The sequence below is a fragment of the Amborella trichopoda genome, chromosome 13 (assembly GCF_054954075.1).
Source record: "Amborella trichopoda isolate Santa Cruz 75 chromosome 13, AtrichopodaSantaCruz75HAP2 v2.0, whole genome shotgun sequence".
Classification (NCBI taxonomy): domain Eukaryota; kingdom Viridiplantae; phylum Streptophyta; class Magnoliopsida; order Amborellales; family Amborellaceae; genus Amborella; species Amborella trichopoda.
Window position 1 is genome coordinate 10,368,326 of NC_142348.1, and position 72,089 is coordinate 10,440,414.

Below are 72,089 nucleotides of genomic sequence, written 5' to 3' on the forward strand. Positions count from 1 at the left end.
TGACAAGAGATGTTTGAATTATTTCAGTTTCACTTTCATTTGCTTTGGTTGCAATCACATGCTGGCCTATGCACGATTGGGATTAGGTTGATCTAGCTGGGTCCTTTATTTCTCTCAATATAGTTGGTATCATGCAAAACAAAATGAAGCATGAAATATTTGTTTCCTTCCTGATCATTGGAAAACCAAAATGATAGTGTGTAACTGGTTCATGTGTATAAAGCATGTCCAATGAACTAGAAACTATATAAAACGTTTGGCTAGATTTGTCGAGAACAGTTCCATACACTACACAGCAACATTTTGTTGCACAAAACCAACAAAGACACATATTCTATACCATTTCCTTCTCTCTTACCTATGTGCCCTGTACCATTCTATCCTTACAACTCCTGAGTCCTGTTGAATTCATTACAATAATTATAAAAAGGGCAGAATTACAACAATGTTCATGTATCTTGTGATACCCACTTTGTGCCATTGACTCAAGAAAAGTTAAACTGCCCAATGGATGTGCAAGGTGCATACTTCTAGGCTTTGAAATTCATCAATAGGTAGTTGAATTCCTATGATCATGGATTTAATCGACTTGGAACTGTCTTCTCATATTGATTCCCTTGGTTTCTATGACTCACTTGCATGTCTCATTTCTATCTTCATACGCTTTGGTAAAATTTTTGAAACCTAGTAGGGCCTATGTTTCGATTGCCCAATGGATATTATGCATCCGTTTTGCAAGTTTCCTTTGCTAAAGATACGAGATTTGAGATGTTATTTCACTTCTCTTTTTGCCTTTCGCCAAACAATAGAGAGAACTTCTTTGTTCCCTAAAATATGGTTTGCTCATAATAGGGTTGGTCCTGGCCAAGCACTTTCCGGGCAGTGTAGGGCCTAATATACTTAAATAATAATAATAATAATAATAATAATAATAATGATAATGATAATGATAATGATAATGATAATGATAATAATAATAATAATAATAATAATAAGAAAAATACAAGGTTATGCTAAGCCACAGCTAGTCAAGCCTTATATACTAAATAAAGAAATAAATAAATAAATAAAATACTAGGTTAGGCCACACCTGCCGTGAGCTCGTGGCCCAGCCCTAGCTTTCCAAACGTGCTACCCAGACCGTGGCCCAAGCCCTTAAAAACCCTACCTATAAGGGCTGGAGCCTAGGCTTACTTGAACATGTCCTAATTTAAAACAAATTGAAAATATTTCCTTCTCGAGGGCCAATAAAAAAGTTGTGTACTTCTATTCATGAGAAATTAGTCTACTGTTTGGTGCTCTAAACACAAAAGGAGGGTTAAGATAGCCCCAATCACAATGTCATGTCTCTACACTACTTTATTTTTAATTTTTTTTCTATATACTATTTCGACACCAAAATTTGGACGTCCAATTCTCTATTAAACTCACACTAGCGAAAAATATAAAAAAATTATTGTCAATAAAATAAAATGATGAAATACCCCTGAAATTTTTAAGAGGTATTTTGGCCATTATATTTTATCAAAAAATTATTTTTAATATTTTTTATAGGTGAGCCCCAAAATACATCTAAATTTTATAAGTATTTTATTTATTTTAAATTTTATGAGTTAGTTTTAATATATTTTTTACAAGTGCATGTAGTGGAGAAGGTCATAAAAAAAAATACACTTGATATACTCAAACTTATCAAACATGCTATTAAGACTGATTTATTTTCAAATCTCCAGGTTTAGATGTTCCAAGTTTATCAAACACAGGTCTTATCGTCCCATATAAATCCATACAAGCTATTAAATAATCATTTAACAGCTAGCTACAAATCTTCTAGCTTCCAAACTCATTAAATTCCTCGACTTTACTTTTAGCTTCCAAACTCATGAGCTTCCAAACCCCCTATGGACATGCCTATGTATATCATATATTGGAATTTATGTGTAGGTCATATGTGCATTTGCATATTCAATTATTCATATGTCATAAATCTAGTAAAGTGTCACAGAAAAGTTAAATTAAATTAATATTCTAAAAATATTATCTTGTGAATCAGATTTTTATTCGTAAATAGTTTTCTTATTGTCTAATTCAAGGTTGTGTAATAACGGTATTGAAAAAAGCTAAAAACTATTAGCTAATTACTAATTCAAAATTGAGCATCCTTATTGCATGGCTGTTGAATAGGGTTCTAGTGCATTCATTCAAAATGATATGATCACACCACTCACACCCTCAATATAAAATAAAACTATTTTTTATTTTTATTTTAAACTACATTTATTATTCTAAAATATTTTTATTTTTTAAATAAAATATTATTCATTGAAGAGTGACGTTTCTATACTAAAAAACACCAAATTTTAAAAATAAAATGTGTCCAAAAAAAGACATACCATTAGACACTCCATAGAAGTGTCGTATGTGTTTCTAGAAATGTTGAACATAGGTGTTCGTGTCTATCAAGTATCAATACGTGGTCAGACCCTCGATCTGCTGAACATAGTGTCCATGTTTCACATATTACAACGTTATAGTCCATGAATCCCTACAACAATCGTTTTTACTTGGCACGCTCATGACCACCAAAGATTAGTGGTAATGAGGTTTATCAATGCCACATCAAAAGGTTGAATATTTTGGATTGGTTTGCATTGCTTTCAACTAGCTGATGGCTTGTTTGCTTCGTGATACTCTAGCTGATAATTCATATAAAAAATAGATCTTAGAAATTAGAATGAAAATTGAAGTATCTCCTTTTTGGAGAATATTTTGTCCGCCGATCCAAACAACATACACCATCTCCCATTTTGGAGGCCTTAGGGCATTTATTTCACCCCAAATCGGCACACACAACTCTGTGGTCCTAAGCCCATAAAAAAAAGGAAAAAATAATAAATATTGGACAATAATTCTTTTCGAAAGAGTCCACTTGAAGAAAGAAAAAATGGTGTTAGATCAATGTCCAAGGAAGATTTATTTGATTTCGAATTTTTGTAGCTATCTCATTATAAATATGGTGTTAGATTGATGTCCAAGGAAGATTTATTTGATTTCGAATTTTTGTAGCTATCTCATTATATCATTGGATGAGTAATTAAAAAAAAAAAAAAAAAAATTGAGTTCTTAAAAGGCCAGACTTAGCCGCCAATCAAATGGACGGCCTCAGGTTTTCCAAAATCTTTTTCTAGAGCTTTTTTCTCAATATTTTTCATGAGCTTCTTCACCAAAGTTGCCAAATAAATACCCTTAAGGCCCTAAGAATGAAGAAAGGCAGACCAATATAATTGGCCGCCCAAGTCCGATAAAATGGTTTGTCGTGTTTTTTATTTAGTTGGTAAATCAATTACTTCGACATCTAATTTATATTTGTTTATGCGTATTTATTTTTATATTTCTTATAATTTTGTGTTATCTAATTTTTCAAACTTAAAATGTTTTGAGCTTCTATTTCTTTTGGTTTCTATTTGGTTTGTATCAGGTTGCCACCTTAAACAATCCAATTAAGGCACCCCGCCAAATCTTATCTTAACATGTAATTTTGAAGCAATTTTTTTTATCTTTAATTATAAAATTTTGAACTCCAAAAATGGTTAAACTCAAGTAGATCTATAAATATATAATAATATTGAAAATGGACCGTCTAGATAATGTGTTGCAAGATGCATTATTTATGGGACTCAAAATCTTTTTTTTTTTTTTTTTTTTTTTTTTTTTTCAGATTCATACATCTTGATGTTGAGATGATTAATTAGAGGGTTTCTCAAAGTTAAAACAACATTTTCCAATAGATTTTTTAGGTGCATTTTTAATTCTACATTTTAAGGTTGCAACCTTATATAAACTTTTTCTTTTTCTAAATTATGGAATGGGATATATTCTAATAAATAGACAATGCCCTACATGTATGGATATACTTGAGATCTGGGGTTGTGCTTTGATTGTTTAGAGCCTCGGCTCAACACAAACCACACCAATTAAAAAATTGCATATAACCTTTAATTATAGTTATAGAGTGACTATAGTCACCATACCATAGTTAAAGCATTTTAATGACAAAAAAATTAGTGTATTTTTTTTGGTACCTATTAAGTAGGTGTGGTGTTTGTCAAAGTATTTAATGAACAAATTTATATGGTATATTTTTATGGATGGATTAGTTATTGATGGCTTTGACATAATTTTTATTTTTTAGAATTTCAAAATTTCTAGTATTTTAAAATTATCCAATTTTTTGAGCCTAGTTCGATATATTGGCGATATCTTTGCATAAAGTATTTTTGCCGATCCGTATTTTTTACTTGATGTTTTCATCCGATTTTTTAAAATAAAAACGATTCCTTTTTTATTTTATGGTGAACCGATTTATTGATAGTCTCTGACTTGCTAACTATGGGTTTGACTCTCTACAATATGCATATATCAAGTTGATAGATCAAACTGTAGTATTACTAAGATCCGGTGCAAAAAAAGTTAAGGTTTTTAGCATCTCATAAATTTCAATCAAATTTCTTTGATTTCAAGGTATTTTTTAGGAATTTCCTTAGGGGTAAATGTTCAAATTGCATCAACAAGAGGTATATATTATTCACTTAATATTTTTATATTTATTTATTTTATTTTTTTTGGGCTTGAATTTAGTGTTTTCATTGGTTTTCTTGAAAAAACCTACTTTTCGTTAATAAAATCTTTAAATTTTTTCAGGGCTTTTCTTTGATCATGTGTTAGGAGGTGTTTATACTAGATCTTTGATTGTTCTTCTATATTTTCTAAAAATCTTTATTTTTGTCACTCGATTTTGATTTATTTTAAGAAAAGCCTCAAGTTAAAAATATATGAGTAATGATCTTATGATACCCTCCCACACCCATGTGTATAGGACCTCAAATGATTACCATTAAATTTAGAATATTTTTGTTAATTTTCTCTAAGATTTTACTGATTTTTTTTATTGGTTTTAATTTTTGGAAAATAGTATCAATGTAGTAACTTTGCTAGAAAAATTGTATTTTCTTGTTAATATGTAGCTAATTACGTTTTTTAATATTATTTACAAAAACTATGATTATTATTGATGAATCATATCATATAAAATACATTTTGTAGATTTATATTGTTGTTATAAATATTACATTATAGCTTAATAACATTTAAATTAAATATTGATAATACAATGCAATTACGATAAGTAAATTAATGGAACTATAATTAATAGGGTTATAATAACTGATTTATTATGTTGATTTTAATCAAATTACTCATAAGAGTAACAATTTAATAATTTACTCATAGAAATCTTTCGATTTAAGTTCAAAATACCAATAAAATAGCTTAAAAGAGTAATTTTTTAAATAGTTCATCTCTCGTAGGTATTTTAATAAATTCTCCTATTAAGAGTATATATTTTTTTTGATATTCATAGAAGGGGATTCCAACTATCATCCATGTATTATGCATTCTAGTTTTGCCTATTATTTCTTCCTATTAGAGTCCAGTCGCAAGCTTGTTGTAGTTGTCGAGCTTAATATATACTATTGTCAGCTTGTGAAATAACTCAAATTTCAAATCACTATATTGTTATACGACAACAATATAATTTCTTGATAAGTGCATGCTTCTCTAGATCCATGTCATTGCAATGAGTTGCATTTTAAACTTCATTTTAATTACAAAATCAATGTAATGATCAGCAAACATAAACATCAAACATGCGATCAAAATTTATATATTTTCGATAACATAAAAATTTATGTTGAAGTACCCTCAATTTTTTAATAATATTTAAAAAAACAGTGATTTCATGCAACGTTGCATATCAATGTGATGCCACAATTTTAAAAAACTATGTTAGAGCCATTTGTTTGGTCCAAAATTTGAAATATACACTATTTTCATTCTAATGAACAATACAAAAGAAAATAAAATTTGAAAACACAACCTAAAAAGTAATTTTTTTGGCCCAATCAACATAGGCCTTCGATTTTGGAGAGATGTTTAGATTTAGGCCATAGAATGATCTTTTTTCTTTCAAAATTTTTTAGATAATTTTATTGTCATTAGATTAACAATATTACAAAAGAAAAATGATTTTGATTTCATAAAAGCCTAGATCTTGAAATTCATCAAATGGATGGTCCATATTCATTGTTGGAGGGAACTAATTTTGACTATATCTAAAGTGCAAATTGATTATTTTTTTTTATAGGATTGATTATGAGGATGAAGAGAATGTGTGTGCAAAAGTTGGGGTCATACAAATGCCAAAAACATAATTTTCTACAGGTGGATTGCATTATACTTTTTCTATAAGTGTGGTTGCACTATACTACTATGCAACGATATATGAAAATCATTCCCCTATTATAAAACAGAGCAATGATCCCATACAACAGTTGTATCATGATATAATGCAACGACATTACTAGAAAACCATGGTTGTGGTATTTGTATGACTTTAAATTTTACACACGCTCTCTCTTTATCTCAATAATCAATCTTTAAAAAAAAAATCAATTTGAACTCGTAGATATGGTCAAAATAAGTCATTTTAAAAAACAAATCTAGACCATTCATTTTGTTAATTTCAAGATCTTAGCTTTTATATACTTAAAATCATTTTTTTTCTTCTTTGACATTGTTCATCTAATGATAAAAAAGCCATAAAAACAAATGAAAATAAAAAAATCATTTTAAGGTCTAGATCTAAGCATCTCTCCAAAACGCACTGCCTATGTTAATTGCGCTAAACAAATACTTTATAAGTTGTGTTTTCAATTTTTTTTTTTTTGTTGTGATTTTTATTAGAATGAAAAGTATATATTTCAAATTTTTGAAATGGTTATAAGATGATTTTTTAAAATTATTACATCATATTACTACGGAATCGATTGCATGAAATCATTGCCTTATAAAATAAAATTATAAAAAATTAATCTTTTTACGACCTTTTTTTAAGGCCGAATCAGCCCACTATCTATTTAGATCGCTGATTCGGAAATTTGCCCGGTTTTCCGCTTTTTCGACACCGCTGGTTAGCGGGTATATGAGAACAAGGCGCAGCAACTTGTTTTTTTAGTATCCATTTTCACTTGCAGGAAATTGGTGGTTTTGTAATTAGTATAAAACATAGCGCGATTTAGCATCTCCCGGTTCTCTCTCTCACTAAAAACCCGAACTTCATTTCTCTCTCTAAAGAAAGCGCTGCTTCTGCTCAATAAGTCTACAGTGATCCGCCATGGCCTCTGTGACCTAGCCTTTCATGCCTGAATTTGTACGGAACTCATAAGATTCTGACTCTGACCTAATTCAGGGCTCTCATTTCTCTTTTGTGAGAATAAGCCCTAGGATGTCGTCTCTTTCCAGGGTTTAGTTTCTCCTTGAGATATCTTTCTTTCATTGTTTTTTAAGGTGTTTATTGGTTTCAGATTATCCATAGCTTTCCCTTTCTTAATTTAAGTGCTTCAGAAGAAATTGTGTTTGAATTGAGCCAGAGTTTGTTATGGTAGAGTGACATCTTGGTTCTACTCCAATTTCTGGGGTCTTGTATTGTGCTCTTGCCCTAGTAAAATGTATGCAGATAAATTCAATCCTTTAGGTACCAAAAGATCAGTTAAAGATCGACTCGGCAATGGCTATGATACCTATGGAGCTGAAAAACGGTATGTATTCCAATTCTTTATCTAATCAGGAGTTATATTTGCTCTAATTTTCTTGCCCTGACCTTCTTTTACTGGATTCTGATTCTTCAGTTGATTATGTGTTATTATTTGCTCCTTTTTTCACTTTTTTCTCTCTTCATTTGATTATGTGTTATTATTTGCTCCTTTTTTCGCTTTTTGCTCTTCGTTGAAAAAGGGAAGTCTTTTTGGTAATGCGTATTTTATTGAATGAACTGCAAATTTGTTTTTGGCAAGTTTGGAAGGTACATTTAGTCAAATGGAGGATATTTATGCTTCTTTTTTTTTCTTCCTTTTCTTTTCTTTGGTGATGGATTAAGATATGTTCTATTGGCTTTATATAAATGCTCCAAATTGTCGCATTTGTTTTGCATTGGACCTTTTATGGTGGATATTTTCTTTCTCAACATTTTACTGCTAATATGTGCCTATTCACTCTTATCTCAATAAACATAACCACTGTGTAATACTAGCTGGAAGTTTTTGTTTCACACCAAGCAGACCACTCGTAAAACTGCTATGGAAGAATCACTGGTGCCTGGATCTATAAGTATGTGTAGTTTCTATGTTTCCACTTCACAAAATCCATTACGGTTTAGTGAAAGATCAGGGTTTAGAGTGTCAGGGATGCAGCTGCTGGACTGTATCCCCTGACATCTTCACCGTTCATTTACATTGGATGGTGCTGATGAAGCCCAAAAATCGAGATTTCCGGTGGTCCAACAACTGTTGTCACCTGACGCACCAAACACTTTTCCTTAGTGAAGGGGCGATCATGAAAGCCCATTAGTTTTGAACAAATGTTTTGAAGAAATAGTGATACTTCTATTTTATCACAAAAAGAAAATGAAAATGAAAATGGGTAGCTATACTTTGGAGAAGTTGTGTAAGTGCATAACTGGGCATCGATTCTTTGGAGAAGTAGCATAAGTGCATAAAGATATGGGTTGCCTATCTTTAGAAGCCAGATTTACTAGAGGAGTGTTCTTTAAGAATTTGTTGAATTTGTGGTTGCCTTGCTGTAAGTGAATGAGATGGGTGAGAAGGATATAGAAGAATTGCATAGTTTTCTGTGTTTTCCAAAAGATAGCTGTCTCAATTCAAGGACAGAATTAGCTGAGATCGTCATCTTTATGCAAAAAAGAGTGATTCTATCTGGTTTTCAAGATTAGGGCTAGCTTTTAGAGTTAGCAGTTTGTTCTTTTGGTTAAAAACATTGGAGTTTTCTACTAGTTTGCGACAAATATATTGGCAAATAGAAAAACACATGCTAAGACTCTTGAAGGTGGTGTTGCTTTACTTAAGAGGGAATGTTTCATATGAGTCAGGTGTGAAGAGTTAGAAATTTGTGTTAAATGAATGTGGTACTATTAAGGAAAGTTTAGAAATTTGTAATGTTGTACTATTAAGGGAAGTTTTCCCAAATAGTTGGGAAAAGGCTCTGAGGGTGATGATGAAGAATGTGGTACTATTAAATACTTCAACTGTGAAAGCCAATTTCAGAATAGTTCAACTGTGAAAGCCAAGATGGTTAAGTTGCACCAAAATTGTCAATGCTTCCTAAATTTGGTGTTTATGTACACGGATATTGTATTTATGTGTTTTCCTTGGGAGTTCATAAGGTCTCCTGGAATCTCTGAATTTATTATACATAGATCATTTGCCATAGAATAAGAAAGGTAGTACTAATATGAATCATTAGGCATATGCCAAACCTATATTTTGGCAACATGTTTTGCTTTTTACTTTTGGGACAGGTGATCACGATCTGGTCCTTGGTAACAGTATTTATTAAGTTTCATAATTAAGAAAAATATGATATTTTGGGTTTATTACAGTGTTAAGATTATTTTTGAAACCAAACTTTCTTTAGGTGCACACTGATTTTCTTTCATATCATTTAGTTCAGGTTTGTTGACTCCATTGATTCAGGCTTTCTCGAACATGATTTGTTTCAACCTTATGAAGCATGAGTAAAAATTTGCCTGCTATTTTGCAGATATATGACTTTTCTAGATTTGACTTTTTTTGTTGCTGTTCTTCTCATTACTCAGTGGTGAAGAATTTTTAAGTTTTTTCCTCACCATGATCAATGGTTGTGTATGTTTGTTTCATGGATATTCGGGGAAAATATATTACAATTATCTTAGTGTCCGATGAAGTTCCATTTTTTTTAAGTTTAATTGTATGAATTAGACGCATGACAACCTAAGTTTTTGTCAGAACTTTCTTTGATTTGTGTACATTTAGAAAGATAAATTGGCTTTTGTTTGTCAAATAGAAGACTAAATACATTGTGAACAGCGTGTTAGTTAGAGATGCTGCTACATATGACATACTCTATGTACAGTTCAATGAAAGAAAAAATGCTACCAATTTCTCTAGCATGAAATTAACTGGTTTTATTTTCCATGATTATTTTCTACAGGCAGCGCCAAGATGTTTCTGGCAAAAGCATCCAGGAGGAATCTCAACATGCATGTAAGGGTTTTACATTCTGATAATAAGTTCTGGTTTTCCATATAAGATTTTACTTCCATGTAGTTTTCAAACCTTTTCATGTCCTTGGATGCTTAGATGGTAAAGCTACTGATCAAGATTTGAGAAGAAAGCTTTTGCAAATGGAGGTTCCTCAAAGCTCTAAAATCAATAGTCAAAGTAATGTAAGTGGAATGCCTGATAAAAGGTTGAGCACAACCAAGAATCCATTTTCAGATGCCACCCCCACTGTTGCACCTGATGTCAAGGGAAGATCTGATGCTGAGTTAAAGAAACCCACAGCTCAGATTGCATCTAAACCAGTTACCACAGAACACAAAAAGCAGGTTATAGTAAGTTTAGAAATTTTGTAATCTCTCTGCCTTACATATAGCCATTCTCCTGCAGAATCACATGTTCTTGGATGATACCATCAAGTAAATGACTCTGGTTTTTTATTCTTTTATAGTTGCTTTGCTCTATCACCCATTATTTGCTCTTTATGGTTAATTTTAGCAGAGAAATGTAGAGTTTCAGCCTCCTTAGGATCTTGTGAGCACAGATATATGGTCCACATTGTGCTGCATTTTATCATTATTTGATGGGTCTCTATCGATAACCAACATCTATTAGTAGTAAATAATGTGGAGAAAAAATTTCTTTCGGAATTGACTTATTTTGTTTGGTTATTGAAGAGTGTGACAAATTGAACAGTCCCTGTTCTCATCTTTTTGGGATCAATAGGGCTTAGATCAATTGTATGCATGTAATTCAATGGCTATAATTTAGTCCATCTTCTTTTGAAAACTGAAGGTTTGTGATTCTTTATGTTAGCAAAAAGGTTGATGGATTAATGACTCGACTATTATTTAAGGACTCATCTGGATGCCACTACAAAACATGTTTTGATGCTTTTGGGTCGTCATTTCAGATGACTGCGAGTTTGTGGTTGAGTGGCCTGTATGATTGCCAATTTGGAATGCTGGACTCACATTGACCAAAATGCATGTTGCAGCTTGGCAAGTTGATGTGTGAGCTGCTCATTGATAATTGTTTTTTTTATTTTCAAGTGCTTCTTACATATAGAGAAGATTAGATGTATGTGTTGGCATCCTTTCTCATTCTCAATATGGGCAATGGAATTTGCTGGAGTAGGCAAGATGTGTCCATGTGGTCGATGTATTTTTGGCATCCGCTGTCACTCCCTCTATGGATTGTTGAGGTCGAGGGAGTAAGTAGGATGTGTCCATCTTGCAGTAGTATCATCTCCTTTGCATTGTTGGAGTGAGGTTTCCTCTCACCCTTAAGTTGTTATTGTGTCTCCCAATTATAAATCCTTGTTTCCCTCGGTGTGTACAATGTTTATTATAGGTCATTATTTGCGTGCGTTAGTTTATATTACAGTTCTAAAATTTGATTAAGTGTCCTCATGTATGTTAGTCACTAAGATATTGATGCAAATAAAAAAATTAGGTTTTTTTTATTTTATTCTCCATTTTTATATTTTTATTGTAGAGATTTGGCTAGATTTAGTGGATTTAGGATTTTTGGTACGTGAGTTAGTGGGCGTGAGTTGGCTTATCTTTTGGTTAATAACTTATCTTTTAAGATGATAAATAGAAGTTATCTGTTAAGTAGAAGTTATCTTTTATTATCTTTTTAGAAAGAAAAGATAACATAAGATTTAGAGAGATGACATGGGAGGGAGATAGATATTACGTGGGAGGAAATAGAGGGAAGTAAGTGACTTAGAGAGAAAATAGGGGCTTGGGGAAAACGTGTGGGAAAATCATGCAAGTTAGAGAGAGAATTTTATGGGTTTTTATTTCTTATGTTGTATTTAAAGGGAAGAGTCCCTCATTATAAAGATAGGAGAATGAGAATGAGTAAGAGTAAATTAATTTAGTGAAAAGATTTTTTTGGGGCGGACTCCCTTGCAGACTTTGAGAGAAGGTATATTTTCTCATCCCTTTTCTTTTTTTATTCTTATTATTATGGTTGTTATTTTCTCCCTGCATCAGATATGTTTATTAGTGATAGCTGGGCTTGTATTTTGTTTGAAAATTGAAATTGGACAGAATTATGTCTTTGGGTTCTGGTGTATTTTTATAGGCAAGGTTCTGCCCATAGTTGTTGTGAGTGGAGCGGGTACGGAAGTTGGAGTGAGAGCAGGAGCCTAGGATCGATCCATAGCTGAAGCTCCTACCTTGGGAGCGCCTGGGAGCTGCTTGATTTATATATACACACACAGAGTATTTCCAAGCAACCTAATATATATATATATATATATATATATATATATATATATATATATATATATATATATGGGATATTCTAAACTGCGCAACCCTTCAAATTACAAAGGCTCAAGTTAGAGAGAGTTGTGAAAGGTGGATTTATTAATTTTGTACTCTAGTTTTTTAAGAAAGTTACTTTTGTGGGGCAATTTTGCAAATATTACTACAAGACAAAGGGTACGTTTGTCATCTCCATAAGGGGTAAATTGAAATTTCAACTAAAGGACGAGGGCACTCTACAAATAAAGTTCCAGGATACTAACTTACAAAATGCCATTGTACTTTATTGAAAATTTCAAATTTGCCTTTGCTTGATGATAAAGTTACCTATTTAAATAATTTTTTAATAAAAAATAATGATTGTTTTGATAAATACACCCATCACAACCCCTTCTAACTTGAACCTTTGTATTTTGAGGGGTTGTTAACTCCACACACACACACGCACACACACACGCACGCGCGCACGCACGCACGCACACACACACAATGTAACAAAAATCCTATAGAAACACACACAATGTAACAAAAATCCTATAGAAAAGAGTGTTTTGAAGTCGGAAACAATGTAACAAAAATCCTATAGAAAAGAGTGTTTTGAAGTTGGAAACCTTTCTTATTGATCAGCTTGACTATATGATGTACAAAAATCCTATAGAAAAGAGTGTTTTGAAGTTTGAAACCTTTCTTATTGATCAGCTTGACTATATGATGTACAAAAATCCTATAGAAAAGAGTGTTTTGAAGTTGGAAACCTTTCTTATTGATCAGCTTGACTAGTCCTAAAAATAATTCATCTTGTAACAAGTTAAATAGACCGTCTATTTTAAAGATTTTGAAGTGTTTATAGATATGCTCAATCTGCACAATTTTTGGAATTTTAAAGTTCATAATTAGGTTCAAATATGGATTTCAAGCCACTGTAAAGTTTGTGACATCGAAGGTACACCTTCCGGAAAAATTTAGAGGTACGCCTTAGTTGTATGGTATAAGGTGGGCGGCTTGTACAAACCTCACAAGCGTTATTTACACATGCACAATGAGAACTCTATAGATTGAAAGTCCCATAAAAATTTGAGAAAATGAGATTGAGGGCTATGGTAACCAAACTTAGGAATCGTCCGAGTCCCTATTCGAATGCAGAAAACTGCAGATGGTCATAATTGGTTTGATTGTTGTGATTGCTCTACTTGTGTTCAAAGAGATGATGATTTTGAAAAGAAACAAAAAAGACACAAAAAGAAAACTTGATCTCAGCAAAAGCTTCATCAAAGATTTCTTGATGGAGATCCAACAGTTGGTTTACTTGGTGAACCGTCTGGAAGATGGGATTATTATGTTACTTATGGCAGTCAAAAACCCAGACCTTCTGAACCTAATATCCCTACTGGATGGGATGACAAGAAAGATGCTTTTGATAATACTGATAAAACTCCTGGATGTATGGCTTTTGACCCTCATGGTTCTAATTATGCTAATAATTTTCCTTCTTTGCATGATTATGAAAAAATTCAAGATCATGACAAGCATGTGCGTAAAATTAAAAACCCCAGTACCAAAGACTCATTTGGCACATTAAAGGCAATTTCTCCAGCTGAAGAAAATCAAAAATACTATGTCCTCCTAGTTACAAGGGTTAGTTGGCATAATTGTTCAGTTAAAAGAAAAGGTACAGTCATTGCATGAGGAGTTACTTCAGATTCTTCATTCTGTTAAAGATATTCATACACATCGTATTTGCTGACACAGAAAGGAAAGGACAAAGCATTCTTGGAAAAACAACTGCAAAGTCTCGAGAAAGATCTATGGATGAAATCTCAGTATTCTCAACCTTACTCTCAATTTCAACCGTTGACAAGAAACCCTTATATCCCAAGTTACCCAACCTTGCGATACCCTGATCCTTTCCCCCCAACAAGAACACTTTATCCTCCTTCAGGTTTGATACCTCCAAGAACTTTTGGTTTTCAATCTTTAAGTTCTTTTGATGATGAAAGACGTTTCCTAGAAGAAATGTTCTTTCCTCAACTTAGGAAAAAACCAAACATTCCTTTTTCGAGTACCTCCCAGATACCTGAACCTAATCCTCCGGGTGTTCCTCAACCTTCTATTTGTACTCAACTTATGTCTACACCACCATGGGCTATACCACCTGTTATTCCTTCTAAAAATGAAACTCAAATGTTTCAGCCATCTGATACTGATTCAGATGTCATTGCATCTTCTAAACCACAGAGTCTTACTTCCCCTGAACCTTTCCAAGACATGAGTACCTTCTTGAAAAACTTAGCTAAACAATCTGAGCTAAATCTCAGGACAGAAACACAGTCTTCTGATTCTTTGTCAGAATCCTCAGACTCTCCTAATTCCTTAACCTCTACATCATCACTTACTCCAAACCCATTGTTCATGATGAACCCACCAGATCAACCTCTTGAGCCAGACCCAGATCCATTTATGGATGAAGAACCTAGACCTCATTACCCTCCCTTATCTCCAACTTATGGAGATTCATCCAAAGGATTTACTATTGATGACATCCCTCTTTCAAAATGGAATGACAGATTTCGGGAAATGCAAGGATGGATGCATGCAGAAATGCTTAATCCAGCAAACACATTGGCAAGTACAATTGCAAAAGTCTTAGTACGACTCAGAGGACGTCTATTTGACTGGTATTTAAGTCTTGGTGAATATCGCCAGACATAGTTAAGAGGTTCTCAATCCATTGTTGAATTCCTGAATTACTTGGTAGCTGAATTTACAGGTCCGATTAAACATGAACAGATTACAGCTCGTGAAGAATTCTTCCAGCTTAAATGTTGTTTATTTAAAAGGCAAGACCTAGAAAAACACTTTTGTGAAATGAACAAGTGCTATCACAAAATAGGCGGAATTGATGATGTAAATCTCAAACAATTTTATCTTGAATCTATTCCTCCTAATCTTGGAAAGGAAGCAGCAAAAAAACAATGGAAAATCAAGGATTGACTGTTCAAAATGTTAGTTTTGGTGAAATATACCAGTATGTCCTCCATGCTTTAGAAAGGTTATGTAACCAAGTCGAATTTGTGAAACAGATGGAGAAAAAGAAGCACCTTCTTGGAAAATCTTGTGATAAACCCCATCTCAAGATTAAGTGTGATTCTGAGAAACTTTGTGCTTGTCCCCCTGGTGGCAAAAAGAAGCAGTTTGACAAAAAAAGGAAAAAGAAGAAATTCAAAAGATTTAAATATCTTCGCAGATCTAGATTCAGGAAAAACAGAAAGAAAGGAGATCGTTGTTATGTCTGTGGACAACAGGGACACATTGCAAAAACGGCCCAAACCAGAAAAAGAAGAAAAAGATTATAAATCTTCTGTCTCAAGTTTTGGAAGAACCTGTTGATGAAGATTTAGAGTCTATATTTTCATTAGATGATGAGCAGAATGAGGATACTTTGATATCCATTTCCCATGAAAATGATTTTGAATTGAATGAAATCAGCAACACTGAGGTTCCTGAGATACTGTCATCACAAGATGAGATCCCAGATATACACACTCTTCCTACACAGCCTACTCCTATTGCCCTTGTTCAGATTCTCCATTAACACTATTCCAAACCCTTGACAAGCCTTTTTTGATACTGGTGCATCTGTTAGCATTTTGAAATCAGATTTATTACCAAAACAATTTTGGGAAAACTGCAACCAAACTTTTAGGGCTGCTAACTTTGAAAATTTTTTGATCCACCAGATTAGCAAACCCATTCTTATTAAACTCTTCCCTAAGGTTGTTATCCAACATAAACTCTTAGGATCTTACCTCCCAAACAAAGACCTATTAGGATTTGATGTTTTACATCAAGTAAAACTTCAATGGACTTCCACAGGACTCCATTTTAGAAACTTGACCTTACCCTGGATTGCTAGTCTTGACCAACCCCAGACCTTAGAACTTGTCCGAGAAAAAATAATCTCTGCTTGTTGTGCCACTTCCCATTCTGAATTCCTGAAAAGTGCACAAACCCCCTTTGGAGAAACTAGAATTTCTATGTTAAACTCCCATTCAAGAAACATGAGGATATTAACCCTACAAAAGCCTCCCACAGAGGATTGAACCCTGATTTGCTAGAACAGGCTAAGCAAGAAATTCATGAATTGCTAAAGGAAGAATTAATTGAACCAACCAGTTCACCATGGGCATGTGAAGCCTTTTATGTTAATAAACGTGCTGAACAAGTCCGTGGCAAGCTCAGATTGGTTATCAATTACCAGCCTTTAAACAACTTTTTTGCTGATGATAAATTTCCCTTACCCAACCAGATTACATTATTTTCTCAGATTTCAAATGCTCACATATTTTCCAAATTTTATTTAAAATCTGGATTTTGGCAAATAGGCATACATCCTGATGATAGACCTAAAACAACCTTTTGTCTTCCCAATTACCATTTTCAATGGACTGTTATGCCTTTTGGTTTAAAAAATACTCCTACTTATTTTCAAAAGGTTTTAACCACCGTTTTCGAACCTATCTCAACACCAGCTTTGATATACATAGATGACATTCTTCTATTCTCCCCTGATTTAGAAAGTCATGTTCTTCTCTTAGATAAGTTTCATTCCCTTTGTTGTAAATACGTTATTATGCTCTCTGAGAAAAAGTGTGTATTTGCTACTTCTGAAATAGATTTTTTTGGTATGCATTTTCATAATGGTACGTACAGCTTACAGCCTCATATTGCTAAGCATTTGCTTGAATTTCCTGATACCTTGACTTCTGTTAAGCAGATTGAGCAGTTCCTCGATATTGTAAATTACATGTCCCCTTTTATACCCAAGCTCTCTTTGTTTTCTAGCCCTCTTTATCTGCTGTTAAAAAAGAAAGCACCACCATGGACTAAGATACAAACTGAGTGTGTTTTGAAGCTCAAACAATTATCCCAAAATTTACCTTCTTTGAAAATTCCTTCAACAGGAAAACGAATTTTACAAACTGATGCTTTAGATGTATATTGGGCTTGTATCTTACTTGTGGAAATTGAAAATGACAGAATGATTTGTGGCTATAAAAGTGGAAAATTTAAGGATTCAAAACTCCATTACCATTCTACTTTCAAAGAGATCCTAGCTGTGAAAAGAGGAATTGAAAAATTCCAATTTCATTTGATAGGACACAAATTTTTGTGGAAATGGATTTGTTTGCTTTTCTTAACATGTTGAAGTTCAAGAACAAAATACTTTCGAACCCTCAACTTCTCAGATGGTCTAACTGGTTTTCCCAATGGAATTTTGAATATAAACACATTGCCGGGAAAAACAATGTATTAGTTGATATGTTTTCAAGAAAAAGATTTTCTGAAGACACTCTTTTGCCAATTATTCCTTTTTTGGGTGCAATTATCTCCATTGATGACAATGAACATGTCCTCCCTGATGAAATTCAGGAAGACATTATCAGAAAAATCCTAGATTCCAGAAATGATATAATGCAACAAAAGATGCATGAAATAGTTGTCAGAAATCATGGAGATTGCATACAAGGAATTCGATGCCATCCAAACTACCCATTTCTGTCCCTTTTCCAAACCAGGCATTACTATAACATGCCAAAAGAAGTTCCTTGCTTTCTTTGGTACGTTACCCAAAATTGTTTCAATTTCCATGTACGAAAACTTATTTCTTACCTTAGACACTGTCATTTCCTTCAATGGAATAATTACCAGCACCCAAATCCCAGAGCCTTGAATCATTTCAATATCCCCATAAACCTTACCTTATCATAAGTTTTCATCTAGACCTTTTTCCTAAAACTTACCCAGACTCATCCACATATTTTATTCAACACCCTTCCATGCAAACCATTGGGTGGTATGATTCCAATCTTCTAAATTTTTGGCCATTTCATCCACCTTTATGAACAGAAGTAAAGTATATCATGTGTTGTAGCTTGGGTTTTTGTGGATGTCTATACAGGTCATACAGTATGGAATGATGAACAGCCTCGAGGAGCAGCTTTGTTACATCAATTGTAAATCTGGCTTGCAGATCACCCTCCACCTAAAGAACCCCCAGATGATCGCTCCAGCGATGATACCTATATCGGGCCATCCCATTGTCCATCTAATCCTTCATCTCCAAGTTACGACTCAGATGGATACCCTCTTTACCTTTATCCTGACTTCGATTGACGCTGAAGCCGCATAATGATTGAAGCCATATGAGTCAGCAGCCGCACATAACTGTTCAAAGCATGCCAAACTGTACCACACTATTCAAAGTACTGTTCAAAGCATGGCAGACACTGTAGTAGCACTATTTTTGTCGACAGACACTGTAGCAGCACTATTTTTTCGGCAGACACTGTAGCAGCACTATTTTTTCGGCAGCACTGTAGCGCCGACACTTTTCACTGTAGCACCGACAACTTTGTCGGCCACCTGTCACTGTAGCACAACTTTTTACTGTTCATAGGCCAGCTGTCCCCTGTTCACTGTAGATAGGCCACCTGTCCTGGCCAGTTATCCTTTTTTATTTTGTTTTGAAGTCCGGATTTGAAATCCGACCTCTATATATAGCCCTGCGAGGCATGAACGAAGGCAGAGCACTTCTAGAGCCTCTCAACTTGCTTAGTTCTGGTGTGCTTTCTTCTGCTTTATCCTGTTTTGGTTTGCTTTTTCTTCTTATCTCTGCTTATGTTTTTTATGTCTGGAAGATCTTTGTGTATCTTTGTTAGTCCATCCTGTCTGACTGTCTATCTTGTTTATAAAAGTTTGTCGACTTTGGTGTGCATGTTGTATTCTTCTGCTTATTCTTTTGCACACCAAAGTCGACAAACTTTTATAAACAAGATAGACGGTCAGACAGGATGGAATAACAAAGATACACAAAGATCTTCCAGACATAAAAAACATAAGCAGAGATAAGAAGGGAATGCAAACCAAGATTAAAACAGGACAAAGCAGAAGAAAGCACACCAGAACTAAGCAGGCTGAGAGGCTCTAGAAGCGCTCTGCCTTCATTCATGCCTTGCAGGGCTATATATAAAGGTTGGATTTCAAATCCGGACTTCAAAACAAAATAAAAAAGGACAGCTGGCCAGGACAGGTGGCCTATCTACAGTGAACAGGGGACAGCTGGCCCATGAACAGTAAAAAGCTGTGTTATAGTGACAGGTGGCCGACAAAGTTGTTGGTGTTACAGTGAAAAGTGTCGGTGCTACAGTGCTGTCGACAAAATAGTGCTGCTACAGTGTCTGCCATGTTTTGAACAATACTTTGAATAGTGTGGTACGGTTTAGCATGCTTTGAACAGTTTTGTGCGGCTGCTGACTCATATGGCTTCAATCATTATGCGGCTTCAGCATCAATCGGAGTTAGGATAAAGGTAAAAAGGGTATCCATCTGAGTCGTAACTTGGAGATGAAGGATTAGATGGACTATGGGATGGCCCGAAATAGGTATCATCACTGGAGCTGTCATCTGGGGGTTCTTCAGGTGGAGGGCGATCTGCAAGCCAGATGTACAATTGATGTAACAAAGCTGCTCCTCGGGGCTGTTCATCATTCCATACTGTATGACCTGTATAGACATCCACAGGAATCCAAGCTAGCTGGATTTGATTTGATTAATACAAGACATGATATACTTTAATTCTGTCCATAAAGGTGGATGAAATGGCCAAAAATTTGGAAGATTGGAATCATACCACCCAATGGTTTGCATGGAAGGGTGTTGGATAAAATATGTGGATGAGTCTGGGTAAGTTTTAGGATGGTCTAGATGACTTATGATAAGGAAAGGTTTATGGGGATATTGAAATGATTCAATTCATTGGGTATATTGGAAGTATTTGATAAGGAATTTATAAAAATTCAAGGCTCTGGGATTTGGGTGTTGGTAATTGCTCCATTGAAGGAAATGACAGTGTCTAAGGTAAGAAAGAAGTTTTCGTACATGGAAATTGAAACAGATATGGTAATTTTGGGTAAGGTACCAAAGCAAGCAACGAACTTCTTTTGGCATGTCATAGTAATGTCTGGTTTGGAAAAAGAACAGGAATGGGTGGTTTGGATGGCGTCGAATTCCTTGTATGCAATCTCCATGATTTCTGACAACTATTTCATGCATCTTTTGTTGCATTATATCATTTCTAAAATCTAGGATTTTTCTGAGAATGTCTTCTTGAATTTCATCAGGGAGGACATGTTCATTGTCATCAATGGAGTTGATTGCACCCAAAAAGGGAATAACGGGCAGAAGAGTGTCTTCAGAAAATCTTTTTCTTGAATGTGTTTATATTGTTTTTCTTGAATGTGCTAATACATTGTTTTTCCTGGCAATGTGTTTATATTCAAAATTCCATTGGGAAAACCAGTTAGACCATCCGAGAAGTTGAGGGTTCGGAAGTATTTTGTTCTTGAACTTCAACATGTTAGGAAAAGCAGACAAATCCATTTCCACCAAAAATTTGTGTCCTATCAAATGAAATTGGAATTTTTCAATTCCTCTTTTCACAGCTAGGATCTCTTTGAAAGTAGAATGGTAATGGAGTTCTGAATCCTTAAATTTTCCACTTTTATAGCCACAAATCATTCTCTCATTTTCAATTTCCTCAAGTAAGATACAAGCCCAATATTCATCTGAAGCATCAGTTTGTAAAATTCGTTTTCCTGTTGAAGGAATTTTCAAAGAAGGTAAACTTTGGGATAATTGTTTGAGCTTCAAAACACACTCAGTTTGTATCTTAGTCCATGGTGGTGCTTTCTTTTTTAACAGCAGATAAAGAGGACTAGTAAACAAAGAGAGCTTGGGTATAAAAGGGGACATGTAATTTACAATACCGAGGAACTGCTGAATTTGCTTAACAGAAGTCAAGGTATCAGGAAATTCAAGCAAAGCAATATGAGGCTGTAAGCTGTACGTACCATTATGAAAATGCATACCAAGAAAATCTATTTCGGAAGTAGCAAATACACACTTTTTCTCAGAGAGCATAATACCGTATTTACAACAAAGGGAATGAAACTTATCTAAGAGGAGAACATGACTTTCTAAATCAGGGGAGAATAGAAGAATGTCATCTATGTATATCAAAGCTGGTGTTGAGATAGGTGCGAAAATGGTGGTTAAAACCTTTTGAAAATAAGTAGGAGCATTTTTTAAACCAAAAGGCATAACAGTTCATTGAAAATGGTAATTGGGAAGACAAAAGGTTGTTTTAGGTCTATCATCAGGATGTATGCCTATTTTCCAAAATCCAGATTTTAAATAAAATTTGGAAAATATGTGAGCATTTGAAATCTGAGAAAATAATGTAATTTGGTTGGTAAGGGAAATTTATCATCAGCAAGAAAGTTGTTTAAAGGCTGGTAATTGATAACCAATCTGAGCTTGCCACAGACTTGTTCAACACGTTTATTAACATAAAAGGCTTCACATGCCCATGGTGAACTGGTTGGTTCAATTAATTCTACTTTTAGCAGTTCATGAATTTCTTGGTTAGGCTGTTCTAGCAAATCAGGGTTCAATCCTCTGTGGGAGGCTTTTGTAGGGTTAATATCCTCATTTTTTCTTGAATGGGAGTTTAACATAGAAATTCTGGTTTCTCCAAAGGGGTTTTGTGCACTTTTCCAGGAATTCAGAATGGGAAGTGGCACAACAAGCAGAAATTATTTTTTCTCGGACAAGTTCTAAGTAAGGTTTGGGGTTGGTCAAGATTAGCAATCCAGGGTAAGGTCAAGTTTCTAAAATGGAGTTCTGTGGAGGTCCATTGAAGTTTTACTTGATGTAAAAAATAAAATCCTAATAGCAGGTCTTTGTTTGGGAGGTAAGATCCTAAGAGTTTATGTTGAATAACAAGCTTAGGGAAGAGTTTAATAAGAATGGGTTTGCTAATCTGGTGGATCGAAATTTTTCTCCGTTAGCAGCCCTAAAAGTTTGGTTGCAGTTTTCCCAAAATTGTTTTGCTAATAAATCTAGTTTCAGAATGCTAGCAGATGCACCAGTATCAAAAGAGGCTTGGACTGTCAAGGGTTTGGAATAGTGTTCATGGAGGTTCTGAACAAGGGCAATAGGAGTAGGCTGTGTAGGAAGAGTGTGTATATCTGGGATCTCATTTTGTGGTGACAGTATCTCAGGAACCTCAGTGTTGCCGATTTCATTCAATTCAAAATCATTTTCATAGGAAATGGATATCAAAGTATCCTCATTCTGCGCATCATCGAATGAAAATATAGACTCTAAATCTTCATCAACAGGTTCTTCCAAAACTTGAGACAGAAGATTTATAATCTTTTTCTTCTTTTTCTGGTTTGGGCAGTTTTTGCAAAGTGTCCCTGTTGTCCACAGATATAGCAACGATCTCCTTTCTTTCTGTTTTTCCTGAATCTAGATCTGCGAAGATATTTAAATCTTTTGAATTTCTTCTTTTTCCTTTTTTTGTCAAACTGCTTCTTTTTGCCACCAGGGGGACAAGCACAGAGTTTCTCAGAATCACACTTAATCTTGAGATGGGGTTTATCACAAGATTTTCCAAGAAGGTGCTTATTTTTCTCCATCTGTTTCACAAATTCGACTTGGTTACATAACCTTTCTAAAGCATGGAGGACATACTGGCATATTTCACCAAAACTAACATTTTGAACAGTCAATCCTTGATTTTCCATTGTTTTTTTGCTGCGTCCTTTCCAAGAGTAGGAGGAATAGATTCAAGATAAAATTGTTTGAGATTTACATCATCAATTCCGCCTATTTTGTGATAGCGCTTGTTCACTTCAGAAAATTTTTTTCTAGGTCTTGCCTTTTAAATGAACAACTTTTAAGCTGGAAGAATTCTTCACGAGCTGTAATCTGTTCATGTTTAATCGGACCTGTAAATTCAGCTACCAAGTAATTTAGGAATTCAACAATGGATTGAGAACCTCTTAATTGTGTCTGGCGATAGTCACCAAGACTTAAATACCAATCAAATAGACGTCCTTTGAGTCGTACCAAGACTTTTGCAATTGTACTTGCCAGTGTGTTTGCTGGATTAAGCATTTCTGCATGCATCCATGTTTGTATTTCTCGAAATCTGTCATTCCATTTTGAAGGAGGGATATCATCAATAGTAAATCCTTTGGATGAATCTCCATAAGTTGGAGGTAAGGGAGGGTTTTGAGGTCTAGGTTCTTCATCCATAAATGGATTTGGGTTTGGCTCATGAGGTTGATCTGGTGGGTTCATCATGAACAATGGGTTTGGAGTAAGTGATGATGTAAAGGTTAAGGAATTAGGAGAGTCTGAGGATTCTGACAAAGAATCAGAAGACTCTGTTTCTGTCCTGAGATTTAGCTTAGGCTGTTTAGCTAAGTTTTTCAAGAAGGTACTCATGTCTTGGAAAGGTTCTGGGGAAGTAAGACTCTATGGTTTAGAAGATGCAATGACATTTGAATCAGTATCAGATGGCTGAAACATTTGAGTTTCATTTGTAGGAGGAATAACAGGTGGTATAGCCCATGGTGGTGTAGACATAAGTTGAGTAGCAATAGAAGGTTGAGGAACACCCGGAGGATTACGTTCAGGTATCTGAGAGGTACTCAGAAAAGGAATGTTTGGTTTTTTCCTAAGTTGAGGAAAGAACATTTCTTCTGGGAAACGTCTTTCATCATCAAAAGAACTTAGAGATTGAAAACCAAAAGTTCTTGGAGGTATCAAACCTGAAGGAGGATAAAGTGTTCTTGTAGGGGGAAAAGGATCAGGGTATCGTAAGGTTGGATAACTTGGGATATAAGGGTTTCCTGTCAACAGTTGAAATTGAGAGTAAGGTTGAGAATACTGAGATTTCATCCATAGATCTTTCTCGAGACTTTGCAGTTGTTTTTCCAAGAATGCTTTTTCCTTCTTTTCTGTGTCAGCAAATACGATTGTGTATGAATATCTTTAACCGAATGAAGAATCTGAAGTAACTCCTCATGCATTGTCTGTATCTTTTCTTTTAACTGAACAATTATGCCAACTAACCCTTGTAATTGGGAGGACATAGTATTTTGATTTTCTTCAATCCGAAGCAAAGCTAAGTTTTGAGACTTTACATTCTCAGCTTGCCAATTTAGGCTTGCTTCAGCTGGAGAAATTGCCTTCAATGCGCCAGATGAGTCTCTGGTACTGGGGTTTTTCTGAATTCGATTCTTTCTTGTCTTGCTACTCATCTATCTCAACATCCTCATCTCAGCTACACTCATTCTACGGATATGTTGTTTCTTGATTGTGCAGTATTTTGTTCAATAAAGCGTGACTTGTCTTACAACTGCCCTATAGAACTTCCCCTTCTATTTTATTGGTATGTGGCGATCACATAAAACTCCATATGCACATTTCTACTTCGCTCACCCAACTCTAGTTCTATGTGCGACATCGTCATCAATCTCTCCGTTCTCTTGGATTACTATCCTAAGGTATCGAAAATAATATTTTAGGTATCTATTGGCTATCAATCTTATTTTCTTTTTTTCTACTCCTATTATTACTAAACTTGCATTCTAGATATCTTGTCTTAGTCTGATTACTTTTAAAACCTTTAGATTCTAAAGCGCCCCCCTAAAGTTTTAACTTGCGCTGACGTCGCTTCTAGTCTCATTAAACAAAACTATATTATTCACGAACAACATGCACCATGGTACCTCATCTTGTAGATACCTAGTTAACTCATTCATAATCAAAACCAAGAGAGATTGGTTCAACACTGACCCCTGATGTAGCCGTATTTTCATTGAAAACTCACTTGTCTTTCCACTAGTTTCCCTCATACTAGTTAGTGTTCCCTGATACATATCTCTCACCATGTCAATATAGCCTCTAGAGATTCCTTTCTTTTCCAACACCTACCAAATTAAATCTTTAGGTACCTTATTATATGCTCTTTCTAAATTAATAAAAATCATGTGGAGGTCTTTTCCCTTCTCTTTAAACTTCTCATTCAGTTGCTTAAATATTAAAATTGGCTTCAATTGTTGATCTCCCTGGCACAAAACCATATTTTCTAATACACTCGTTTTATACCTTGGACTTTGCTCAATCACTTTCTCCCACAGCTTCATAGTGTGACTTATAAGTTTGATTCCTTGATAGTTCGTACAATTCTATATGTCTCATTTATTCTTATAAGGTACAACAATATGTTTCCTCCATTCGTCTGATATTTTTTTGTTTTCAACACCTTCTTGAACAGCTTGGTCAGCCAGCATATGTTAATCTCCCCCATGCACTTCCAAACCTCCATCGGGATACCAGGTGGTCCTAAAGCCTATCATATCGTCACCTTTTCAAAGCTTCTTTCATTTCGGAGATCCTAATCCTATAAATGTATATATAACCTCCGCCCTCGTTCATGTTGAAGGTTCCTTATAACGTTGTGTTCCCATAGTGTTCGTCATTAACATTTGTTAAAAATTAATTCTCCATCTTTCGTTGACCTCGTCATCCTTCACCAAGACCTTATGATCCTCACTCTTAATGCATTTAATATGATCTAGATCCTTGCACTTCCTCTCTCTGTCATTTTTGCTAGTTTGGGGACATCTTTTTCACCTTCTTTTGTCCGCAGTTTATTGTATTGATTATCATGTGACTTAAGTTTAGCCTTACTATTTCCTTAGCATTTTTATATTCTTTTAAGTTTTGATCATTTCTATTACATTGCCAAGTTTTATAACATAATTGTTTTTAACCAATAGCTTTCTGATCCTCACTGCACCACCAAGTTTCCTTATCATAATTTTTTTCCCTCTAGTTTCTCCAAAAAACTTATTTTGCCACTTCTGACATATATTATGTACTTTTTCATCATTTTAAATATATAATATTTTGGACGCATGGTGTTTGTGTCGGGCACTGACATGAGTAATTCCTCCTCACAAGGGTCATGCACTTCATTGGAAGTGTTGACCTCAGCAACCAACCGGTACTTGCCTTGGATGTGTCGGTAATAACATGTTGCCATATAGTAATAAGACTTCTCTGCCAGTCTGCACCCTTGACTTCAATACCATTGTCATTGTTAATGCAATGAAAGCTTCATTTCTGTGAGAGGTCCTTAGCACAATAATAAAGGTTTATTGGTTAGTGGCACTGCTGCTTGTATGACTTTCCGAAAGCCTGTGGTAAGAGCTGGAAATACCTTTTTCTTCTATGAGATCGGGAGACAGGGACTTGGGGTTTCTAGTTTGTATGTTCATGTATACAGTGGTTGGGGGACTTTGGTAGGGTGCATTTAGGTTGGCGAACTGGGTTTACTGTTGGAAATGGGTTTATAGTTGGCTTTTGGTGGGGTTTTAGGTGTGGTTAATTACGGCTTTGAGAGGTAGGGAATTACGTCATACTAGGTTGGGCTTCTGGAGGGATATGATTGACTTTTAAAGAGAAATTGCATCTTGTTCCAAGGTAGAGTGGATGGATATACGAGGTACTTTGTCAGAGGCGGTTCATTGGCTTTTGAGGGGTTCCTCTAGGAATCCGTTTCTTTTGTTTCCCTTTTTGGGTGTTTATGGAGCATATGGGGAAAAAGTAGGAGAATATAAAATGTCATTGGATTGGGTGAACTTCCTATTTCCTCCATTAGACCCCATGAAATAGGATTTTGGTAATCTTATAGCTTGACTTTGGTCCATCAAAATCTAATCTTGTTTGACACTATGCTTTCTGGTCGGAATCTCCCCCAAAGCATTTATTCTCATTCAATGAATCAACCATTGAAATAATCAAAACATAAAAGTTCTTAAGGCATGGCAAAAGTGCATCTATCTTATCTTGTTCTTATCACAGGCCCAGGAGCTGACTGTGTCACTATTCCTGAAAAGGCTCGGTTTGAGTAAATATGCCATTACATTTCAGGCAGAAGAGGTTCGTTATCTTTTCAATCGATGTCTTTCCGTTTGCTTCATTTAGTGAAAACTTTCTATTTTTTATTTCTTTCTTTTTGATATTGCATTTCTCATTAGGTTTTTTCTAGGGTCTCGTTCTCTAAGGCTCTATCCAAGTAACTGGAGGAAACTCCTTCACATTCTAATCTGGAGTAATTAAATTTGTATTTGTGCAGGTTGACATGATCGCTTTGAAGCATATGAATGAAGCTGATTTCAAGGAGATGGGACTGCCCATGGTACTTTCTGTGATCACATTTTCCTTGATGGGTTTCTTTTTATGTGTAATGCATTGCTTTTTGCCCCAGAATTATGCCTTTTCCTTTGTTGGGGTTGGTTGGCATTAGGTCTCTCTCTCTCTCTCTATGGAACACACATACACACACACCAGGAACGGTAGTATTTAACTTTCAATGTTGTTTATTAAGAGGCATTGTGTTCTCTAGGGGCCAAGAAAGAAGATTCTTCTTGCTCTTTCTTCTTTAAAGGAGCCTGATGTGAAAAAATGATGATCTTCTTCCATATGTAACATTGGCAAATGCGGCCCGCTATCAAATTCACAACTTTTATTCCATTGCAGCATTGAAGTCGAGAAGGATGCATCTGTTTGTATTTAGCGCTCGTCAATGAGTATTATATTGGGCCATTTTGTTTAGAGCTCGCTGCATTTTGGCATCTGTAAGTCGTATACCTGTTAATAGCCCATGGACAATTCTCTAGAATCCAAATCGATTGATTGGGAGCACTTGTTTTCTATAATGTGTTGTTTTCATGATCAGAAGTGTAAATGAGGAAAAGTATGTTTGATGCTCCATAAAAGAAAAGAAACATGAAAAACTTTGAAAAGAATTTTTGACTATTTTGGCCAGTCTCTCTCTCTTTGAGAGGTTAGCTCCGGAGGACAAACAAGCCACGAAGGACGCTTGGCAATAGAATAAGGCCGCATGTGGACACCTTAATATTCATGTAAAAGAATCTTTTAATCCTGCTGCATTTTATGCCTATCTTGGAAAACAATTACTTTACTGAGTATATTACTTTATATAAGGTGTCAGCTATAAAAATTTACTGAGTATATTACTTTATATAAGGTGTCATCTATAAAAATTTACTGAGTATATTACTTTATATAAGGTGTCAGCTATAAAAATTCCTCCAATTGATATCTCAATGTCGAAATGCATAGATATGAAATTTCAAGTCTTTGAAGTAGTAAAATTTGCAACCCATTATCTGAGTCATCTGTTTTCATGATTTTCAAACATTCATAGATTTGTTCGATCTGTACAATTTTTAGAGCTCTAAATTTCAAAATTAAAGGTGAAAATAAATTTTTAAGCTATAATAAAAATTTTCAGCATTAAAATTATATACTCTTAAGAAATGCGCCATACTTTAATTGATACCTTAGCCAAACCTTGGCCGCTACTTTAAGCTGTTATAGTCCTATCGGAGTTCCATGATGTTTTTGGGAAAATTTATTGCCCAAGTAGATTCTTTGTCTAAATATGGTGAAGTTCTTTATGAAATAAATCTGTCATAAGGAAAGAAAAAAAAAAAAAAAAAAGGAAAGAGGAAGAATGAAAAAGCAAATATCTCCAAAAACTTGTCCGTCTCGAATATTGAGGACTCATAAGATGATGCAAAGCCTCTTATGTGATGGCAATGTTTTAAAAATGAGATTGTATGCTATGAGACCATTTATCTTTATTATATGGAGGTTACCATCATTCTTATTTGTTAAATGTTAAATTGGATAGTATGGATTAGTCATAAAGTTTGAAGTTTTTTAATATTTTTTTTTAATAATTTTTTATCTTTGAGTCTTTTTAATGATACACTTATAACCACTTAATTTGAAACTTAAGGTACAAGAATGACTGTGACTTTCTTGTAAAAGAAGTTAATGATCTACTTATGTACTTTTTTAAAAAAAGAATGATTTTCTTAGTTTGAATTGGTATCGGTGGGGAACGAGTTTGAGTCCAAGATTGAATATTTAAAAAATTCCATTGTTAAGTTTCTTGTTTTTAAGAGTGTTGTCTTCAGCCTACAGGTGTATTACATGTGGCGAGTTATTTACAACTGTAGGCCAATCATTTCATGTTATTTTAAATGGAATGTTGGAAGTGGTCGACATGTCTTGTTTTGATATTACAAATGGTTTGGGGATTTCTCTTAAACCTGTTTTCCCTGATTTGTTTTGTATGGTTTCTAACTTAAATATTTTGATTTGTGAAGCAGTGGAAAGGAGAGGCCATCAATATTCATGGAATATATCTTTCAGATATAGGCGTTTAAATCATGTGCTTTTATCCCAGTGGTGTTCGCTGATGGAACTTTTGGACAAAGTGTATATTTCACAAGATGAAGATGATATGTTAGTATAAGAGATTGAAGTGATGGAAATTTCTCAGTAAAATCTTGCTACAATTTGTTTTTTCATGATCGATGGAGATGGTCCTGCCCTAATATTGTCCAGATTTGGAAATGGCCAATACCCCATAAGGTTCAAGTATTTGTTTGGCTGGCTGCATAGGATAAAATTTTAACAATTGATAATCTTCAGAAAAGGGGTACGATTTTGCCAAACATTTGTTTACTTTGTTAACAAGACAGGGAATTAGTAGCTCATCTTTTGATCCATTGCTCATTTACTTCAAGAATTTAGCATTGGTTGATGGACTTAGTAGGAGTCTCCCTAGTGTTGCCTCTTAGTTTGCTTGATTTTATTACACAATTCACACTCCCCTTTTTTCCTAAAGCTAGTGGTACGATATGAAAAATTGCAAAAGGGGTCATTTTGTGGGAAGTTTGGAAGGAGAGAAATAAGAGAACTTTTGAGGATTCTGCTTTGCTGTTTGACAGGTTACTTCATTTAATCAAACTTTCTATATGGTGAAGTCTCTCTGTGGCAAAGGAGGGTTGGGGGATTTCAAAAGTTGATATTATGATCAATATTTCTAATCTACTTTCTCTTGATGTGAGTAGATGCCGGCCTAAGGGATTGTGGTTTGCTCTGCCTATGGGGTGTCATAAGCTAAATTTTGATGGGAGCTCCTTAGGGAACCCGAGTCCAGCTGGGATTGGTGGTGCTTTTCACGTTGGAAATATTTGTTTTATCTTATGCATGACCAATTGGTATTGCTATTGCTAATTTTGCAGAATTAAGTGCCTTGCTAAAAGGTGTGCATATTTTCATTGAAATGAGGTTGGGGAATATTTGTTTAATTAAAGGTGACTCTCTTAATGTTATCAGGTGATGCAAGAAAGAGCAGAAAATACCATGGGAACTTCGATCTTTATGGTTACAGGTTATGGATGCTTTTGTTTCTATATCTTTATCTATATCTTTTTCCCATGTCTACCGTGAAGCTAATGGCGTTGCTGATACATTAGCTAAGGGTGTCATCTCTCTTGGGTCTTTTACTGTTTTTGACGATGTAATTTCATTTTAAGTCATTAATAAAATTTTTGAATGTTGGTAAAAAAAAAGAGAGTATATTACATGATTTAAAATAATTCTCATCATCGTATGAGCCTTATCCTAACTATTTGGAATTGGCTATACAAATCTTGTTATACCATTTTGCTCTATCAAAGACAATATGCCTTTGCTCTTTTAGAGCACTCCACTTAATGAAATGCCTATCTTTTAGGATTCACATAAAGATGTGCCAAAAGTTTTACACTGGCTAGCCATCTAACATAGCCCTACTCTTTTCTCCGGGCTTGGAATAAGCACGACCGGGTTGGGACCAATTATGGTGGAGTTACATGATTTAAAACAATATTAATATAAATTTTCTATTTACTTGATAATATAATATTCGTCCAAAACCATGGGATTTTCTTAAAAAGAGATATATTTTGTTTTTTGAAAGTGTTTTAGCGTGTGGGATGCAATCTTACACTTGTATCCCTTGACATGTCAAATATCTAAAGATAGGTATGAACTGCGCTTGGTTCGAGGTGGTAATAGTGAGTTTTTATAGCACTACGTCTTAAGTTCTTTTGTCAAAAAAAAAAAAAAATTTTTTTTTTTTTTTCCTAGAGATAGTTATAAAGCAGTGGTTCCTCTAAAAAATAGAGATCAAAGGTCTAAAAAGTTTCTTCAATATTTTATCATTTTTTATATTTAAAACTGATTTTTTTTATGTTATTAATTTCCATATTAGATATCAAAGACATGCCCAAAATCCATCCAAAAAATGGATCATGAAGCAGGGACGCATCTCTACATATGAGTTTATGGACTCGTAAAAAGCATGTTCTGTTTTTATTCTGTAAGATTTTTTTAGGGTTTCTGTTGTAGAGAAATTTTTACTCCAATCTACAACAATTATTGCATGATTTATTTTTATTTTTTTTGGTTTTTCCAATTCTCTCAAATTTTTTTTCAAGGAGGGTTTATACAGACATCTCAGACTTCCTAATCCAATTTGCTAATTTGGCGAAGTTCGATTCGAACCAGTGGGCCATGAGTTCAACCCACCGGTCCTATTTTTGAAACACTTTGTGAAGGTTTCGCTTGAACAGAGCTTCAATGCACAATCTCTAAACTGATTTCGATACTCCGTTGACCCATAACAACCAAGTTTGGAACTGGCCGTTCCGGATCAAGAATCATCAAGGATGAACCAATTCCAACAAAATATCACAAACCAGCCGATTCTCACCATGATGGCTGGTTCTAGCCAGTTCTACGAGAAAACCAGGTTCTATCAGCCCTATTTTTCTATGCTTCTTGAATTTTTGATCACCGGTACACTAGACAGGTTGCCAATCCAGTGAACCGGATTGGAAATCTAATTGCGCGATTTAATTACCAATTTTCTTCTTAAAACCTTGTTACCAAGTATGGGTACCACTACCCTCTCTCTCTCTACCAAGCATGGCTACCAATAGTCTCTTTCAACCAAACATAGGAAACAAGCACGGCTCACGTAGATCAGTGACAATTTTTAAAACAAAATCGCAATGGATATAGCATGTCCGTGGCAAGACAAAATACTATTCAATTTCGCCTATAGACATTTTTAAGAGTTTTTCATATGTACATATACGAGAAACAATCTCCCGGCTTTTCTTGTGCACGTACCTGTGCGAGAAGGATTGTTGGAATAAACACCAAAGTCCGCCCAAACCCAGATATAATTGTTTGTGACTAATTCTTTCTTCATTATTTTCAGCTATGATCTCCAAATTCATCCATATTGAAAGAACTTTTCCTTGTTTGAGACTTTTTACCATTGAAACTTTTCATTTGAAGTACCATTCCATTATCAGATACTACGGTTTCCAGGTCATGTTGAATGGACATGCTGCAACACATAATCCTATATATCGGATTCAACAACCATTCAAGTTTCTTTTGGATGTATTGCAGGCGTTAGGGGCATTACCAAGTCCTCCCAACTTAACAATGGGAAAGATTACCTTTCTGTTAAAAAATATCTTCCAAGACTTAATTGATTTGAGAACACATAGGACTCAAATTTTACTCCTATAGAGGACCTTGTGGGCATTCCACCATGGCACCATATACCGGACAAGGTGTTAAGCTTTTCGCCAGTTCAAACAAAGGTTCAGACACATATGGGGAGCATTCGGATACGCCATGGAGCATTTTCCCCTGTTTGATTCTGAGGAAAATGCTGCATTAAAATCGAGGAAACTTGGACTTGGGTCTGTCCCAAGGAGGATCTTGGAGTGCCAGTTTCTGCAATAAGTGAGAGACCATATAAAAAGGAAAAAATTGATAATGCATTATACTCGAGCCACAGGGGCAACTATACATACATTATTTTTATCTTCTTAGGTCATGTACAAATGCATAAGCACATTTATGCCTTTTCCACCTAAATCACTTGTATATGAGCCCTGTGGAGTCAATACTAAGCATATTGAGCTTTATTTCATACATTTCTCGTATATGCTTACATACATACACTCGAACCACTATATAATCAAGAAAATATATACAATGAGGTTATTTTATTTTTGATATAAGGAAGTCACAATCATAATTGACTTTTGAATAGAACTTGTTCATGTATTTAGAAAAGGGAATTTATGTAATTTCATAATCTTGAGAGAATCAAACTCAAATTCAAATTCAAATTCAAATTCAAATTCAAATCTAGAAGAGTATCTTGACTTTTTGAATCACGTTTGTATTTAGATGCAATTTAAACTACCAATATACATTTCTTAAATTTTCAAACAAGTTATTGTTGCAATTTAATTTTTTATTTTTGTAAGGGTATTTTGTGGTAAAAAAAATTGAAGCAAAAAATTCTAAGTTCACCAAAGTGGTGGAGCTTACACACACGCGCGACACACACACATACACAGATAAATTGAACTAAAGGAAAACTTATTCATTTTCGGAATGTTTTCACCAGGGATTCTCTTCTTATATCAGTGGTCAATGAATGATAGATTTTCCAATTTGGAGTCTTGTGTCCCTCCAATGCATACTTCTTTTTCTATAAAACAAAAAAGGATGACAGACCAACATACTTGTTTAAATAAATTAAATTTAGTTCCAACTTTCCACATGAAACACTTTCTGATGGGCACCATTTTGTGCAATCTTATGGGTGGGACCTTCAAATAGGTCTATCTTCTTCACTAATGAGTTTTTCATATGCCTGGATAAATCGAATGCAACGTCAGTGGGGATTTGGTTTATTCATTAATCGTTTCAAACAAATTTTTGAAATGATTTCTACTCAAATTAGAATCTCCCATTTGGAATCAAGGGTAACTTCTTGCTTAATAATTTCCCAATTTTATCTAAAATCACAAGATTTTATCTACCCATATCTGTCCCCAGGCGTCATGTGAGGGTTTGGCATAATAACATTAACATATTATGGACCTAGAAGCCTCCAACTATATGATTTTCCATTGTCATTAGGAATTCCTAAGTTGAGGTTCTTCTTACAATTATATTTTCTTTTAATAAACTCCATGCTTTTTATCTCCTAAAATAATAACAGGTAGATATACATCTCATTAAAGAGGCATAGATATCGAGCATTTGTTGCCCGTCAACATTTAAATCTAAATTCAAAAGCAAGACCTCAAATTATATTTTTCTTAAATCATGATCCTCTTTAAAAAGGGTATGGCTGTTAGAAACCCAAATTCATTTTCATTTCTCAAACTAATACATCATTAAAAATGCAACATGCCCTAATAAGGAGCATTTTTTATAATTTGACCTTTTTAAGAGCCTCGAGATAGCTCTTCATCTTCTTCTTGAAAGAGTCTACTCTTGAAAAACTCCAAATTGAAGTTCTTCATCTTTCCTGGGATGGATGCAGGACTTCGTATCATTTTTCCAACAGAGATTTCACATGACTGTCGTCTGATCCACATCAACCAAGGTAAAAGAAGAGAAGCCTCCAACCCTTGTCTGTTTCCGGACTTCTTGATCCCGTTCTTGGAGCACCTTTCTTGCTGCCATTCTTTCTCGACAAGATCCCTCCTCTACACATTCTCAAGGCTTTCTCGAACCTTGTTAGAGTAAAATGAAAAAAAGGAAAATGATTTGAGCCCTTGATCATGATCAAACCAAGCTTGTTGGCTTACCATGTGGGAAACAATAGATGGGTGCAACTAGGTGAATGCATATAAGACTTATCATATATATAGATCATATGAATATGGCAATGCCTACATGAAACCCTTGGCACCAGCTAGATTATTTTTTTTTTGAAATAATATCGACTACAAAATGAATATTATCAAGTGGCTTAGTTCCTCTCGAAGCCTTAAAAAAAGTGATATATAAAAATGGGAAGTGGAGAAAATTTCAAGTGATTTGTATTTGTAGAAAAAAAATTGAAATTCAAACACTACCGAACATCTATGATCGTCAGATCGGCCTAGAATCAATCTAAGATGTTGGGCTCATATGTTCATATGAACTAGTGGGCTAATATCATCTTTTCCCATATATATATATATATATATATATATATATATATATATATATATATATATATATATATATATATGTGTGTGTGTGGGTAGTGATATCATGCAACGGTGGTATCATAGTATAATGCAACTACACTTATAGAAAACCATGTTTGTTGTTTTTGTACGACCCAAAATTTTGCACACACACTCTCTTCATCTCAATAATCAACCTCTAAAAAAATAAAGTTCAATTTGAATCCTAGATATGCTCAAAATGAGTCCCCTCCAACAACGACTCTAAACCATTAATTTGGTGAATTTCAAGATCTTAACTTTTACAAACTCAAAATTATATTTTTCTTTTTTATTGTTCATCAGATGATACTAAAGGCATCTAAAAAAAATTGGAAAATAAAAATCCTTCTAAGGCCTAAATCTAAGCATCTTATCAAAATGGATGGCTTATGTTAATTAGGCTAAAAAATTACTTTTTCGATTGTGTTTTCAAAATTTTCTTTTTAGTGATTGTTCATTAGGATGAAAAGAATGTATAATTTAAAATTTGGATCAAACAAATGATTCTTTTCCCACACACACACACATACACACACACACACACATAAGAAAATATGAGCCCAATGGCCCAATGGCCCAAATGAGCCCAATGGCCCAAATTGAATCTGGACCGATCTAACGATCACGGATGCCCGATAGTGTTTGAATTTTAATTTTTTTTCTACGAATCTAAATCATTTGAAAATTTAAACGTGTGTTGATAAAAAATAAGTGAATATTCGTAAAATAGTAAAAAAATATTTTACATGGAAAAATAACCAAAATATCCCTGTAAATATATATATAATTAAAGGCTGAGATTAACCTACTAGTTCATATGAACATATGAGCCCAACGGCCCAGATTGAATCTGAACCGATCTGACGATCACAGATGTTCGATAGTGCTTGAATTTTATTTATTTATTTATAAATCCATATCACTTCAAATTTTAGATGTGTGTTCTTCTCATTATAGCGCACCTAATAAAAATATAAAAAAATTATTCTCCAAAAATAAAATAACCAAAATAACCCTCGAAACTTTTCAAGGTATTTTGGTCAATTATTTAATGTAAAATATTTTTTTGATATTTTTTTGAAGATTAACATATTTTTTATAAATACAGGTCTAAAATTTCAAGTTGATATGGATTTGTAGAAAAATAAATAAAATTCAAACACTACCGAATATCCGTAATTGTCAAATCGACCCAGATTTAATCTGGATCGTTTGGCTCATATATTCATATGAACAAGTGGGCTAATCCTAACTGTTTCCCCTCTTTCTCTCTCTCTCTCTCTATATATATATATATATATGATGCGGCCAAGACTTTAGAAATGTGGGTCTTTTAATAAATCTATTTTTGAAATGGATTTTAAAACTTAATTTTTAAGAACATGTAATCTCTAACATGAAAATCATGAATATGAAAAATTTAACAAATTTTTAAAACTAAAAATAATAATTTTAGTAAGAAAACATTTGGCCTATTAGTTTCCATTGTTTTTTAGATAGAACACCCACTTGCATCATCTTTAAGATGGATGCTTTACACTTTCTGGATCGCATATGTACAAATGCGGTCCAGCCCATATGAAACAATTTTCCATATATATATATATATATATAGACATTATGGCAAAAAAACACTCACCAGTTTTTGCCAAAAATTTCAAATTCTATAAAAATAAATTTCTCCATATTTTTTACGATTTTTTCAGAAAAACATTTTTATGTATCTCGTCCAAGTCTGAGTGGACTGGGACTAGGGCGAGTCCCGTAACACTGCAACAAATCTTTTCAAGGTTAATTTGTCAGTTCCAATGGTTCTTGATAGTTTTTACAAGAACAAGCGCTCTGTACAATTTATCACTCAGGGCCAACAGCAAAATAACAAGTCCAAACTCTTTTCAGATGCGTTCATTTTAAATGAAAATTATTACTGTCATGAAACAGTTATTATTACTGTCATGAAACAGTTCTTAAAAAAAGGCTACACTTTCTTCTTGAGATTGCATAAAGGCCTTCACTTTTACCAATTTCATTGAGTGAATCCAGATCTTTCATAGAACCTTTAATTTCTGAGGAAATGAGAATTCGATCCAAGCCCGAATTCCAAGCCTGATTCAATGAACAAATGTCTAGTCTTCCCATAATATTGGTAACTCAAGATCTCGAAAGCAATTTGACAGTAAGAAAGAAATATCGGTACAAGACTTGTTTTCAAAGAGAACAGAAGATTTAGCCATCTTATGACTTTAACAACAAAGAATGTGTGTGTGAATCTAGAAGAGAGCTGTCAAATACCAAGGGCAATTGACTCACCTGAATAGAGGATATGCAGCACATCCCTTGCAACAAATGTTCAAGACCAGTTGGAAGAACCTTTTAGTGGGATAAAATCTATGCTTCCAGGACAAACACACCCTTTTATGACAAAAGAGCAGTTACCGGTCAAAATTTGTCTCTTTGCTACTCCCAACTCTTTTCCCCAAAGGAATTCCATAGGCAATTTTATACTCTCAGCTAAGTTCCATGATTATACGCTACCTCATTCTTAAGATGTTCTTTCTATTTCACCACTAAAAATTTAAATATCATAAACCTAAACAACAGTGTGTAAAGATATAAGGACCTGGGTTGGAACTCACCAAGGTCCCAAGCCCATGTCAAGTCTTGACCCAAACTTGGCCAAGTTTGTCAGCGACTCGGCTGAGTCCAAAAACGAATAATAGTAATAATCAAATATAGGGATCCAGCCAGACTTGACCAGGTCCCATGTGTTTGGTTCTGGACATGACAGTGCAGTCCTAGTGGGACTCACCAAGTTTCCATTCACTGCTTAAAAAAAATCCCCTCCAGAAAAACTGTTTCACCAACCACCTCTCAAACCTTATCATATCCTCTCTTACCCTGCTAATAATGATAAGTTTTCAGGATGGTGCGCAGGGAAAGCAATATGCACATTGCCTACACATTCAAGAATGATGAAAAATACCAGAAATAGATTTCCTTCCTATTTGAATTTTTGTCTTCTTTAAAGATAGTCAACATGGCTAACAATATTTCAGACAATCTAAATGCAACACCATCTTAGATCTGGAAATAAGAAGGCCTCATTCAAGTAAATGATAAAGGGAAGAAATATAAAAGAGATGCTTCCTATGCCACTTGCCAAGGCTTCAAAGATATCAATAACATATATCTTGCATTTATGGTCCAGTATTGTTTCAAAAAACTGTAAACAAGAAGAAAAGGAGACCATGCAAAATAAATCTATGACATTGGTGATTCAAAACAAGAACAGCCAGAAAATAAATCGCTGGCAAGCATACACAAGTGCATAACTATATAGATTTTCATAAATCCAATAATGATTCACATCATTTGAAGAAACAAAAAACCCAATAATGATTCATCCGAATGCCAAAGCACCAAATGCTCAAGCAGACAAAAAATCTCATTCACCTTATTTCGATTAACCCAGGCACATTGCCCAAAAAGTATTAACAAACAAAGTCAGTGAAAATCGCATGTACTGCTCCATTGTACAAGCCTTCCTCACTGTCAAAACCCATGTATAGAGGAAAAAAAGAAGTCCATCATTTTCAGGCAAGCATCATACTACAGTTATAATATTCCCATCCAGCATATAAATAACCTGATAAAGACCTTGCATGAAAGTTTAAAGGCAAGCACCAATTAATCAACGGCTGCCTCCCAAAGTGGGGTTAAGACCCAAGAGCATATTGTTCCCACCTGGTAAATAGGCAACATTAGGAGTCTTAGCAAGAGTGGCTGCAATCTCTCTCGAAGCCTCAATCCTTCGAAGCTCAATAAGCCCCATTCCAGCACTTCCAGTGGCTTCAGAGATGAGCTTAGCTGCCTCACTCTCACCCTCAGCTCGAATAATGGCCGCCCTTCGCTCCTGCTCAGCTTTTGCCACAATGAATTTTGAGCGCTCAGCTTCTTGTTGGGCAACTTGCTTTTGTTCCACAGCCTTTGAAAACTCAGCTCCATAGGAGAGGTGGGTGATGGCCACATCGTCAAGCACTATGTTGAAGTCCTTTGCTCTCCTAAACGGAAGAGATAGAGAGAGCAGGACGTCAGGTATCGACTAGAAATTGAAATTGGACCCAATTACATAGGTTGAAGACCTCACTCTATCTAGAAAGGGACACACACACACAGGATGGTTCAGGCAACAAGCTTTTATTTTGAAATTTGACCAAATTTCTTATGCTTAAGTCCCTTGCTCTATCCAAAAGGAAGAGTAAGGACGAGGAAGGTCGGGTTTTTGACTGAAAATTTTCCAAAATTGAATTCAGTTTCATATGTTAAGGTCTCTTGCTCTCTCTAAAGAGGAAGAGAGTGATAGAGAAGGTTCAGGGCTTTGACAAAAACCTCAAAAGATTTATGTTAGGATTGCATTGAAATCGAAATGGTTAAGGCACTTCACAGAGCAAAACATGCTGGAATTTCATGCTTAGGAGCATTGTTGAACTTTTAACATTTTGTCCAATATCTGAATCCAAAACCCAGCCGTCACCTATTTCACTCTCGGGATTAAATTCTCTAAGACGAAGATGATTGAAAATTCAAGCTGTTTGTGGTTACAAAAAAGACTTCTTCTTAATTGAAAATTTAGTTACAGAAAGAAGTCTGAATCCCAAATTGAAATTTCATATTCGTGTTTCAGCGTTTCAAAGTTAAATATACAGTGCAGGAGAGAAAAAAAGAATAGAAAGTCATAAAGAGAGGAACAACAAGAGTGAGCTGTAGGTGCATTTTGTTTCCATAAATAAAAAGAAATCATACTCTCAACCATAGTTAGCAAGTCTCCGCTTAAAACATGATTTTTTCAAAAAATCGGGGGAGACAGAAAAAGAATAGAAAGTTAAATTCTTAATCGAAATTTCACATCTGTGTTTTGGCGTTTCAAAGTTAAATATACAGTGCGGGAAACAAAAAAAGAATAGAAAGTCATAAAGAGAGGAACAAAAAGAGTGAGCCGTAGGTGCATTTTGTTTCCATAAATAAAAAGAAATCATACTCTTAACCATAGTTAGCAATTCTTCGTTTAAAACACGATTTTTTCAAAAAATCACGGGACACGAAAAAAGAATAGAAAGTTGAATTCTTAATTGAAATTTCACATCCGTGTTTCAGCGTTTCAAAGTTAAATATACAGTGCGGGAAATAAAAAAAGAATAGAAAGTCATAAAGATAGGAACAAAAAAAGTGAGCCGTAGGTGCATTTTGTTTCCATAAATAAAAAGAAATCATACTCTCAACCATAGGGTTAGTAAGTCCCTGTTTAAAACAAGATTTTTTAAAATCCGTTAAGAACTCCAAGTTTTTCAAAATATCGTAAAAAATCACATTTTCTTAATGGAACCAATATATAAATCTGGATTTTATCCTTTTTGAAAAAAAATTTCACAAATTTTTCTTCCTTATAACTTTATTTTTTTTTATTAACTTAGTATTATTGAATTTTGGTTTAAAGATAAATACATTAACAGTAGGAGTAAATTAAGAATCTTGATTTAACAAAAAATTCCATCAAAAATTTCACCAATGATTTTCCTTAAAAAAGTGTACGAAAAAAATACAAACAATATATTCTCCAAAAAAAGTGATCAAAATAATCGTATATCTCAATATAATAGGTAGAATTAGAAGAAGAGAAACCCAATGAAGAATCTTTTATTTTCTTTTTCTTTAAACCTATAGCATCATTATAAAGAGCACGAGAGAGATTCAATGATACTAAAGATTTAGGTAGCTAGGAATTCAATGTGATTCAAATTTGCTTAAGCATTTTGTTGCTTTTTTATGTATAAAGAAGTTTGATTAATTTTGTATTCTATTTTTTATTTTTTATTTTATTGGTGTATACAAGATAGCATTTTGGATGGACCTATATTTTATATATTTAAGTCTTTTGCATTTTTTTTTTAATTAACTGCAATCTTATATTGATGCCGTTTTTTTGTTTTTTCTTCTTCGAAAAATAATCCTATACCTTGGTTCATAGTTTTTATTATTTGCTAATTAGTTATTGTGTTCAGTATTGTTGTCGTTTCATTTTATACGTCCAATAAATCTATGATATGTTTTGTGTTGTAACAACAGAGTAAGCATTGTTGCTGGATTGGATTTATTGAAAGTTTCAACAGAAAAGCATTGCTCTCATGACACTAGTAAGGCTATAAAATTATTGTTTAATAGCTTTAATATGTCTATCCAATATCTGCACATCATAATCCTATATAGTGTCATCTTCACATACCACTACGTGTTTTTTAACCAAATTCAAACTATTCACATTTCTATAACTTGCCTTATTTTTTGGCAATCCATATTTTTACACGATTTTTTCCTCCGACTTTTTGAAATAAAACCGATTTATTGATGATGTTTTGGTCTGCCGATATTTTATTATTCCCGACTTGCTAACTATAATCTAAACCCTTGCATTACATGCTAAAAAACTAAGCAAGTTTAGCATATTTGCCGATATTGTATTATTCCCAAACCTGCTAACTATGCTCTCAACCCTTGCATTACATGCTAAAAAACTAAGCATACTTTATCTAGAGGACAGAAAGAGAAATAGGTAAATGGATAGAAAAATAAAAAGAAGAAAACAAGAGGGAAGGCAACTAAGGAAAATGAACTATAGTGAGATTTTGCTCGTAAGAAGAAGTAAGAAGAACCAAAGCTTTTGTTATCAAGTTAGGTTAAGCCAGGCTTCAAGAAATATCAAACAGAACAAACAAAGATTAATAACAACCACATCATAGTTTATAGAGGAAGTTGAGAGAAATTCAGGAGGAGATCAACATAAAAATGAAAGAGATGAGAGAGAGGGGAAGTAAAAATAAAGTGATATAAGGTACAAAATGAATAGGCACATCAAGAACAATAAGAACTATCAACACAGAGAGAAAGACAGATAGGCAAACTAAACATAGAAGTGCAAAATAAAGATCAACAACAATAATACCAAATTACAGGGGTTAAAAGAGAAAACCCACCTGATGAGACTCTCCCTCACGAGCGCCGACACATGCGGCCTCTCTGTGAGCAGCTGATCAGCATTGAACTGCGCGACCACCGCCTTCATTACCTCATTCCCAATTGAAGGCAGGACCTTGTCATCATACTCCAAACCCAATGTCTTGAAAATATCAGGCAATCTCGAAACCTCGGGCCTCGACAAAACCCTAAGCGTCAAATTAACCATCTGTAAATCCTTTGTCCCTGAAATCGAAGAGAAGGTGTGAGGCCGAGTCCTAATGTCAAAGATGTAAGGCCTCTGAAGCCATGGCACCAAGAAATGGGTGCCTTCTCCAACTGTTTCTTCAATGACCCCTCTGAATCGATCAAAGAGGACCGCACGTTGCCCTCCATCGACAGTGTAAAGAGAGGAGTTGAGAAGCGTCGCACCGACTCCAAGACCAAATGCAGCGCGGGCGACGTTCGTGAGGAAGGAGACCGCTGCTTGGCTGCCCATCTCTCTCTCTCTCTCTCTCTCCCTACAGATGATACGACTCTCTCTCTAGAATGAAAGCCCCTCTTTCTCACTCTAAAAGTGGCCCCCTCTTTCTCTCTCAACAAACAATGGACCGCCCTTAAACCCTAAACCCCCTTCGCTCCTTGCTTAGTGGGGAGGAAATGGAAGAAGAGGGTTTAGGCACAAATATGACGGAAATGACCCTAACAGGCTCAACGAAGATGACACAAATGCCCCTGTTCCCTTATGGCCACTAACTTTTGACAAATGACGGCGATACGCATCTCTCCTCCTTCATCACACTGTCCAATGACCTGTACACGGAGCTACAAACCTTATGGTCCATGTGATCATAGAAGAGCTACAGCCACGTGTGTTAAATAAACGGTTTACAAATGGACCCACCTAACCAATTGGTGGGCCCAATGCCAACTGTTTATCACTCTTCATCATTTTGGTGGGGTGATAATCATTATCATTATTTAAAACTTTTTTTAATTAAAAAAAGTTAGAAGTCTAATTTTTTTGAGAAAAATTTTAGACTGTTGATTATTAGTTTTTTTGGAGGGACCACCCATTCTACATCTATCTTATATTTAAAGATTCTCGACTCCTAAGTTTTTTTTATCTGAAATCTATCTCTAAAATGGATTTGAAGGGAGGACTCAGGTATTAGTCCTTAATGAAAACCTTGAATATTTATGTCAGTTAATTCAGGCTTTCAAGGGAACCGTGGATATTGGAGGAAGGACTCGTGTAAATATACAAGTCATGAAAACCTTGTCCATAGCACTGATGAATTTTTATGTCGGTTAATTCAAGCTTTCAAGAGATAGCCGTTTGTTTTCCACAAACCTTCTTTCAAGCACCGGCTCGAGTCAGACCATATAGGGCATGGACAGACCTTTCAAGGGTAGACAAAAATGCGGTTAGGTGGTTTTGCTGCTAGGGCACCAGCTCAGACAACGCTCGACATGATCGGACGAAGATTCACCTTCTCATGAATGCTCCTTGGGAAAAGTGGAACTGGTCGCACACAGTCCCACTAAGCTTAGTTGGAAAAACATAAAGGTTTATCCTGCTTCGCCGGCCCTTCCTTATTAGAAGGAGTCGCACCCCTTCAAGTCAGAGCGATTGATCCCAGCAAGTTGAATGATTGAGGGTGGAGGGGACAGTGATTTGTCAGTCCATGGTTTTTAGGGGAAGAGACATATGTCTGAGTAAACCCAAATTGCCTCTAAACTCATTGAGGAAAGTAACCTTCAACAAAGCTCTGATGGGCCAAAATGAGATAAGAATGGCCAAAGGAAGGCAAAGTTAGCACAACATACTCCAAAACTTACGTTACTCAATCAACAGAAGAGAGATTCATCAAGGGTCCTCTTATAGTAGTTGATGTCTTGTCGCCGTGAAGAATCCCTTGCATAAATAAGACCCCACATATCTACTGCAATAATCAAAGCCTTGGGAGGGCAGATAAATGCAATGTGCTAAGAGGCTTAGACCTACAAAAACTAAGAATACTAGTCCCAAAAGCAACAACGCGAATCATGTTGCAGAAGGCTCTGAGACCTACGACGTCGATTTGGCATTGTGTCATACGCAGTTCAGAAATGTAAAACAATCTAAAAAATGATAGAAATCAGTTCAGGGTAGGATGTGCTTGTAGCACCAACATATAGCCTTCAATGTAAAGGCTACCACGAGCCACCCTATTGTAAAACCCTCGGTAATGCCAGTAAGGATTCTTGGGGGTGATGGAAGTTTTGAAGCGTTACCAAAAGGAGTGAACGACGAGCCACCCTATTGTAAAACCCTTTGTATAGGCGAATTACAGTATAATACTACTAAGACAAGGAAGCCATTAATGAAAACAACTCAAATTCTAAACTAAGTAGAACTTTTGAGTGAACGATGCAAATCGCGTCACTTTTAGCGGTGAATACTATGATGCCTATTCAGTACCATACAGAGCAGAATTCCCTGCTATAATGGGAATTCTGAATAGGTTCGGGTTTGGGCATAGGCTTGTTCACCTTGTTCTTGCCAAACCTATTCGGTATTTCATTCTTTTCTCGAAAATTTTTCTTAAGCATGTTTTCTGGAGGGGTTAACCTCATTTTATAGAGAACTCATTTATTTTGTAACTATCATATTCATGGTCTATTGGAGTTGAGATCCAAGTGTAAATCCTATCTTAATTTCTTTAAGTGCAGCTAATTAGGATTAATAAGTTACCACCAAACTGTTAATCTTATGTAATGAGCTAAACCTGTCATTAGTCTACTAATGACTCACATAATATGATGTTATCCAAGCATTTCCACAATTTGATCAAAGATATTTATGAATTAAATAAACTTTAAATATCTATAATATAAAAACAAATTCTTACAAGGAATCCAATTTCAAACACACCATTGGGTTTTCCCTCCAGTACATCATCTTATTAAAGCTAAAAAATGGATCCAAGTATATGGCATTGCCTCATGTTAACCACATGGGATTTCACATATACTTCAATATGCCTTTTGTACCATTATTAAAAATAAATAAATTTCCAGGAGAAAAGACGCTGATAGGCCACATTTTCAACAACTCCCACTTAGCCTGAAGGCCCTTTGACATCTTGTACATGACATTGCCTTATGTTTTCACATGGGATTTTATATACTCGACCAGTGTAGTCAAACACCACACTTAGATTTTCTGGCGTCCATAGCCATATATATTGTATTGACCTATGCAACTTGCATGGGATTTCACATATACCCTGCCAATGTGATCATACACCACACTTATATACTCGACCAGTGTAGTCAAACACCACACTTAGATTTTCTGGCGTCCATAGCCATATATATTGTATTGACCTATGCAACTTGCATGGGATTTCACATATACCCTGCCAATGTGATCATACACCACACTTATATTTCTAGCCTCAATAACCTTGTATATGTCATTGCCCATGCTACTTGCATGGGATTTCACATATACCATGCCAATGTTGTCATACACCATACTTAGATTTTTTGACGTCAATAACCTTATATATGGCATTGCCGCATGCTATTTGCATAAGATTTCATATATAACCTGCCAAAGTGGTCATACACTGCATTTGGATTTCTTAGCCTCAACAACTTTGTATATGGTATTGCCTCATGTTATTTACATGGGATTTCACATATACCCTGCCAATGTGGTCATACACCACACTTGGATTTTCTGGCCTCAACAACTTTGTATATGGCATTGCCTCACGCTACTTTCATGGGATTTCACATATACCCTGCCAAAGTGGTCATATACCACACTTGGATTTCTTGGCCTCAACAACCTTGTATATGGTATTGCCTCATGCTACTTGCATGAGATTTGACATATACCCTGCCAATGTGGTCATATATTACATTTGGATTTTTGGCCTCAATGGTTTTGCATATGGCATTACCTCATGCTACCTGTATGAGATTTCTCATATACCTTACCAATTATTTACCAACATGTTGGATTTTATTTACATCTACCTTTTAGCCAAGAGAAAAAAAAAAGGCCCATTGCTTCCGCATGTTTCTCAAACATGTAATCCACCACTGGTCTTTAAGTCCAAAGCATAAATTCGGATCATAGGTCAAAATAATAAGAACAATGATAATTTGACAAAGCTTAGGAGGTGGATGTTCGAGTCCACTTCAAGGCATTAAGAATGCTCATTGAATGAGTAATTCAATGACTTTTTTAATGTGCATTGATTACAATCGAGATAACAAATTCAATTCTAATTTGGTAAATGGTGATTTACTCCCACTATCCAATGAATAGCTATCAACAATATGATAATTCATTCTAATATGGTACATCATTAAATATTTTAATGTTATGTAGATATACACAGAGCACTATAAGGTGCCAATGATTACTACATCTCAATGAAAAACAATAGCTTATCATCACATTCTCATAGGTACAAATTTAGTTTTCTAAATATAAAGAAGGATAATAAGCAAAAAAATAAAAATAAAATAATGAACAACATTATTAATTCAAACAAAATATTCTTACACAACATGGCCAATAAGCTTACACTTTCCAATGATATTGTAATGCATAATCTTGTAAAAAATAAGGGAGAAAAAAGAATATTATCACAAATATACATATATTGTTGAACTTGGAATATTCATAAGAATTGATCACCATGAAATATTTCAAATCAAGTATTTCTTTACATAAAGGGAAAAGTTTATATAAGGTTGCAACCTTAAAATGTAGAACTATGGATGCACCTAAAAAGTCCATCGGTAAAGGTTGTTTTAATGTTGAAAAACCCTATAATTGATCATCTCGACATTGAGATGTATGACTATGAAAAAAAAAGGATTTCGAGTTTAAAAAATGGTGCATCTTACAACATATTATTTAGATCGTCCATTTTCAAGATTTTCATATGTTTATAGATTTACTTGATCTTAATCATTTTTGGAGCTTAAAGTTTATGATTAGATTTGAAAATAGATTTTATAATATTAAGAATATCTCTGTAGACACCCCATTTTAAATCTGGTAAATTCTATGATTTTTTAAACCTTTAGGACCACATTATCCTAGTAGATCCAATTTAGTTACCTCAAAACTATCCAAATCCTATCCCAATTTGAATTAGAGCCCAAGAGCTTTCCAACGGTTTAAGAATCGCTTGAATCGGACCACAGATAAAAATATATAATAAATAACAATTTAGTCCTTATAAGACCCAACTGTAGATCCGCGGGCCAGGCTGTATCGAGCCCAGACACGAGCAGATGATGCAGTCAACGCATCTGATGATACAATAAACACGTTTTCTTTAATTAAATAAGGCTAAAACTTCAAGATAAATCCAAAAAATTCTGAAGAAACTCCAAAAAATTTAGGAAAAATCACCAATTGAATCTTATAAATACCCCATTTCCCTAACCCAAAAGGAGAGCCAAAAAAAAAACCCTTAGAAATTCTCAAAATTAGGAAAATTACTCAAAAATACCAAAAATAGGAAAACCCTTAGAAAATCCCTAAAAATTTAAGAAAAATGCAAAAAAATCCCCAAAAATTAAAGAAAATCTCAAAATTCATATTTAACCTCTGGAGATCACAAAAACCCTAGATCAAAACTAGAATTAGGGCACAACAACCCTAGATCTAACCCTTTACATCAGATATTTGTTGGTCAACATCCGAATCAGAGAAGCAAAGATGATCGGTTTTGATACGAGCGAACCCTCGAAGGCTCTGGAATCTCGGGCCATCCGGCCCGATTTGGTATTATTTCCTTCTCTCTATTTTTTCTTCTTTTTACTGTTTTGCTTCTTTTATTTATTTTTGATAAGTTAACATGTCTTAAAAATCGTATTTTAATGCTTTGGATCATGTTGGCTCTGCCACAGATCTGAGAGTAGATCTGCTTGTTTTCGGGCAAATCTGACCTTAGGTCTGAATTCGATGTATCTTACTTTCTCTACCAGTTTATTTACATCTTTTTAATTAGTTTAAGGTGTTACAATTCGAGAGATCTTCATCGGAAGATCTGTCAGATTTTCATCGTAAACAGCTAGGTGCCCCCCGTGGGGCTATTTCGAGCTTGATCCAAGCTTCAAAATATGATTTTTATTCACTATTTTCAGCAACAAATGGTCCCAACAGTCGGCTGTGACCAGAATCTAGGATTTCGGTACTCCGAAACCGTGCTTTTTCTGGACGATACTCCTAGTGTCGCCCAAATTCAAAAGGTCTTAGAAACCTCTGGAACTTTATGGATCTGTTCTAGAGACCCTTTTGTGACTGCAAAAAAAAATTTAAATCAAAATAAAAGTTTTAAAAATGCAAAAAAAACATTTTTTATTTCAATCTACGCTTTTCTATTTTACTTTATTTTAATTTATGTCATCATAAATATTTTTATTTCATGTTTCTTCCAATTTTAAAGTAGTCTTATTTCATCAATATTAACAAGATAAAAGTATAAAAAAAATAAAAAAAAATAATTTTTTGGGGCGACACCAGTCGTGTCTCCCTCCCTGCAAGGGCGACACCACCTGTGTCGCCCAACTGCAAGTTTCCCAAAAAAATTCTAGGACCCCACAAGACCATTCCAAGGACTTTTGGCTCCCTATTGACAAATTGTTTACCTAAAATAAAAATTTTAAAATATAAAAAAACATATTTTTCTTTAGATAGATCTATTTTGTTTCTGCCCTTTTGATTTTATTTTAGTTTGTTAATTTTGACTGAAATCATATTTTCTCTACTTTTACCATGCTTAGTTTAACTGTGTTTCAACAAAATTAAAAGATAAAAAACTAAAAAAAAAATACATTAGGGTTGCTTACCCCTCCAAACCTAGACCCAATCTTGGTCCGAGCCGAGACTCGTGCACCAACTAGTCTCGATCTTAGTGTAGGTTCTAGCATAGGTCTAAGCTTAAGAGTTGCCTCTAGAGCTAAACTGGGCTTACCCTAGTTCAGGGTCTTAACCAAAATCCATTGAATCTAGGTTCCAGTCTAGTCTTAGCGTAGGACTTAGTTAAGGTTTTTGCCCCTAGTGTTAGGCTAGGTTTGCCTTATGTCGTCGAGTTTAGATCTTACCTAAGTCTAGATTTTAGAACCCAGCCAAAAGTAATTACCATGTCAGTCGCTCCCCAAAATAAGAACAAAAACAAGGGGAATGCTTCCAGTCAGGTTAATGAGATTGTCGTTAACGGATCGACCCAAGGTTCAGCTGCTCAACGCAACAATCAGAATCAAAATAGAAGGGGTCAGCCTAGAGCCAACTCTCAAAATGATAACTAAATGCGAGAGGATAATTTCACCCCTCTCAAAGACCCATTAGAAAAAGCGTTGGAATTACTCTTGGCTAAGAATATGGTTTATCTCCTGCTACCATCTAAACCACCATTTCAAGTCGCGGATAAGAGCAGGTGGTACAAATGGCATAAAACCTTGCTCATGATACTCAAAGCTACATATATTTGAAACGGGTGATTCAAGCGTTAATCAATAGGGGGGACATCACTGTCGCACTTAGAAATCAACCTATCGAAGAGACTAATCAAAAGATGGGTATCTTCACAAATCATCTCCCTAAAGTTATATTTACAACGACTGAAAAGCCGGGAGCTCAAGACAACTCGAAAGCGAAAGTTGTCATTCACATGATTGAGTGCGGAGACGAAGAAGAAGATCACAATTAGTTCATATTGGCTTGTGCTTATCACTTTCAAGAACTCGAAGAAGATCTTTTGAGCCTCCTAAGAGGAAGCCCTTCATCTCCAAACCTCGATAACCTTCCCAAATAGAACTGATATGGCAAAGATGACACACTAGAGATTGATATAGTCAGGATCAATGAAAAGACGTCATCTTCCAAACAAGAGGCCAACACCTCAAAATCTGTCATTACTCTTGTTAGGGCTGACCTTATCGAGCTTTAGGCTGACGAGGTCGACTCCTTAACTCGAAGAGGTCAAGTGTTCAAATCCATTCAATTGATGGCCGATACTCTCGATGAAAGAATATGAACTACCTCAAAAACCAAACAACCAACGAGGGTCGTAGATCAAGAGCCAAACAAGGAAATTTAAGATCTGCAACCACCTACCATCTACCAGCTCATCTCGGGAAGATCCAAGTTCAAATCTCCATCTTGGAGCTACCCGCCAATTCACCATCATAAAAAGCCCAAATCGAGAAGGTCCTTGCCAAGATACACATCCCGAGCAACACACAGCCAGATGAGTTGTGCGGAATGATCAACCAGCTGATGACACCAATACCAATCGTGTTCACAGATGATGACATCCCAGCCAGCTTCAACAGATTTCACGTCCAACCTCTGCAAATCACCATCTTCATGCAAGGATATGAGATACGAAGAGTGCTTATTGATAATGAGGCATCCTTAAACATATGCTGTAACAATCCTAAACTTAAAAAAAGAAAAAAAAAAAAAAAAAAAGGTTTTACCTTTGATGGTCCATATAAGTAATTTGGTCCTTAGGGACCATCATTTTTTTTTTTTGCTCTTTTGACCTTTACCTTTTGTTTCTTGTGCCACGTCCTCTAGGGACATGGGCTTTAAGTGTTAATGTAACACCTTCTAAACACCTCAAGTATGAGGTGTAATAATATACTATAATAATATTTTTTTTTGTGTTTAAAAAGAGTAGAACGAGTTGGATTCTCTCTCTGCAAAAACACTCTCTCTTATGCCCCTCCCTCGCAGTAACGTTGAGCCCTTTTTTGTGAATTAAAGAACGCAATGAACTCCTTCTCTCTAGCTGAATTTTACCGAAAGTTCCCTCTCAAATATTATAGATAAAGGATCTCATTGTCCTAAAAAATAGTATGTTTACCATTTTTATGCTGTAATTTTATACGCATATGGTATCATTTCTTTTCTGTTAAAATTATTATTATTAGAAATTTAGACATTGTAAATTATTAAAAATAAAATTTCTGCCTATTATTATGACTTTTAGGCACTGTAAAATTTATGTTTAAGTGATGTCATTTCTGGTAAATCATTATGTGAAAAATTGATATTTCTGCAATTAATTATAATACTGCCAATACTGTGAGATTACGCATTTTTGTATTTAATTGTATTTTTATTTGTCTATAAATTTTAGATACTATAAGTTTTACCGATTCCTGTAAAATAATTAATTATGAAATTACATTCCATAAATTTGTGATATTTATGTGTTTAACCTTGGATTTTTATAAAAGCTCTTAAATTGATAATTGACTGCCTATTGGATTCCATTTCAAATATACCTGTTCGATCTGCTACCTTTCTGCAATTTTTATCCAAATCGTTTGATTGGTTACTTACAAATATTTCAATGAAAGTAATTGTTTAAATTGCTTCAAGTGAATTCCTGTTAATGATTTCAATGATACTTTGAATATACGATATTGATGCTTTCTGATGTTAAAGAGTTTCTAAGATATAAGTATGTGTGGACCTATTCGGGACATCGATAGGGACTATTTGGACTCATCCGGTCTGTCGGTGAGGTACGTTTAGACCTGCAGGGATTGTTTGGACCTATCCGGTTATACTGCTAGGGACTATTTGGACTCATCAGGACGTCGGTGAGTTATGTATTGATGTTAAAATAATTATATGCATTTCAATCATTTGGATTATGTTTAATTGTGCATTTCTGAAAGTGAAATTGTTATCCATAAATGCTTTTTGGCTCGCATAGTTTCTAATAGACCTCCCTGTTTTAAAATGCTTACATCTTCCGACTATGATTATTTTTGAGGACTATGATGATCACTTACTGAGTAGCCAAACTCATCAAACTATGGTAAAAAACTTTCAGTGTAATTGCAGCCTCCCTAGTTGAAGGCACAACATGACCAACTTTGGAAGAAGTCATAGTTATGATGAAAATTTTCTCTTTGTGACTTTTGTTCCAATTCACTATTGTAAATTTTGTACTATCAACAGATGTATATCTAAACCTTCATGTTAATACTATTTATGAGTAGACTTTGTACAGACTCTTAGAAATGGAAAAATCTGTTTTAGTGCAATAAATGGTAAAGTAGAAAAATTTCGTTTTTTTAAAGATAGACTGTTACATCTCAGGGATTCCAGTGTTATAAATCTTGGGGTATGACAATTATGGTATCAGAGCAATAGGTTTCGGATTCTTAGGAAATTTGAAAAGAATGTACTCTAAGTCATATTTATTGTATGTACAGATTAGTACAAGGTCAAGATCCTGAATGGCTGAAGCTAATATGGAGGGAATTCATAAAGCCTTGAAAAATATGGTTGCCCTTATGCAACATCAAATGGAAAACAACAATACACCAAGGCAGTCAGCTACGGAAAATGGTGGGTATAATATTGAACAATTTAATAAATTAAACCCACATTCTTTTAAAGGTGCTACAGACCCACTAGAAGCTGAGGGATGGATTATGCAATTGGAGAAAATATTCAAGGTAATGGAATATCCTGATGATAAGAAGGTCACTTTGGCAGTCTTTATGTTGGAAGGTGAAGCCCAACATTGGTGGCGGATGGAAAAAGGAGTATTGGTCCTATAAAATAAACGCTTGACTTGGGAAGTATCTAAAGACATTTAATGAAAAATACTTCCTAGATTTTGTTCGAGATAAAAAAGAAATAGAATTTCTGGAATTAGTCCAAGGGAACAGGACATGGTCAAGTTTACTGAATTGACCAGGTTTGCACCACATATGGTCAACAATGAGGCAATAATGAAAAAATTTGAAAGGGGCCTTAGACCAGCCATCAGAAGCAAAATATCAGTCTTAAAATTAGGAACTTATGCCTAAATAGTAGATCGAGCCCAAATTGTTGAAAAAGATTGCGAATATTACCAAAAGAGGAAAAATCGGAGAAGTCAGAGTAGGCCAACACCATCTAATCGACAACAATTTGAAGGAGCAAACAAAAGGCTAAGGCCCACGCCATTTCAAAGCCCACTAGAGCCTTGTAAAAAATGTGGGAAGAAATATAAGATGAGACCTTGTTATTGGGAAACTGGAGCTTGTTTCAAATGTGGGAAGTTGGAGCACAAGATCAAAGATTGTCCTGCCTTAAAAATGCAGTAACATTCGAAGCCCGAAGAGGCAACCTAAAAACCTCTGACGAAGGGAAGAGTATTCGCAATCACTCAGCAAGACGCTCAGTCCTCAAAATCGGTGATCCAAGGTACTCTTACTATTTTTCAGAAAGCAGCTCATGTTTTGATTGATCCTAGATCTACTCATTCATTTGTGTCACCACACTTTGCATGCCATTTAAGGGTAGAACCAGAACAATTGGAATACATTTTAGAGGTAGCCACACTTATGGGGAATTTAATTAATACCAATCTAGTATACAAATCTTGTGTGATAAGGATAGAAGAAAAGGAACTTCTAGTGGATTTAATACTCCTAGAAATTCAAGACTTTGATGTGATCATAGGCATGGATTGGCTTTCTGCATACCATATAAGTATTGATTGTTACAAGAAAATGGTTACCTTTTGTATTCCAAATCAACCAGTACTTTACCTTCAAGGTATCAAAGAAGCCTCCCCACCATTTTTAATCTCCTCCATTCGAGCTAATCGTCTCATTTGAAAAGGATGTTAAGGTTTTCTTGCATATATTAAAGAAGATAGAAAGGAAACGATAAACTTGGACACCATTCCGGTCGTCCGAGAATTTCTTGATGTATTCCCTGAGGAATTGCCAAGGTTACCACCTGACACGGAAATTGAATTCTCTATTGAGTTACTTCCCGGGACAACCCCAATTTCTAAGGCCCCTTACCGAATGGCATCAGTAGAACTTAAGGAACTTAAACAATTGGAAGAATTACTAGAGCAAGGTTTTATCCGACCCAGTGTGTCACCTTGGGGTGCTCCGGTATTGTTTGTTAAAAAGAAAGATGGGACCATGAGTTGGGTATCGATTATAGACAGCTAAACCAAGTGATAGTGAAAAATAAGTATCCACTACCTAGAATTGACGATTTATATAGAATTGACGATTTATTCGATCAATTACAAGGATCACAAGTATTTTCAAAAGTTGATCTTAGACCTGGGTACCGTCAGCTTAAGATTAAAAGTGATGATGTTCTCAAGACAACTTTTAGAACAATGTATGGTCATTATGAATTTTTAGTCATGCCTTTTGGATTAACCAATGCACTAGCTACATTTATGGATTTGATGAATCGAAATTTTAAGCCTTTTCTGGACAGGTTTATTATGGTATTCATCGATGATATTCTAATCTATTTCAAGGATCGGGACGAACATGAACAATATGTAAGTATGGTATTGTAAACGCTAAGAGAAAAGAAGTTGTACGTCACACTAAGTAAATGTGAAATTTGGCTTGAACAAGTGACATTTTTAGGACATGTGATATCAAAAGAAGGCTTATCAGTTGATCCTTCAAAAGTTGAAACTGTAGTTTAATTGGAAACAACCAAGCAATATAACTGAAATTTGAAACTTTTTAGGATTGACAGGATATTACAGAAGATTTGTAGAAGCATTCTCTCGAATTGTAACTCCATTAACTCGATTGACACAGAAAAATGTCAAATTTGAGTGGACAAGAGAATGTAAAGAGAGTTTTCAAGAACTAAAAGCTCGATTGACTTCAGCACCAATTTTAACTATTCTTGAGGGGAGTGGGGGATTTGTGATTTATAGTGATGCTTCACATAAAGGCTTGGGCTGTGTATTAATGCAACATGGGAAGGTAGTAGCATATACATCTAGACAGTAGAAAGAATATGAAAAGAAATATCCAATTCATGACTTGGAGCTAGTTGCAATAGTATTTTCTTTGAAAATTTGGAGGCATTATCTATATGGTGAGCAATTCGAAATATATACAGATCATAAGAGCCTGAAATACCTCTTTTCCCAAAAAGATTTGAATATGCGGTAGATAAGATGGATGGATTTCCTAAAAGACTATGATTGTACAATCCATTATCATTCAAGAAAGGCTAACGTTGTGGCCGATGCTCTAAGTAGGAATCGGCATCATTTTTAGCTTATCTAATGATTCAAGAAATGAAATTGTTAGAAGAAATAGTGGAGTGGCATCCTGCTCCTTCTTTTAATGGTGTGGTAGGTATGATTGCCAATATTAAGGCAGAGCCCTAATTAATTCTACAGATTCGATTGTCACAAAAGAAAGACCTTCAGCTTATAAAAATTGTAGAAGAGGTGAAGTTGAGAAGAGAGACGAATTCTCTATAAGCAATGATGATATATTGAGATTTAGAGGTCAGATTTGTGTCTCGAATGATGAGAATGTAAAGAAATTTATCTTGGAAGAAGCACATCAATCCCGTTATACTATACATCCCGAAAGTACTAAGATGTATCAGGACCTGAAGAAAGCTTACTGGCGGAATGACATGAAAAAGGAGATAGCACTATTTGTATCCAAGAGCCAAACATGTCAGTAAGTAAAAGCTGAGCATCAGAAGCCTGCTGGGTTGTTGCAGCCTTTACCCATGCCAGAGTGGAAGTGAGAGCACATTTCTATGTATTTTGTCTCCGGTTTGCCTAGAACAAGTTCAGAGCATGACAACATTTAGGTCATTGTGGACCGGTTGACTAAAGCTGCTCACTTCCTACTGATTCGCACGACTTACACTTTGGATCGACTAGCCCAGTTGTACATTAAGAAAATAGTGCGGTTACATGGAGTTTCGATCAGCATTGCATCGGACAGGGACACTCGGTTTACTTCTAAATTTTGGGCTAGGCTACAGTCAGTCATGGGGACGAAACTTACTTTTAGTACCGCCTTTCACCCTCAAATTGATGGACAATCGGAGAGGACCATCCATACCTTGGAAGATATGCTAAAGGCCTGTGTCATTGACTTTAAAGGAAGTTGGGATGATCATTTATCCCTGATTGAGTTTGCATATAACAATAGCTTCCAAACCAGTATTCAAATGGCGGCATATGAAGCCCTGTATAGAAGTAGATGCAGGTCACCCGTCTGTTGGGACGCGGTTGGTGAAAGAAGGTTTTGGGGTAAAAAATCATCCAAGTAACCTCAGATGAGATAATATTAATTCGAGAAAAGCTCAAGACAGCTCAGAGTCGGCAGTAGAGTTATGCCGATAACCGACGGAGAGACCTTAAATTTGAAGAAGGTGATCAGGTCTTCCTAAAGGTGTCACCAATAAAGGGCATCTTGAGATTCGATAAGAAAGGAAAGTTGAGCCCCCGTTACATCGCACCTTTTGAAATCCTAGAGAGAGTCGGAGGTGTCGAATATAGACTTGTCTTTCTGCCTGAATTAGCAAACATCCATAATGTCTTCCATGTATCCTCATTACGAAAATATCAGCCCCACTCATCCCATGTCCTGAAATATGAACCTTTATCGATCAGGGAGGACCTGACCTTTATTGAGCAGCCAAGCTTGATACTGGATAGGAAGGTGCAGGTATTGCGCAACAAAGAGATCCTTTAGTCTGTGTATTGTGACGGCATCATTCGAGAGAGGAGTCAACTTGGGAACGAGAAGACGAAATCAGATAAAAATACCCCTATCTTTTTCAGCAATCAGGTACACAAATTTAGAGGACTAAATTTCCTTCAGGGGGGGAGAATGTAACAATCTTAAACTTAGAAAAAAAACTTTTATGGTCCATACAAATAATTTGGTCCTTAGGGACCATCATTTTTTTTCTTTTGCACTTTTTACCTTCACCTTTTGTTTCTTGTGCCACGTCCTCTAGGGACGTGGGCTTTAAGTGTTAATGTAACACCTTCTAAACACCTCATGTATGAGGTGGGTTAATAATATATTATAATAATATTTTTTTTTCTATTTAAAAAGAGGAGAACGAGTTGGATTCTCTCTCTGCAAAAACACTCTCTCTTACGTCCCTTCCTCTCAGTAATGTTGAGCCCTCTTTGTGAATTAAAGAACACAGTGAACTCATTCTCTCTAGCCGAATTTTACCGAAAGTTTCCTCTCAAATATTATAGGTAAATGTTCTCATTATCCTAAAAAATAGTCTGGTCACCATTTTTATACTATAATTTTATGCACATATGGTATCATTTTTTTTTCAATTAAAATTATTATTATTAGAAATTTAGATATTGTAAATTATTAAAAATAAAATTTCTGCTTATTATTATGACTTTTAGACACTGTAAAATTTATGTGTAAGTGATGTCATTTTTGGTAAAATCATTATGTGAAAAATTGATATTTCTGCAATTAATTATAATAATGCCAATACTGTGAGATTTACGCATTTTTGCATTTAATTGTATGTTTGTTTGTCTATGAATTTTAGATACTATAAGTTTTACCTATTCCTATTATGAAATTACATTCCATAAAATTGTGATATTTATGTGTTTAACCTTGGATTTCTATAAAAGCGCTTAAATTGATAATCGACTGCTTATTGGATTCCATTTCAAATATACATGTTCGATCTACTACCTTTCTGCAATTTTTATCCAAATCGTTTGATTGGTTACTTACAAATATTTCAATGAAAGTAATTGTTTAAATTGCTTTAAGTGAATTCCTGTTAATGATTTCAATGATACTTTGAATATACGATGTTGATGCTTTTTGATGTTAAAGAGTTTCTAAGATAATTTAAGTATGTGTGGACCTATCCGAGATGCCAATATGGACTATTTGGACTCATCCGGTATGCGGGTGAGGTACGTTTGGACCTGCAGTAAAGTTCAGGGTAGTCGGTCAAGGCATTTTTTGACCGTCGACAAATTGGGTCGGTGGGCGCATTCGTATGATTATTGGGCTAGAGGCATATGAGGCCTCATGGAATATATTTGCAAGGATACACCTCATCGTGATATCATATGGTGAAGTTTCTTTATGCTCCATTTGTCAAATACTTATTCCTTGGCAGATGAGAAATTCAAAAGATGTACCACATCAAACTCTTCCGATATCATGTGAAGAGGCATATCGTGGCCTCGGGAACATATTTATCCCATAGCATGTCTCAAACTGAGTTAGCTTGATGGTCTCTTATAATCGATCGCTAGCTAAAACACACATATGTGACCGGCAACGGATTGGAAAGAATATCGCACCGTATCCAAACTCCTCCGATATCATGTGGAGAGACGTATCATGGCCTTGGGAGTATATGTATTCTAAAGTTTGTCTCAAATTGATTGACAACCACGACTCCTAAGGCATATTAGAGCCTTCACATAGCGAGTCCTAGACATATCATACCCTGTATATCACATCAGGAGCATATATTTGTAAATATCTTCAAGAATAGTATCTATTAGGTTTGCTTAGTTATCCATCATCTGCCAAGATATTAATCTAGCATCCTTTCAATACTTATCACATGGTCACACTTTCAGGCTCATCGACACATCTCTCAAAATGTATCCGGTCTTGTATCATGACTAAAAATACACCCAACATCTGGTAAGTTAAATAATCATGAATATTTTGGAGATGACTCAAAAAACCATAATGAAAAAATTAGATATGTAAAGATGACATGAGACGCAGTTGTGATTTGCATTTGTTGTAAGGCTATATTAAAGTCGTTGAACAATAATTATGTATCCTTACTTGGTATCATTTAGGGTCATACTCAGTATTATTTTTGTCGAAATTATTTTAGTACAATGGTAATGCTTTCTCCATCATCACTAAAAACAACAAAGACAATGATTTTATTGGGAGCATAAAATGAACAACAACAATAATAGTAGAACCCTATAAAAAGAATTGTAACCAAGGTATATGATAGGATAGTTATTGAAAATGTATATAAAGAGACCATTTACTTTGAGCACAAGGAGGTCACAATTATTCTTGTCTTTCATATTTCAAATTTGATGGTTGTGAGTGCATCATTGATTAGACTCAAATTTCAAAACAAAATTCTTGAACTTTGTAACATACCCCAAGTCATCCAAAATGACATCTAATGGCTATGAGTAATTTTGTGACCGCCTTGTAAGAAAGATAAATGGTCTCATTATATACAATCCCATAGTTGTTTACATTAATGAAATAAATAAAAATTAAAAAAAAGGTGAAATTCATCAAATATGTGTATATAAAGAAAAACGAACAATGGACTTATTTATACTAAGTAATATGTATATGTCAGTGTTTTTAAAAAGTCGACTAACCCAGTGTCGGTCACCGGCCGATCCCAAGTTTGCTTGATTCCATAAGTTATGTATTGGTAATTTTTTATACAGTGCACAAATCGGCTGATTTACTATACAAATCAACTGATTTCTGCATTAATCGGTAATTTGTTGTAAAGATCAGTTACAGTGCAGGCTCTTTGAAAGCCTCTACTATCTTCTCTCTCTATCTTTCTCTCTCTGGTTGGGGCTACCTACCGCAATCTCTAGTGATTTGGATTTATAAAAAAAAATTAAAATTAAAATATGAAATGCAATGCTGATTATTACATTGACCCAAATTCAATTTGGGCCATTTGGCTCATACATAGCTGTAGGCTGGTGGGCCTACGCCATCATTTCCTTATATATATATATATATATATATATATATATATATATATATATATATATATATATATATATATATATATATATATATATATATATATGGAAGGATCTACGCAACACTTAGGGTGAAAATGAATAGTGTTTTTACCCTCATCACCATCCGAAAAAATAGGGCGGCGTGCATTTTCGATAGCCACAGACCTAGCATGTCTGTGGCGGTCCAAAAATCATATGGAACTACAACAGACAGACAAAGCAAGTTTGTGGCGGTGGCACAACACTGTAGCATTTCGCTTATAGGTATTTTTTAGGGTCTTGTATCATGACTAAAAATACACCTAACATCTGCTACGTTAAATAATCATGAATATTTTGGAGATGACTCAAAAAACCATAATGAAAAAATTGGATATGTAAAGATGGCATGAGACAGAGTTGTGATTTGCATTTGTTGTAAGGCTATATTAAAATAGCTGATCAAGAATTATATATCTTTACTTAGTATCATTTAGGGTCATACTCAGCATTATTTTTGTCTAAATTATTTTAGCACAACGGTAAAGCTTTCTCCATCATCACTAAAAAAAAAAAGATAATGATTTATTGGGAGCACAAAATGAACAACAACAATAATAGTAGAACCCTATAAAAAGAATTATAACCCAAGGTATAGGATAGTTGTTGAAAATGTACATAAACAGACCATTTAGGAGGTCACAATTATTTTTGTCCTTCATATTTGAAATTTGATGGTTGTGAGTGCATCATTGATTAAACTCAAATTTCAAAAAAAAAAATTCTCGAACTTTGTAACATACCCCAAGTCATCCAATTTGACATCTAATGGCTATGAGTAATTTTGTGACCGCCTTGTAAGAAAGATAAATAGTCTCATTATATACAATCCCAAGGTATAGGATAGTTGATGAAAGTGTATATAAAGAAAAAGGAACAAATGACTTATTTATACTAAGTAATATGTATAAGTCAGTGTTTTTAAAAAGTCGACTAACCCAGAGTCAGTCACCGGTTGATCCCGAGTTTGCTTGATTCCATAAGTTATGTATTGAGCAATTTTTATACAGTACACAAATTGGTTGATTTACTATACAAATCAGCCGATTTGCACATTAATCGATGATTTGTTATAAAGATTGGTCGATTTATGTACTGGTACAGTGCAGGCTCTTTGAAAGCCTCTACTATCTTATCTCTCTCTCTCTCTCTAGTTGGGGCTACCAGCTCCAACCTCAAAAGATTTGGATTTATAGAAAATTAAATTTAAAATTAAAATACGAAATGCAATCTTAATATTACATCGGCCCAGATTCAATCTGGGCCGTTGGGCTCATACATAGTTGTAAACTGGTGGGCCAATGCCACATGGGTGTGGAAGGGTCTCATAGGATCATTACTCTTTTTATATTTATTGCTTATTTTCAAATATTTCTCCAATAAAAACCCTTTTTTAGTTTGAAGCAAAATTCATATTTGGAATAAGAAAGATATTTGGAGATCTGTTTATACATACGTTGGAGTGCATTTTAGAAATTGCAGTAACCATTTAATTATGAGGCATTAAATGGTGTCTCATCCACCTTCATTGGGTTAGACACTCATTTGGACCCTAGTGTCCGGAGCATGCAATAAGGAAATATGAAACTAATTAAGACACCTTATTTACAAGAATGGGTTATAATTAAGATGTTTATTTATAGGGTGTGGTTTCTATAAGGTTGTAGCCTTAAACAATCCAATTAAGGTGCATCTCCAAATTTTAACATTACATATAATTTTGGTGTAAAAAATTCTTAGGATTTTCTCTAAATCTTTTTTCATATCTAATTATAAAATTTTAAACTTAAAAAATGGTTAAAATCAAGTAGATCTATAAACATATGAAAATCTTGAAAATGGATGGTCTAGATAATGTGTTTCAAGATGCATTATTTTTGGGACTTTAATTTTTTTTTTTCATATTCATACATATTGATATTGAAATGATCGTTTAGAGAGTTTTTCAACATTAAAATAACTTTTTCCATGGCTTTTTGAAGTGCATCTTTAATTCTACAATTTAAAGTTGCAACCTTATAAAAACTTTTTCTTTATTTATAAAATAAATGGGTTGTAATTAATGTCCTTATGCTTGCATGCCTGAGGCTAACAAATAATTTGGCATTTGTCTATTTTAGAGATTTTCTCGGAGTAAAAGATGCATTTTTGAGCGTCAGATGGGAGGCTTTATGTTTATGTTTGTCTTCGAGCGTTTCTAGAATGCTATGTGCCAAATTTTTTAAATCATTTTTCAATACCACAAGCTTTTCTTACAATACCTCAAGTACCTTTTATCCTTCTAAAATCTGTTTTTTGCCCAAAAAAATAGTATGGAAAGCTTTAAGCTTTTTATGCTTCCCCTACATCACAGATTTCTATCTTTCCCCTTATCCAACCGTCCATTCTGAATGGAGGGTTAAGTTGTCCCAATCACAATGTTACATGTCTACACTATTTTATTTTTAAATTTTTTTCTATAAACTATTTTGACACCAAATTTTGGATGTTCATTCATCTATTAAACTCGTACTAGTGAAAAATATAAACAAGAATATTTTCAATAAAATAAAGTGACCAAAATACCCCTGAAAGTTTGAAGGGGTATTTTGATCGTTTTATTTTTCAAAAAATTATTTTTAATGTTTTTTATAGGTGCTCCCCAATGAAAAGATGACACGTACCAAATTTCATATTCATACAATTTGTATAAAAAAACTAAAAATAAAATACTTTGAGACATCGGATCTCAGATCAAACGGTGAGTAGCTCTCTTGATCAAAATTGGACGGCTGGATGGTAGGGGAAGGATGGAAAGTCTGTGCTCTAGGGGAAGCATAGAAACTTTTCCCTTGAGTAAATAACAATCTTATACACTATGCATGTAATGCATATGAATCGTCCATTTCTCAAGGTACCGTTGCATGATCTCATGATATCATGTAAACATAAGAGGATTACTTCATGAAAGTGAAAATGCCTCAAATTTGATAAAACTGAAGGTTTTGATAGAGCTAGATATCTTGGATTTGTAAAAAAAATAAGAAAATTACAAGAAGAAAATCCTAAATGGCCTCAAATTTAATCAAATCATATAAAGAGACTATTTGTTTTTCATACAAAGAAGTCACCATCATTCTTATCTATTAGATTTTAAACCAGGTGGTTGCTCGTGTATTATTGACTAAAATCAAAATTAAAGAAAAAATACTTCTCCAACCTCTTGACAAACCCAAGCTATCGAATTTAACATCTAACAGCTAGGAGTTATAGTGATCTCCCAGTAACAATAATAAATGAACTCATAATATACAATCCCCTATCTATGAGCCCAAAATCGCCAACAGGTTAGAATGATTATGACCATGTACCACAAAGTCTTAAGTCCTATATGCAGAGCACAAGCCCTTTAATTATTGCTTAGAATGTCAAATTGACAAATTTCATATGGATTTCCAAAATTTTATCAGAAGTTGTTTGGTCCAACTTAGATCTAGGTTGGATTTTAAATAAACAAAAAAAAGAAAAAAGAAAAGAAGATTTATGTTGTTTCGACTTTTTTGGGTCTGGAATCGTCGGGCTCCTGGGCAATTTTTGGATCCAAAATCACCTTGCTCCCTATCTAATCTGCGGTTCCTGGGTCAGATTAGAGATATTTTAATAGTTGATTTTAATCATTCTAGCTTTTTTTAAATTCTCTAGGGCCAATTGTTTGGTAATTAGAAAAGTACAAACAAGAAAAGTCACTTTAGTACAATGGACTTCATGAAAAAGAACCTGTAGCATGGTTCATGGCACATTTTCATAATGCATGGTCTGTTTTTCATAATTTTTTTTTTACCACATTTTTAGAGTGCATTATTTGTAGTTATCCGTCTCTCAAACATTAGGTCCCTAACTGCAGGGATAATTACCATATTATCCTCACATGTCAAAGTTACAGTATAGGATGTATAATACTTCTAGGCCTTTTTTGGTCGTAAAATTCCTGCATATCGTTTTCTGGTCTTCTTATATATTATGGAGAATTTTACACAATTGTGCTTAGACCAATGTTTTTATATTCGTCTCGGTGTCTTTTTTGGTTTGGTGAGAAAAATATAGCAATTCAATATTTCAGTCAATTTGGAGGAAGACTTTGGATATTTTTTTAAAATATAATATAAATACATAATATATATATATATATATATATATATACAATGGAAATATTAAAATTAAAAATTAAAATAAAAAATAAAAAAAAATACATTTATATAGCTATTTCTTTGTTGGCTGAAGCAGATTCGATACAAACCCGTTGACCAAAGCAGCCCAAAGCGGTCCGAATATGACCGAAGCGGTAACACCATGCTTCGCTTATCTTCGATTTATACCTAAAATCAGAATCGGCCGATGTCATGACCCCACCCCCTGACCCCATACCGTACATACCAGAGGGCGACAGAGTGTAGGACCGTGACATGTGGTGGCGAACGACACTCAGGAGGGAGTGGCTCAATGCATATAAAGGTAGAATCCAGAGCGAACCACAAAGAAAATTAAAATCCAATCAATAAAATAGATATAAATCCAAAAACACAACCATTTCCATTAACATCCGTTATCTAAAAATGCTTTTACAATCAGTTCAAGGCACTACTGGCCCACAAAATACAGAGTTACTTAAAACACTTCAGTGGCACAGCCACCAAACACCTACTATAAACAACTTCTATAGAATCCTTCTTCTTTAAACTCCAAGCTTCACACGTCTGGTAGGCAAGCCAGCTTTATGTTCTTCAGATCAGAGACTATCACTCTGTAGTCATGGGAATGAAATGAAATGAGTTAACAGCCCAGTAAGCAGATCTGCACCACTGCATTCCAACTTTATAAACAGTGATGACAGTTATCAGTACTCACTAATTTACCTAGATACCAAGAAAAAATTTCCCCCTACGAACTTTCAATGATTTAACAGTGTAAAAATAAACCCAATTCAATTATCAGGAATATACAATATATAAGTCATGAATCATTCCATCTTAAGTAGAATAGTAAGGCTGACATATTACATTTTCACATAGTAAAAGCTAGAGATGCCTACTCCTGAAATAAAAGTTTCATCGATCAGGTCAAGCCAATCCTATAACTTGAAACCTCTACCCTCGTTCAGGAGGGAGGACAATGACAAGTGGGTGTCCCACTTTGTAATGTCCTCACACACACACACACGTCCCCAACGCGCATTAGGGTTTTCGAAAGGCAGTGGCCTTACAAGACATGACCCTCTCATATGCCCTTCTGGCGAGGGAGCGTTACACTACCATTGGGTGACCTAATGCATAGTGCCTATTACAATTGGGGGGTGCAACCCACTCAATTACTCAGTTTCACTTTCCGACCCTAGTCCTATCATTGAGATCGAGATACAATCAATATTTGCCTGCATAACAATATCCAACTACCAATGGGTGTTGCATAGTGGTCAGTGCCGCACTATATCACAGTTTATCCGTATCATAATGTTTTCTCAGTATAACAATGTAACTATCAATGTGTGTCCCATTGCGTAGTGGTCAGTATCACATCAGTATCCAAGTATCGCATTATCACATTTCCAATATCACAGTATCAGTGTCACATTATGATGATATCAGTAACTCAGTATGACAGTAGCAGTATCACAGTATGACTGTAGAAGTATCATAGTATGGCAGTAACAGTATCACAATATGACAGTAGCAGTATCATAATATGACAATAGCAATATCACAGTATGACAGTAGCAGTATCACAGTATGGCAGTAGCAATATCTCATTTTTAGTATCACAATTCACATTTCCTAGCATTTTAGATAGTGACATCTGACCATAAAGAGGGTCATAACTTTTGATCCATTAGAATTTAGAGACGGTTTTATAATCAATTTTATACTAGACACACATATGTTTCAAATGGGGGTGGTTTGAAAGCATTTGGACCCTGTTTGTCCCTTCAAAAGTTCGAAGCAATGGTGGTTCACTATCTGTGCCTTGCTGGGCATCTGAGATAGTGACATGCCTCATTTAGCACCGTTATAACTTTCAATCCATAGGATGTTTTAAAATAGTTCCAAAACTAAAATTCAGGTAAAACATGTATCTTTCTAACATGGGTCGTTTGAAAGCGATTGGATTCCATTTGATTATTCAAAAGTCCATGATAACCAAAGTGATAGTTTTGAGTTTTAGTGAAATCTATCCACAGTGACATACCTTCACTAATAATTGAATAACTTTCAATTTAAGAGGAATTTCGAAATAATTTCTGCATACAACTTTAAGCCTACTCAGAGATCTTTCAAATGGTGGTTATTTGAGAGAAAATTGACTTCATTTAATTAGTCAAAACTGGCAACAACGATGACAGTTAAAATGCACAGGAAAAATAGTCAACAAGGGCATGCTTATATATATTTGAATATAACTTCACATTTATAAGGAATTTCAACAACGGGCAAATGTGAACAAATTTAATAAACTCACACATCTTTCTAACGACAATGATTTGAGGTTATTTGGACCTCATTTGATTGTTCAAAAGCCTATTACAAAGACATGTATGTTTCTGGAATTTCATAGTAACACTTAAAATGCTTCAAGAACAGGCTCCATAACTTTCATTTCTCATTGAATAACATCATAATAATTGTTCCTTCTCAACATACGCATATATATACATTTTTTTTTACAAAATTTTGTAAGTCATAAATTCATTCTCAACACCAAAATTCACCATACAACAAAGGCACCACTTTAGTTAAACAAGACATAGAAATTGATACAATACATTAACTCTTTATCACCCATCTCATACTTGTAGATATTTAACTTTATGCCTTCTCATAACATTGGTGCAATGGTGGTTGATCCACTTACCTAATGAGAAGGGTTGCCTCCAAAATCCCCCGTCGCAGCCTCCTTCAAGCTGGCTCTTAGAGAGAAAGAGAGAGAGAGAGAGGGACATAAAAATGGCGTGAGAGTGAGTGTGAGAGGCTTAAGTACTTGCTGGCTAGGTGGCAGCCCAAAGCTGGACAAGTGGCAAGCACCACTCATGCACAAGGATAAGTGGGGTGTGTGGCAGCCTGTATCTGTCAGGTGGCAAATTTTGTCACAACGTGTCACATATGGCGTTGCTCTTTTTTCTCTCTTCACAGACGGCACTGCCCTTCTCTCTTCTCAAATGGTGTTGCCCCTCTCTTATTACCGTTCTCTCTCTTCACAGCCGGCGTGGCCCCTCTTTCTTCTCAAACGACGTTGCCCTTCTCTCTTCACAGCTGGCACTGCCTCTTTCTCTTCTCAAACGATGCTGCCCTTCTCTCGTCACAACCTCCTACCGTCGTGTGCCTTTCTGAGGCCGAAAAGTATTGGTCCTTACATCATCTCCCCTCTTGAAATGATTTTGTCCTCAAAATCCTAATTTAGTTATTAAACAAATGGGGGCATTTATTCCAGATTTCATCTTCTCGTTCCCATGTTGATTCTTCTTGTGAATGATACTGCCATAGTACCCGGACCAGGAGAATCTCTTTGTTGCGCAAAGCCTGAACCCTCTTATAAAAAATCTCAATTGGTTGTTCAACATATGTCAAATCTTCCTTGATTGGGATCGGTTCATACTTTAAAACATGAAACGAGTCAAGATAATACTTCCTTAACAAAGATACATGAAAAACATCATGAATATTGGCCAACTTGGGCGGTAGGGCCAGTCAGTATGCCACGACTCCAATCTTTTCTAAAATTTCAAAGGGTTCAATAAATTGTGGAATTAGTTTCCCTTTCTTGCCAAACATCATAATGCCCCTAGTTGGCAATACTTTCAAAATGACCAGATCACCTACTTCAAATTCAAGATCTCTTATCCGATTGTCAGTATAACTCTTCTACCGACTCTGAGCTGTTTTGAGCGGTTTTCGAATTGAAGAAATATTTTTTGATGTCAATCTCTGACCCTAACAGTCTCCTTTCACCGACCGTATCCCAGCATATGGGTGAGCTGCACCTCCTCCCATACAGTGCCTCAAAAGGTGCCATTTGAATACTGACATGAAAAATGTTGTTATAAGAAAACTCTATCAGAGGCAGATGATCATCTCAATTTCCCTTGAAATCTGTAATACAGGCCCTTAACATATCTTCCAGGGTCTGAATAGTTATTTCCAATTGTCCATAAGTCCGAGGATGGAAAGTAGTACTAAAAGTGAGTTTGGTTCCCAAAGCAGACTGCAGGCTGTTTGAAAACCTTGAAGCGAATCTGGGGTTCCTATCGGACACAATTCTAGCAGGTACTCCATGCAGTTTTACAATCTCTTTGATCTATAGATGGGCCAATCTATGCAGAGTATAGGTGGTGCGGACCATTAAGAAATGAGCAGCTTTGGTTAATCGATCTACAAGGACCCAAATATTGTTGTGTCCAAGGCCCGATCTAGGTAGGCCAGACATAGAGTCCATGGTGATGTGTTCCCACTTCCACTCTGGCACGGGTAAGGGTTGTAATAGTTCAGCAGGCTTATGATGTTCAGCCTTCACTTGTTGACAGGTAAAGTACTTGGAAACAAATTGTGCTACTTCTCTCTTCATATTATTCCACCAGAAGACTATTTTCAGGTCCTGATACATTTTCGTACTCCCAGGATGCATTGTATAACGGGAGTGGTGTGCTTCTTCTAAGATAGATTTTTTTACATTCTCGTCATTAGGAACATATACCTGACCCCTAAATCTTAACATTCCATCACTGCCCACAACGAAATCCTCCTTTCCTTCCAACTTCATTTCTTCAAGAATTTTCATGAAATGAGGATCTTCCTTTTGTGCCATGCAAATTCGCTGAAAGAATTGGGGCTCCACCCTTATACATGAAATTGTTCCCACCTCATCTCTAAGGGGTAAAGTTGGGTGACATCCTACTGCATCTTCTAATAATTTCATCTTTCAGACCATCATGTGAGCTACTGACACCACGGGCTTCCTACTCAAGGCGTCTGCCACGACATTTGTCTTACCCGGATGATAATTGATGGTGCAGTCATAATCATTCAGTAGGTCCATCCATCTTCTTTACCTCATGTTTAGTTCTTTATTAGAAAATAAGTACTTAAGGCTCTTATGGTCGGTAAATATTTTAAATTGGGTCCTATAGAGATAGTGCCTCCAAATTTTCAGGGCGAAAACCACAGCTACCAATTCCAAATCATGGGTCGGATAGTTTTACTCATACGGCTTTAACTGCCTGGAGGCATAAGCTATGACCTTTCCCCGATGCATTAACACACACCCAAGCCCTTTGTGCGAAGCATCAATGTAGACTACAAAATCTTCACTCCACTCAAGCAAAGTCAATATTGGAGTTGTAATCAGTCTCTTCTTTAGTTCCTGAGAACTTTCCTCACAAGCCTTTGACCATACAAACTTTACTTTCTTCTGGGTTAGGCGGGTCAAGGGAAGGGCTATCTTTGAGAAACGTTCCACAAAACGTCTATAGTAACCTGTCAGTCCCAAGAAACTGCGGACTTCAGATACATTTGTTGATCTTACACTTAAGTACGACCTCTATTTTATAAGGGCCAATTGCAACCCTGTCATTAGAAACAGTATGCTCGAGGAAAGCCAAGCTTGGGAGCTAGAATTCACACTTACTTATCTCGGCATACACAGACTTTAAGGTATACTCTTCGAATACACTAGGATATCATTGATAAAAACTACCATGAAGTCATCCAGGAAAGGTCTAAAAACTCGGTTCATCAAATCCATAAAGACAGCTATTGCATTGGTTAATCCAAACGGCATCACCAGAAATTCATAATGACCATACTAGGTCTTGAATGCGGTATTGGAAACATCATCTTTCTTAACCCGCAGTTGATAATAGCTTGACCGGATGTCAATATTAGAAAATACTTGGGCCCCTTGAAGTTGACCAAATAAATCTTCAATTTTAGGTAATGGGTACTTATTCTTCAACATAACCTGATTTAGCTGTTTATAATCAATACATAGTCTCAAGGATCCATCCTTCTTCTTTACAAATAAAACCGATGTGCCCCATTGTGATACACTAGGTTGGATGAACCCTTTATTCAATAATTCTTGTAATTGCTCCTTTAGTTCCTTTAACTCTGCTGGGGCCTTCATATAAGGAGCTTTAGAAATGGGAGCAGTACCAGGGGCTACTTCTATTTCCAACTCTATCTCCCTTACTGGGGGCAAAGAGGTTAACTCTTCAGGGAATACTTTTGGTTATTCTCTCAGTACCGGTATCTCTTCTAACTTAGACTGGACATCCCAATTTTATACTACATAAACCAAGTATCCCATACGTCTCTTGGCCAACAGGCGGGAAGCCCGAAGAGATGTGTAGAGGGGAAACATCTTTGATACCCATAAAACTCAATTTAGGTTGGTTGAGGAGTCTAAAAGTTACAGTCTTGTCATGGCAGTTTACTGTGGCATAGTGGGTGGACAACCAGTCCATACCCAAGATAATATCAAAGTCTTGAATGTCTAGGAGTATCAGGTCTATAAGTAACTTCTGCCCCTTAAGCACAACCCCACAATGTTTATACACTATGTCAGTTTCTAAAGATCGTCCCATAGGTGTGCTTACTACCAAAGTCCAATCAAGTTGTGCAGGTTTAGCATTCAGGTGGTATGCAAAGTGTGATGCAACAAATGAATGGGAAGATTCATGATCAATTAAAATTCTTGCTTTAGTTCCACAAACAGAAAGTATACCTCGAATAACAGAGGTCGATGCCTTAGCCTCTTGCTCTGTCAGGGTGAACACCCAACCTTGAATCCTTGATCGGTCCTCTAGTCTTATGACTGAACAGTCTTTAACAAGGTGGCCTAAATTGCCACATCGAAAACAGGCCCTGGTCTTCTTGAAGCATTCCGCTACTATATGATTACTCAGACCACAGTGAGGGTAGGCTGAGCGCCGATTACCCCTTACATCTCTTTGAGAAAGTCCTCTGAATCTTGACACTGCCCTGATCACTCATACCTCTAAATTCTCTCCTTGGTGGTGGTCGGGCTTTCTTCTTAAAATTCTCGGGCCGCGCGGCCCCCCCAATCTCCCTTATTTCCTCAAGCGAAAGTCTTTGTAATCTCTCTCTATTTTCAAGGTGAGATCCACCATTGGGGAGAAGGTCTTGAAGTTAGCTGAAATGATCCTCCCCCTTATATCAGGTCAAACACCCCTCTCAAATTTGCTACTTTTCGTGCCTTTGTGTCAATAATATGTGGCGCGAACCTCGACAACTTAGCAAACTTTGCCGCGTACTGTTCCATGGACATTCTTCCTTGTTGTAGCTCTATAAACTCCCCTTCTTTTCTTTCTCTCACCGAGTCAGGAAAATATTTCTCATAAAATGCTTCCAAGAAGTTCTCCCAAGTGGCTATAGTTCCCGAACTCTCCCAAGAGTGCTTTACTGAGCTCCACCAGTGCTCAGCCTCTCCTTCGTGCATGAAAGTACCCAACCTCACTCTCTGTTCATCTGTACAGTTTAAGACTTCAAAAATCTTCTCCACTTTTCCTTTCCATCTCTCTGCTTTTTCCACTCCCCCATGCCCCATGAAAGTCAGAGGTGCCATCCTCTTGAATCTTTCTATCAAACCACTATCACTCTGATCGGGGGTAGGGGTAGACGGGGCCGGCATCGATTCCTTCATCATTTGTGTCATGGCCCCAAGAGTCTTAAAGAATTCACCTAGGGCCTCGGTGTTCTTGTTGTTGAAACTCGTATTGTTGGCACGAGTCCTCGGCGTCTTCTACCTAAAACACCAGCACCCAGTTACTAGCCTATCAAAGAACTATCCTAAAGACACTTCTAAAACTTCCTAGGCCAATAATCCTATGCTGGTTGCTCTGATACCATAAACTGTCACGAACCCACCTCATGGCCTTATACCCTACATACCGGAGGGCAACAGAGTGCGAGACTGCGACATGAGGAGGCAAACAACATTCAGAAGGGAGTGGCTCGCATGTAAAGGTAGAATCCAGAGCAAACCACGAAGAAAATAAAAATCCAATCAATATAACAGCTATAAATCAAAAAACACAACCATTTCCAT

General features: G+C 35.3%; 2 protein-coding genes across 17 annotated transcripts; one reads left to right on the plus strand and one right to left on the minus strand.

The window, feature by feature from the left end:
- The first annotated feature begins 7,335 nt into the window (after nt 1–7,335).
- LOC18432160 (uncharacterized) lies at nt 7,336–30,825 on the plus strand. 16 transcript variants are annotated; one of them, XR_002280596.2, is made up of 7 exons: nt 7,336–7,655; nt 10,102–10,154; nt 10,251–10,504; nt 27,233–27,310; nt 27,507–27,569; nt 27,777–28,008; nt 29,572–30,825. XR_002280596.2 is itself a non-coding variant. In XM_088854890.1 (6 exons), the coding sequence occupies exons 1-6, from the start codon at nt 7,564–7,566 to the stop codon at nt 29,629–29,631; spliced, it is 600 nt and encodes a 199-aa protein (XP_088711016.1). In that variant the 5' UTR covers nt 7,336–7,563; the 3' UTR covers nt 29,632–30,825. The 16 variants fall into 16 exon arrangements, 8 of the variants coding, with proteins under 8 accessions (XP_088711016.1, XP_088711017.1, XP_088711018.1 ...); XR_002280595.2 differs by having other exon boundaries at nt 29,575–30,825; XR_016046875.1 differs by having other exon boundaries at nt 10,251–10,498.
- Nucleotides 30,826–38,774: 7,949 nt separating this feature from the next.
- LOC18432159 (prohibitin-3, mitochondrial) lies at nt 38,775–42,996 on the minus strand. Its single transcript, XM_006842269.4, has 2 exons — nt 42,369–42,996; nt 38,775–39,401 (listed from the first exon to the last, which is right to left on the minus strand). The coding sequence occupies exons 1-2, from the start codon at nt 42,845–42,847 to the stop codon at nt 39,032–39,034; spliced, it is 849 nt and encodes a 282-aa protein (XP_006842332.1). The 5' UTR covers nt 42,848–42,996; the 3' UTR covers nt 38,775–39,031.
- Nucleotides 42,997–72,089: the final 29,093 nt, after the last annotated feature.

What these genes read in the sequence shown, in the direction of transcription:
- LOC18432160 (XM_006842270.4), top strand. Translation starts at nt 7,564, where the DNA reads ATGTATGCAGATAAATTCAATCCTTTAGGTACCAAAAGATCAGTTAAA. An exon ending in TTACATTTCAGGCAGAAGAG is followed by an intron (nt 27,311 to 27,506) that starts GTTCGTTATCTT and finishes GTATTTGTGCAG; the next exon opens with GTTGACATGATCGCTTTGAA. An exon ending in AGGAGATGGGACTGCCCATG is followed by an intron (nt 27,570 to 27,776) that starts GTACTTTCTGTG and finishes TGTGTTCTCTAG; the next exon opens with GGGCCAAGAAAGAAGATTCT.
- LOC18432159 (XM_006842269.4), bottom strand. Translation starts at nt 42,847, where the DNA reads ATGGGCAGCCAAGCAGCGGTCTCCTTCCTCACGAACGTCGCCCGCGCT. An exon ending in GTGAGGGAGAGTCTCATCAG is followed by an intron (nt 39,402 to 42,368) that starts GTGGGTTTTCTC and finishes TCTTCCGTTTAG; the next exon opens with GAGAGCAAAGGACTTCAACA.